Below are 63080 nucleotides of genomic sequence, written 5' to 3'. Positions count from 1 at the left end.
ATGCTGAGATGACTGGAGTCCTGCACAAGTTACTGGAGTTGGGTAGGGTGAACAGAAACTGAACCACAACTGTGTTTAGGGATTTGTGGTGTCAGGAAACACTTAAGACACTTCACCAGTCTGGTCTGGCCTCCAGATAGCACAGTCCCTGCACGTATAGTCTACCAGAATAAAGTTGCAACAGTCGACCAGCAAAAGAAGATAACACAGTGGCAGAAATCCCTTTGACCAGGACATTACCACACTACCACAACACCACACCACCACAACACCACACTACAACAATACCACACTACTACACCACCACACCACACTACCACAACACACCACAACGCCACACCACCCTACCACACCACCATACCACACTACCGCACCACCACACCACACTACCACAACACAACGCCACACTACCACACCACCACAACACCACACCACACTACCACAACACAACACCACACTACCACACCACCACAACACCACAACACCACACCACCACACCACCACAACACCACACCACCACACCACCACACCACACCACCACACCACCACACCACCACACTACAACAATACCACACTACCACACCACCACACTACAACAATACCACACTACTACACCACCACACCACACTACCACAACACACCACAACGCCACACCACCCTACCACACCACCACACCACACTACCGCACCACCACACCACCACACCACACTACCACAACACAACACCACACTACCACACCACCACAACACCACACCACACTACCACAACACCACACCACCACAACACCACACTACAACAATACCACACTACTACACCACCACACCACACTACCACAACACACCACAACGCCACAACACAACACCACACCGCCACACCACACTACCACACCACCACACCACACTACCGCACCACCACACCACACTACCACAACACAACACCACACTACCACACCACCACAACACCACACCACACTACCACAACACAACACCACACTACCACACCACCACAACACCACAACACCACAACACCACACCACAACACCACACCACCACACCACCACACTACAACAATACCACACTACCACACCACCACACTACACTACCACACCACCACACCACCACACCACACTACCACAACACAACACCACACTACCACACCACAACACCACAACACCACACCACCACACCACCACACCACCACACCACACTACCACAACACACCACAACACCACAACACAATACCACAACACACCACCACACCACAGTACCACAACACAACACAACACCACACTACCACACTACCACAACACCACACTACCACAACACCACAACACCACACTACCACAACACCACACTACCACAACACCACACTACCACACAACACTACCACACCACATTACAACACAACACCACACTACCACACCACCACACCACCACAACACCACAACACCACACCACCACACCACAACACCACACCACCACACCACAACAATACCACACTACCACACCACCACACTGCACTACCACGCCACCACACCACACTACCACAACACACCACAACACCACAACACCACACCACAGTACCACAACACCATACCACACTACCACAACACCACACTACCACAACACTACCACACCACACTACCACAACACCACACTACCACACCACACTACCACCCCATACTACCACAACACCACAACACCACACTACCACACCACACTACCACACTACCACAACACAACACCACACTACCACACCACACTACCACAACACCACAACACCACACTACCACACCACACTACCACACCATACTACCACAACACCACAACACCACACTACCACACCACACTACCACACTACCACACCACAACACCACACTACCACACCACACTACCACAACACACTACCACACCACCACACCACCACACTACCACACCACAACACCGCACTACCACACCACAACACCACACTACCACGACACCACAACACCACACTACCACACTACCACAGTACCATACCACCACACTACCACACCACACTACCACAACACACTACCACAACACCACACTACCACACCACGCTACCACACCACCACACCACCACACTACCACACCACAACACCACACTACCACAACACCACACTACCACAACAGCACACTACTACACTACCACAACACCACGCTACCACAACACAATGTAGGAGAGACCTGTCCACCTCTCTCTTTCTTTTCTTTTCTTTTTTTTTTTCTTTGAGACAGAGTTTTGCACTTGTCGCCCAGGCTGGAGTGCAATGGCACGATCTCGGCTTGCTGCAACCTCTGCCTCCTGGGTTCAAGCGATTCTCCTGCCTCAGCCTCCCAAGTAGCTGGGATTATAGACATGCACCACCACACTTGGCTAATTTTGTATTTTTAGTAGAGACGGGGTTTCACCATGTTGGTCAGGCTGGTCTTGAACTCCCAACCTCAGGTGATCTACCTGTCTTGGCCTCTCAAAGTTCTGAGATTACAGGCGTGAGCCACTGCACCCGGCCTTTTCTTTTCTTTTTGAGACAGGGTCTTCCTCTGTTGCCCAGGCTGGAGTACAGTGGTGCCATCTCAGCTCACTGCAATCTCTGCCTCCCAGGCTCAAGTGATCCTCCTACCTCACTTCCCAAGTAGCCTGGACAACAGGCAAACTACAGCTTGGCTCTGTGTCCCCACCCAAATCTCATCTTGTAACTCCTATGATTCCTGCGTGTTGTGGGAGAGACCCGGCGGGAGGTGATTGGATCATGGGGCAGGTCTTTCTCGTGCTATTCTCGCGATGGTGGATGGGTCTCATGAGATCTGATGGTTTTAAAAAGAGGAGTTCCCCTACACAAGTACTGTCTTTTTGCCTGCTGCCATCCATGTGAGATAAGACATGCTACTCCTTGCCTTCTGCCATGACTGTGAGGCCTCCCCAGCCACGTGAAACTGTAAGTCCAATTAAACCTCTTTCTTCTGTAAATTGCCCAGTCTTGGGTATGTCTTTATCAGAAGCATGAAAATGGACTAATACAACTTCTAATATTAAACATTAAAATAGGCCAGGCACGGTGGCTCACACCTGTAATCCCAGCACTTTGGAAGACCGAGGCGAGTGAATCACAAGGTCAGGAGTTCAAGACCAGCCTGGCCAACATGGTGAACCCTCATCTCTACTAAAAATACAAAAATTAGCCAGGTGTGGTGGTGCACGCCTGTAATCCCAGCTACTCAGGAGGCTGAGGCACGAGAATCACTTGAACCCGGGAGGTGGAGGTTGCAGTGAGCCAAGATGATGCCACTACACTCCAGCCTGGTTGACAGAGCAAAACTCTCAAAAAAAAAAAAAAAAAAAAAAAAAAAAAAAGGCCGGGGGTGGGAGGGGTGGCTCAGGCGTTCACCTTGGCGAGCAGCCAGTTTGTGGGTTCAGCCATCGATTCTGGGGCACCTTGGTGTCTGAGACCTCCTTAAACCATTAACAATGGTTTTAAAAGTACCATCTCAACCTAAAATAAACGTCTAATGGATTCAAGGGGACATTGCTAAACAAGGTCGTCTTACATTCCAACACACCAGCCCGGTCAGGAGACCAGGTCTGCAAAACGTTGTTCTCCTCCCCAGTGGGGCTGGGGCTTTAGACGTGAGAGAGACAGCAACAAAGTCTGAGGCGGCGGGTGAGGGATGGGGTGACCAAAAAAAGTACGTGTTCCGCACACAGTGGATGTTTAGCAGATGTTTTTCGGATAGACTTAAGTTTTTAGACAATGAAACAAAAATAATTCTTCCCATCAACACAAAATAAAAATGTGACCACATCCCTATGCCGCGTCCCCTTGGGGCTTGGGAAGAGCGTCTGTCCCGTAAATCCTCCAATGGGCCTTTTGTGTGCCAGGCACCGTGCTGGGCACTGGAGCACACTTACAAGGGCAGCTCCTGGGCGCCTGCTCCTGCTCTGGTCCCCAGCCCAGCCCCGCACCAGCCCTGTCCTCACCCTGACCCAGCAGGGAGGGCCCTGCTGGCCTGACCTGTTTTGCCTTCTAAGTGGAAACAAGCCGCTGAGCTGCAAGGGAAAGTCAGCTCTGGGCAGAGCCCAGTGACTCTCGGCTCATACTCACCTCTGACCAAGAAAGAAACACAGCTGTGGTTATCAGAAAGCTGCTAGAGCTCAGGATGGTGGGGGTGGGGCGGAGGCTGGGAGGAGGAGGGTGGGTATAGGGGGAATAGAGAAGTTCTGAATCACAGAATCTTATTCATGGGGACAGATGTGGCCACAAGCTAGGACGGGACTGGGGTGGGGACAGGGAGTCTTATCCCCACAGTGTGCATGGCATTTCTTAGGAGGAGCAGAGAGCCCCTGAGCCTGGGAAGGGTGAGCTGGCCTGGCCTGTGGGGGTGAATGAGTCGCTAGCCCTGCAGGGTCACTTGAGTGCTGCCGACAGATTCCCAGGGGCCCAGGGCGGCCAGCTCTGGCAAAGCCTGGTGGCAAGTACCCCACCTGAGCAGGGCGAGACCGGGCAGGGCCCGGCAGGCCCCGGCCCCACCAAACCTCCAGGGCCAGATCTGCTGCTGATTGGCCAACCCATGGAACCGAAACGGAAAATCCCCCACCCGTGGCCAACAACTGCCAAAACCACTTGAAAGAGGCAAAAGTCTCCCACGGGTTAGAGGCTTCAGATGTTGCAAAGGTCAGGATTCATTCGCACATGGTAGCTCAGACGTCCCTGGAAAAGGAGGCAAGAGGCAGGACCAGAGCCCAGAGGCTGGACTGGAGAAGTTGGGCCTGGGATCAATGAGGGGCAGCGTCCTGCTGGAGGATGGTGAGGTGATGGGCTCACCCTGGCCCGAGATCCTGGGCAGGGAGCAGCTCTCACCCCACAGGCCTGGGCTAGCCGCCCAACGCTTCCCAGAGCTGCAGGGAACTTCCAGGGAACTGAGACCTCCAAGCCCAGAGAGAATGCCTCCAAAATTCCTTGGGATTTTTCTTCCCCAGTCAAAAGCCTATCTATTTATAGATGTGGAAATATGCGTGGAGAAAGGACTGGAAGGAAATACATGAAATGTTAACATGTTTTTCTTCTTCTCCTTATTCATATTGTTTTACAAAAAATAAACATGACTTTCAAGATAAGAAAAAAGATATTTTTAAAGTATAATTAATCTTGATATGTTATTCATGTTGTTAGAGAAAAGTGGAAAGTTGAACTTAACCATAGTGCTGTTAACCACGAACATTTGGCTGTCTTTTTTCTTTTCTTTATTTTTTCGAGACAGGGTCTCACTCTGTCACCCAGTCTGGAGTGTGGTGGTGCAGTCTTGGCTCACTGCAACCTCCTCCTCCTAGGCTCAAATGATCCACCTGCCTTGGCCTCCCAAAGTGTTGGGATAACATATGTGAGTGACTTTGCCTGGCCTGCTGTGTTTTCTTTTGCTATTTCTCCTATGCAGACATTTGGGTGTAAGGTTGTTGTTCACACTGTATTTTTTTTTAATTTTTGAGACAGGGTCTCGCTTTGTCACCCAGGCTGGAGTGCAGTGGCACAATCACCCTCAAGCAATCCTCCCACCTCAACCTCCTGAGTAGCTGGGACTACAAGCACATGCCACTACACCCAGCTGACTTTTGTATGTGAGACGGTGTCTCCCTATGTTGCCCAGGCTGATCTCGAACTCCTGGGCTCAAGCAATGCTCCAGCCTTGGCCTCTCCAAGTGCTGGAATTTATAGGCATCAGCCACTGTGCTCAGCCTCATGCTATATTTTATATTATTTCAAAACTTTATATGTTACCAGAAGGGCATCATAACCATCTTTTAAAATATCTATCTAGGCCATGTGCGGTGGCTCACGCATGTAATTCCAACACTTTGGGAGGCCAAGGTGGGTGGATCACTTGAGGTCAGGAGTTTGAGACCAGCCTGGCCAACATGGTGAAACCCTGTCTCTACTAAAAATACAAAAAGCAGCCGGTTGTAGTGACACTTGCCTGTAATCCCAGCTACTTGGGAGGCTGAGGCATAAGAATCACTGGAACAAGGGAGGTGGAGGCTGCAGTGAGCCGAAATTGCAACACTGCACTCCAACCTGGGCAACAGAGACTCTGTTTAAAAAGAAAAAAAAGAACTCTAATATTTATTCAGTAGATAACACCATTATTCGTTTAGCCATTCTCCCATTTGAAGGTATACCTATAGGTAGATAGTTTCCAGTTCTTCGCTATTATAAATAATACTGTTGTGAACATCTTTATGTGGAACATTCTTTTTTTTTTTTTTTTGAGATGGGGTCTCGCTCTGTTGCCCAGGCTGGAGTGCAGTGGTGTGATCTCAGCTCACTGCAACCTCCACCTCCTGAGTTCAAGTGATTCTCCTGCCTCAGTCTCCCAAGTAGCTGGGATTACAGGCGCCTGCCACCTCGCCCTGATAATTTTTTTATTTTTAGTAGAGATAGGGTTTTGCCCTGTTGGCCAGGCTGGTCTTGAACTCCTTCCCTCAAGCGATCTGTCTGCCTCGGCCTCCCAAAGTGCTGGGATTACAGGCATGAGTCACTGTGCCTGGCCATTCTTTCATCTTTTGAGATGATTAGATTCTCTTAAGTCAAATTCTCATATTTCCAGATGTGGGATTACAGCATGAAAGGTTGTCACACACTAAGCAGGAGAGTGAACTTGAACCCAAGTTAGTCTAAGTCCAAAATCCCTATCTTTAATCCTGCCAAATGTTTTTGTTGGTGATGGTGGTAGTGGTGGGTTTTGTTGTTGTTTGTTTGTTTGTTTGTTTGTTTTTAAAACAGAATCTTGCTCTGTCGCCCAGGCTGGAGTGCAGTGGCCCAATCTCAGCTCACTGCAACCTCTGCCTCCCAGATTCAAGCAATTTTCCTGCCTCAGCCTCGAAAGTAGCTGGGATTACAGGCGCCAGTCACCATGCTCACCTAATTTTGTATTTTTAGTAGAGACGGGGTTTCACCATGTTGGCCAGGCTGGTCTCAAACTCCTGTCCTTAGGTGATCCACCCGCCTCAACCTCCCAAAGTGCTGGGATTACAGGCGTGAGACACCGCGCCCAGCCCCAAATGTTATTATATTTAAAGAAAAATAGGAATGAGGCTTCACTGAGGACAGGGTAGGGGGTGGGGTCTCTCCTGCCCCCAACGTCCCACCCACACACATGACTTTCACCATCAATGGTATTGACCTGGAGCCTAGCCTGGCCCTGTTGGACAGGAAGGTGAAGTCATGAGAGACTCCCCAGTATAGTTGAGAATCAAGATCTGTGCAAATGAACAGCTTGGACCAGGCAGGAGAAACACTGTGCATGGCTTCTCAAAGGAAGTGAGGTGTAAACCACGTCTTCAAAGATGCGCAGGGTTTTGACAAGCTGGGTGAGGGAAGGCATGGGCCAGGGCAGGGGACACGGTGTCCCAGCTTGGCAGCGAGGCCACATCCAGAGTAACCCGGAAGGCAGAAAGCAGTGAGACACAGGCTGAGGGTGGGTGGGGACAGTTCCAGAAGGGCACGTGCTTAACATGTCCCCTGTGCATCCCCGGGGACATGAGACAAGATTCCCTCCCCCTTTATTGTTCAGTGATTTCAAAGTTTCTTGACCTTTCGTTCATCTCACCTCTTGGTTGCCCCGCAAGTCTCCGGGGTACCTCATCTTTCCCACACCCATTTCCCACCCCATGCTCCCTGCGGCTCCCTCAGCTACAGCCTCCTTCCCATGCCCTCTCCAGTTTCCACTTTCCCGCAGTGACTCCGTCATCTGTCCCAACCCCAGGAAGGCCGCCATGCCCCGAGCGCAAACCCCAGGACCGCTATGTGTCCTGGCTGGACCAGAGAGGGAGCAGAACTCCCCACTACACATGCACACTCACACATTCATACACACCACACACACTCAGGGCCTGGCCAGAGGGGTAGCCACTGCCCCACTTCTAGGGTGAGGGCCCCGGGCATCCACCTCTCCCTGCGGCTGCAGACCCTGCCGCAACTCTCGTCCCCTCCATGGGGGCAGGGTGGCTGCTTAGGAACGTAATCTGAGAAGAAAGACCCAGGTCCAAATCCCGGTTCCACCCTCCACCACCTTCTCCCAGACTGGATTCTGAACCTCAGTGTCCCCCTGTGCGGCTGTGGTGCCTCCATCACGGGAGTGCTGGACGACCACGTGACCTAATACATGCTAAGGGCTGGACATGCTAAGCACTGCGCAGGTCTCACAGATGTTAAACGCCTCACCACTGGAAGAGCTTCAGTAGCCTCATTATTGGAGACCCTCAGACGTCTCGCTTCGGCATCCAGAGGCCTGAACGAAGTCTCGCGGAGTTGATTCTTGTTCCAGAGTCATCCATACAACAATTCCATTTACTAAGAAAAGTGCCCTTAGGGAAATAGCTGTCACCCTGGCTCTCCACCCAACCCCATCACCACCAGGACAGCCTCCAGGGCCCCGGGAACCCAGGAACCTGCAGCTGCCGTCTGTACCCTGCAGACATAGAAGCCCCAACCCAGTGGCCGAGGAGGTTCTGCTCCGCTTCCTGCCAGTCACAGACACCCAGACACTTATCCCCAAACTGGGGCAGCTTCCTGGGACCCCTCGCCTCCCTCACCCCACCACCTACCAGCCTTGGTCGACTTCCTGCCGCCTGGGTCGTTTAATAACCTGTGTCACCTGGTGGTAACTCTCTTGCTCTGGCTCTTTGATGGAGTGACTTTGGTGCTTTTCCCTCTTCCCATCAGCATCTCTCTCCCCAGCCCTCAGGATCGCCTCTCCCACTAAGCCCAATCCCTTCAGTCTAGGAGCAGAGCCAGCCCCACCCTCCCTGGCACCCCTGTCTGTACAGTGTCTTCCTAGGACCCCTCCTCTAATGGTCCCCTGGCCCCCACCAGTCCACATAATCAGACAAAACCAGTGCTCTGGGAATCCAGCTAACATCTCAGCCAAAGAGGGTCTTTTCCTGGAGTAGTCCCTTGGCAGGTAGAAAAGCAGAAAATTCCCACAGAATCTTCAGGATATCAGAAATGGGCATGACCAGAGTGACTCAGGCACAGGAGCCACACCTGTGCCCATCCTACAGGAGATCCAGATGGTGGTGTGATGTCTTTTTTTTTTTTTCTTTTTTTTGAGATAGAGTTTCGCTCTTGTTGCTCCAGGCTGGAGTACAGTGGCGCAATCTCGGCTCACCACAACCTCCGCCTCCTGGGTTCAAGCAATTCTCCTGCCTCAGCCTCTCAAGTAGCTAGGATTACAGGCATATACCACCATGCCCAGCTAATTTTGTATTTTTAGTAGACATGGGATTTCTCCATGTTGGTCAGGCTGGTCTCGAACTCCCGACCTCAGGTGATCTGCCCACCTCGGTCTCACAAAGTGCTGGGATTACAGGCATGAGCCACCATGCCCATGCCCGGCAGTGTGATGTCTTGATGGTCCTGCCTTCCTCTCTTTGGGGCCAGGCAGGCATCTGAGAAGTTCACATGGGCAGACTGGGCTGAGGCCCTGCCCTGGTCTGGCCCAGTGCTCTTGCCACACTGGGAGTAGTGCCTGCGGCCAAGGACATCACATACACCTGGCCGCCCCTGCAGAGCTGTGGGCTGGTCCCTAGGTGATGTGGTCCATGGCAGTTGGGCTGCCCAGCTCTGTTCCCCAGCTGTCTCTCAAGGGCTGAAGGGAGGACAGTATGAAGGGGGCATCTATGCAGTTAGCGGGAAAACTCCACCCTGACCACGGTGCTCAAGTGCCCCTCCGCTGGCCACAGGCGTTTAAAACTCTGCCTGCTGAGCTCACCTTACTTGGAACTTGTGGCACGGATTTTTTTTTTTTTTTTTTTGAGATGGAGTCTCACTCCCGTCGTGCAGGCTGGAGCGCAGTGGCAGGATCTCAGCTCACTGCAACCTCCACCTCCCGGGTTCAAGTGATTCTCCTTCCTCAGCCTCCCGAGTAGCTGGGATTACAGGCATGTACCACCACACTCGGCTGATTTTGTATTTTTAGTAGAGACAGGGTTTTGTTATGTTGGCCAGGCTGGTCTTGAACTCCTGACCTCAGGTGATCCACCCGCCTCAGCCTCCCAAAGTGCTAGGATTATAGGCGTGAGCCACCGCGCCCAGCTGGCACTGATTATTATGAATTCAGTGCCACTGGGTGAGAAAGATAAATGCAGTTCTCTCTGCTTTACATGCTATACAAGCAGGAAAATCAGGTTTGGGGCCAGATAGACCTGAGTTTGAGGCTCTGCAATGCCGCTTCTGAGCTGTGTGGTCCTGGGCAAGTAACTTGACTTCCCTGCACCTCATCTGCCTCATCTGTATGATGGGATTACCAGAAAACTCACCTCTAGAATTGGGACTTACCTCTAGAATTACCTCTAGAGCCCCTTTGAGCTCGTGCTCGTAAAGCCAGGCATGGGGTAGACGCTCCAGTGGTCTTAGAGGAAAGCAGCAGCTGCTCATGTCAATATTTCACAACTCCATTGGGAACTAAGTTGGCAGGAGAAGATGCCATGTTGTCCCGGGCACCCAGGCATGCCCGTAAGCAATTCTGGGGAAGGGGAAAAGTAGGCCAGGAGCCTCCAAACCCTGCACCAGAAAAGGTAGGAACTGAGGACTCAGCCTGAGGTAGACTGCCCACCCCCCACTCTGTTTTTTTTGTTTTTTTTTTTTTGAGACAGAGTCTCACTCTGTCACCCAGGCTGGAGTGCAGTTGTGCGATCTCGACTCATTGCAACCTCCACCTCTCAGGTTCAAGCGATTCTCATGCCTTTCAAGTAGCTGAGACTATTCTCAGCCTTCCAAGTAGCTGAGACTACAAGCACGCACCACCACACTCGGCTAAGTTTTGTATTTTTCGTAGAGATAGGGTTTTGCCCATGGGGTTAGCCAGGCTGGTCTTGAACTCCTGACCTCAGGTGATCCACCCGCCTTGGCCTCCCAAAGTGCTGGGATTACAAGTGTGAGCCATCAGGCCTGGTCCTTTCCCCTTCTTTGTAACCTGCAGCCCACCCTCTCCTCAGACCCCAAAGATAGAAAGGGAGAATGGATTAATGTCAGGTTAGTTTCATCACCTTCTCAAAGAAAGCCAGGCTGCAGCAACTTTGCTGGGCTGCCCCTTTTGCACAGTTCAGTATTGTTGCTCTTCGAGGCTGACTTCATTGGATGAAGGATATCAGTAACTCTGGCTGGTTTCCAAGGCTTGCAGGGGGAGTGACACCCGGCCTCTTGGGAAGATTCTGCTTCTCCCACTCCCAGGGGAGGTACTGCCTTCCTTCTTCATCTGTTTCTTCTCTAAGAAGTCCCAGGTGGCAGGCCGGGCGCGGTGGCTCACACCTGTAATCCCAGCACTTTGGGAGGCCGAGGCGGGTGGCTCACACCTGTAATCCCAGCACTTTGGGAGGCCGAGGCGGGTGGCTCACACCTGTAATCCCAGCACTTTGGGAGGCCGAGGCGGGTGGCTCACACCTGTAATCCCAGCACTTTGGGAGGCCGAGGCGGGTGGCTCACACCTGTAATCCCAGCACTTTGGGAGGCCGAGGCGGGTGGCTCACACCTGTAATCCCAGCACTTTGGGAGGCCGAGGCGGGTGGCTCACGAGTTCAGGAGATTGAGACCATCCTGGCTAACACGATGAAACCCTGTCTGTGCTAAAAATTAAAAAAAAATTAGCCACGCATTGTGGCAGGTGCCTATAGTCCCAGCTACTCAGGAGGCTGAGGCAAGAGAATGGCATGAACCTGGGAGGCAGAGGTTGCAATGAGCTGAGATCGCACCACTGCACTCCAACCTGGGTGACAGAGCGAGACTCCATCTCAAAAAAAAACACAACAACAACAACAACAAAAAACTCCTAGGTGGTAAGTTCGTGAGTGGTTAAAAATCTCAGTATAGGTTGAAGCAGATATTGGTGGTTGATGTTGGTGGTACAACAGTTCTTCTATTTTCATTTTACTTTCCAACCTGGCCCTCTGTTTGGCAGAACTGATATAGAAAAATCCACACACTCCCCAATTTTTTTTTTATATTTTTAACAGCTTTATTGAGATAGAATTTACTTACAGTAAGCTGCAGTAACGGAATGAGTACAACTCAGTGAATGTTACCAGTTGTATGTGCCTGGGAAACCACTGCAATCAAGATAAAGCCAGATCTATTAGATTGGCTTCCTTGAATGGGTGACCCATTTGTTTTATTCACGGCATTTTATTGGCAGGTGACAGGAACTCAGCTCACACTACTTAGGCAAAGAAGAGGAGATACAGATTTTTGTAGTTGGAAAGTCCAGGGATACACCAGCTTCAGGTATGGCTGGCTTCAGGGGTTCAGCAGACGTCATGCCCTTTCTACCCTTCTCTCAACCAAATTCTCTCCCTAGAGCTGGCAAGATGGCTGCTGGCAGCCCCCGACTAACATTCTATTTAGCGATGCCTAAGAAAAGGAGCAGTCTCCTCTGATGGCCCTGAGGAACTCCCATAGGGCAGCTTTGGGTCATGTGCCCAGCCCTGGATGGGGTAGAATCAGCACCGGGGATGTGATTGTGAGAGCTGGGTGTGCTCATCTCTTCCTGAGTCCAAGGTCAGTGTAACGTCTCTGTGATGTTATGTTTGTAGCTTGAAGCTGGTAGTGGGGGAGTATTTACACCATGGAAACTGGCAAATGCTACAAATCAAGGTTTTTCTCCCTGTCCCCTCCGCCTGCCCCTAGCTGGCCATTAAACAGTTATGTACCCTACTGAGTCAGTCCTACCTAAATCTATGAAACAGGTTCTCCTGAGGAAAGAGCTGTTCTGTTAATAAAAGAGGAAACGGACCCTGATCAGACAGGAATAACCGAGGAACTTCACTCTGTTGAATTCAAAGCCACCTGCAGCAGACCTCAGGAAGGAGTCCTCCAGGATAACATCCCGCCCCAAACTCCCAAGGGGACCACACCAGGTTGAATCCACTGCAGAGATTGTTCAGCCAATATGGACCCTTCTAGAAGAACGGCCCAGGCTTTGCTCCTCTGACAGCTCACCTCCCTCCAGCTACCCCCAACCCCAACTCCCAACCACTGCCAGTCACATTCTATGGAAAATTAAAGAACTTCCTAAGCCTGGCTGCTCTCTGCAAAGCCATTCCAGCAACCTAGACCCATGATTTTCAGCTTGTTCAGCTATTTTAAAACAACCCTCTCAAAGCAGCCCCAGAAATGGGGGCTGCGGCTTGATTTGAGGTTAAACAAATAAGTGCCATTTATCCACCAATGCTCTAGGAATGAAAGATTTCTTCAGGCAAATTCCCAAGCTGTGCGCTCCAGAAAAACTGCTGTCCCAAATTGCCGGGTGCCAACCCAGTGTTCTTCATTTCCAAAGATATTTGGGGAGTTTTCAGCCGTGCTCTGCACAGAGTGCTAGGACGGATGACAGTGTGGGCGGCCAGGCATGCCACCTCAGCTTCTGCTCAGCCTCATCCCGGGTCTTCTTGGCTGTGTCAGCCTCTCATGCCGGGACCCACAGAACCCTTGGAGTTCCCGGGGCATTTCTTGGCCTGCTGGGAAATGGCGCTTCTCCATCTTAGGGGGCCTGGACCAGACTGCTGGCTGTTTGAGTCAGATAGCTTTTCTTCCCATGTTTTGAGGGTAGGCAAGATGAGAAAAAGTAAAAAAAAAAAAAAAAAAAAAAAAAACCATATTCTCAAACAAATAAAACTACACTCCACCGGCCAAGAAAGCTGAGCCTCTCTGGGATATAGGGGACAGGAGCCACTCCACACAGGAGTCTCCCATCCCTTTCTCTCTGGGGTTTTTGTGCCCAGACTGGAAATCTGAACCACGAGCTCTCACATCTCCCTACTCTTGGAAGTTTTCTGTGGCAGAAACAATAATGCTCACTACATAGGCCGTTGGCTCCCCTGCATTTCCCAGCTGTGCCATATGGCTAGCTTTGGCCGATGAAATTGAGCAGAAGTGATACGTGTCATTTCCAGGCTGAAGCAGTAAAAAGCTGGTGCGCCCTTCTCCAGGGTCTGTTTCCCAGCTGCCGCAGCCATGGAGGCCGTGTGTTCCAGATGGCGCCGCTACAGCTGATGGAACTTCTGTCAGCCTGGGTCCCTGAGTGAGTCTGTGGAGGAGAGCTGCAACTGCCTGCCGACCTGCTGGGACAGACAACGTGAGCAAGAAGTAAGCTTTTGTTGGGCTCAGCCACTGAGACCCAGGGACTGTTTGTTACTGCACCATTGCCTGGCACACCTGACTCAAGCTCCTGACACGCTCTGCAGACTTTGCCATGTTGTTCACCGGGAGGCACCAGCATGCATGAGATAGAAAACACTTCCTTCCACTCTGGCCAATAGGCATCACCCAAAATAGTGCTGATGAGTTTACATCCAGCCCCAAAGATTTAAGGAACTTCTCTCTGAGCTTGGGCCCAGGTCTGCGCCTTCCTTTACACATGGTTGGCACTAGTATAAAAATGGCACTTTTCCACATGCCAGGGCATTTAACAGGCATGAAGCACATTTGCTGATGATCTCCCATGAGGTGAAGGAGATAGGCCTAATTCCCGTTTTAAAGCTAAGAGCGTTGCAGCTCAGAAGGGTCACATTCAAGGTCACACAGCTAATTAAAGTACTTGAGCCTAGGTCTGTGTCTCTTGCCCCAAAACCAGTATTTCTCAAAATGTAGTTCTGGCCAGGTACGGTGGCTCACACCTGTAATTCCAACACCTTGGGAGGCCGAGGCAGGCAGATCACTTGAGGCCAGAAGTTCAACACCAGCCTGGCCAACATGATGAAATCCCCATCTCTACTAAAAATAGAAAAGTTAGCCAGGCGTGATAGTGCATACCTGTAGCCCCAGCTACGTAGGAGGCTGAGGCACAAGAGTCGCTTGAAACTGGGAGGCAGAGGTTGCAGTGAGCTGGAGATCACGCCACTGCACTCCAGCCTGGTTAACAGAATGAGACTCTGTCTCAAAAAAAAAAAAAAAAAAAAATGTAGTTCAGAGACCGAAAGCCAGGACCTGGGAATGTGCATTTTTTAAGTTTCTCAGGCCATAATTATGCTGAGTTTGAGAATCCTTGCCCCACATTGCCTCCTCCCATCTGGTCAGCTTTCTACAGCGGGAGGGGAGCGGTGGGATTTTAGGGGTGAACCAAAGGATTACCTCCCTAACCAAAGCAATGAATGAAAAACGTGTCCCCTGCCAGACTGCTCTTTGTGCCCGAAATTATCCCAAAAGACTCATTTCTTTGGGTTAAAATACAAACAGTCCTAGATCACTCGGGACCTTCTCATGAATGAACTCAGGTGATTCCCAGCCAGGAACAATGGCTTGTACGAAGTCACTCTGCAAGGTCAGCTTTTGCGGGGAAACATCAGTCAAGACCTTGATCTGAAAAGGCAAATCCAGCTGGAGGTTGCAGGTGGTGAGATCCTGGACAGCAGGGAGACGCTGAGCATCAATGGGGTGGGGGTAGTATGGGGTGGGGAGGGGGGGTGAGAGTGGCAGTGGGGGTGAAGGTGAAGGACTCCCAGGAGAGAAAAAAAAATGCAACTGGGGGAGGTAGTGAAGCCACACACACCAGAGTCAGAAAGAACTGGAGGCCAGGTGTAGTGGCTCATGCCTGTAATCCCAGTACTTTGGGAGGCCAAGGCAGGTGGATCGCCTGAGGTCAGTTCGAGACCAGCCTCACCAACATGATGAAACGCCATCTCTACTAAAAATACAAAAATTAGCCAGGCATGGTGGTGCATACCTGTAGTCCCAGCTACTCGGGAGACTGAGGCCGGAGAATCGCTTGAGCCTGGGAGGCAGAGGTTGCAGTGAGCCGAGATCGTGCCACTGCACTCCAGCCTGGTGACAGATGCCTCCAAAAAAAAAAAAAAAAAGAACTGGAGTAAAGCCTCAGCCTTGCTACTTATTGGTGTGACCTTGCAAATGATACTTTACCTCCTGTGCCTAAGTTTTCTCATGTGTAAAACACGGCTAATAACAGAACCTACCTATGGGGGCATTGTAAGAATCAAACACATTCACGTGTGGAACAGTTAACATTTACTGACCCTTGTGGCAGTAGCCATGCTAAGTGCTTTGCATATATTATTAACTCATTTAATCTTCATAGACAACCAATGGTGTGGTTATTATTTTACCCATTTTATAAAGGAAGAAAGTGAGGCACAGAGAGGTGAAGTAACTTGCCCCAAGGTGGCACAGCTTCTAAGTGTCAGAGTCAACATTTGAATCTAGTCGGTCATATTTCAGGGGCAGTGGCCCTGATGGCTACGCTCAGCGGCAGATGCTTCATCTCACAGAGACGGCTGCAGTGGTGGGGGCCAGAGTGCAACCTGCTGAAGGATGGACCTCTGGGCAGGGGTCCCTGTTGCTCAGGTTCAAATCAGACTGAACAGTAGCCTTAATCATTAAGATCACTACAGAGCTAAGGGGTGAGAGCGCACTCTGCCTGTTCTCCCTCCACCCCCAAGACACTCACCCTATTCCACACCCAGAGGAGGACATGGGGTGCTCCCTTCCAGAGCTTAGAGACCGTGGGACGGCTCCAGCCCCTTCTCCCAACATTCACCCAGCAAAGAGCACCAGTACCCTTGCTCTGCTGTTCACCGGGCAGTTGTCCCGGGATCAGTGTTTTTGGTTGTTCCTCGTTTTGTCTTGCTTCCTTTTGAGAGTATCTCCTGAAACAAACGGCAGTGTTGCAAGGAGAAAAGGGAGCGCAGCCTCTTTGGAGCAGTTACGATGGGCAAACAACGAAATCCACGTGCGGTGTCTCACGGGGCCTTCACACCTTTGTGAAGTAAATATTATTGTCCTCATTCTGCGGATGAGGACGCCAGGCCCAGAGAGGCTAAATGACTTGCTCCAAGTCACAGAGCAAGTCGGCAGCACCTGGCTGCATCAAATGCTTGTCTACTGGAATCCAGAGCTGTTTATGGGATTTGGGGCTCTGCTGGGGCTTTTACACCCAACCCCCAAAGGTGAAGTTCTCTGTTCCTCATTCATTCCTTCATATGCTGAGTGTTTTGCAGCAGCGGCTCGATGCCAGGCATTGGAGTAGAGACCATAGCAACCTGGCCTCCGTTTCATTCTGTTCAGCAGGACTGGTGATCTTTCTCAACAGGATATTTGCAGAGGTTTTCATCGCCCCAGTTTCTGGAAGGCCTGATCATCAGCCCAGGGGCTGCTCCTCAGGGATGGGAGTCAGGGGTTCAGCTTCTTCGTGGGAGAATCCAGCTCTGGGTGTTTCAGGAAATTTCTGACCTGCCAGGTTTCCTGATCAGTCAGAGCTGGGGAGTGGGGGCCGAGAGAAGAGGTTTCCCGTCAGCCCAGCTTTTGTCTCTCACATGAGCGCGAGACAGACAAACCACAACCACAGACTCGACCAGCTGTGGAAGCGTCGAACAGGAAACCCGGAACATCTGGTGCTCCACTTCCTCTGAGGGCTGTGCACGTCTGGGGCGCCGGGTGTGTGTGTGCATGTCCGCCTGTGTGCACGACTGTTTTCTCTCCTGCCGTTGGTTAGTGGGACCTGGATGCAGACAGAGCTGGAAACCACAGGTCTTGTGGTGACAAGGAAGCCAGACACTGGCTCCCCAACCCTTACAGCACGGCGTCCCTCCTCAGACAGTAACCGGGGATCCGACCCAGTCTCGCAGGCCCTTGGCTAGCTTCAGGTCACCATGCATTTGAAGAAAGGGATTTCTTTTCCTTTCAAATTGTGATGGTTTAGAGACATTGTCTGGAGGTGAGGTGGGAGGGCTCTGCTTACATATAACTTGGCCTCAGCATACAGACCCACAAAAAGCAGCCTCTGGACAAAAGCTGCTTTTGTTTTTTGCTTTTTGTTTTTGAGACAGAGTCTTGCTCTGTCACCCAGGCTGGAGTGCAATGGCAAGATCTTGTCTCACTGCAACCTCTGCCTCCCAGGTTCAAGTGATTCTCCTGCCTCAGCCTCCCAAGTAGCTGGGACTACAAGCATGGGCCACCACGCCCGGCTAATTTTTTTGTATTTTTACTAGAGACAGGGTTTTGCCATGTTGGTCAGGCTGGTCTCAAACTCCTGATCTCAGGTGATCCACCCGCTTCGGCCTCCCAAGGTGCTGGAATTACAGGCGTGAGCCACTGTGCCCAGTAGCCATGCTAAGTGCTTTGCATACATTATTAACTCATTTAATCTTCACAGACAAACAGCTTTAAAAAAAGCTGTTTTTAAAACAATTTGAGGAGCATCTGTGGATGAACGCTAAGGCCATGTGCTGGTCAGGAGGCAGTTTATTAGTGGTGGTGTTCTCTGCGTAAGGAGAAAACAGAGTTTTTAATTTTTCATTTTTCTGAAGGGAAGAATCATAAGGAAGTGGAAACAAAAGGCTCCCCAAACCATAGCATGAGGTTTAACTCTCATGATACGTTAAGGAAGTAGGCATTATTATGCCCATTTTTATGAATCATGAAATAGATGTGCAGCAGGGTTCAGAAGTCACTCCAGCTAATACAGCGCCTAACGAGCAGGGCCAAGGTTCAATTCAAACCGAATCCCAGCCTCATGCTAGATCTTAGTTCACACTTCATTCTGTCAATGAGCATTTATAAACTAAACTGTACCTAGCAAACAGTTGGGACTTCAATGTTTCTTGAATTAATCACCTAAATGTGCCATGATGTCAGAGACAGATGTCATCCTCACTGTAGCCCCCAGGCTCAGCACGGTATCCAGGAAAGAATAGGTGCTTGTAGTCCCAGCTAATTGGGAGGCTGAGGCAGGAGAATTGCTTGAACCCGGGAGGCAGAGGTTGCAGTGAGCCGAGATGGCGCCATTGCACTCCAGCCTGGGTGACAGAGCAAGACTCCATCTCATGAAAAAAAAAAAAAAAAAAAGGGTGCTTAATCAATGTCAGCAAATGAATACGTAAAGGAATTCCAAGTTTTAGAACAGCGATACTTTATTTTTGCTTGTTGTTTGTTTGTTTTTGTTTCTTTTGAGCCGGAGTCTCACTGTCAATCAGGTAGGAGTCTAGTGGTGAAAATTCGGCTCACTGCAACCTCCACCTCTAGGGTTCAAGCGATTCTCCTGCCTCAGCCTCCGCAGCAGCTGGGATTACAGGCGCGCACCACCATGCCCGGCTAATTTTTGTATTTTTAGTAGAGACGGGGTTTCATCATGTTGGCCAGGCTGGCCTCAAGTGATCCGCCCAACTCGGCCTCCCAAAGTGCTGGGTAACAGGTGTGAGCCACCACGCCCGGCCGATACTTCGTTTTTCTGGAGGTCATTTACTTAGCAAGGCTAGCTGTTTGGATCCTGGCTAAAAATGTGAAAGAAGACAGAAAGAGTCACAAGCAGTCAACAAAAGTCACGGGTAAAAGTTCAAGTACTTGATTCAAAGCCGAAATTCTCAGGTCCTCAGTCGTAGCCTGGTTACCCTTACAAACACCAGGGCTAAAGAGCACGGTTAATGATCTTTCCAGGACACAAGATTTGAAAGCATCTGTTTCGAAGGGAGATAGCCTGCTAGAGGAAGCTTGCGGGCAACAGCAAATTGGGAGTTGGACTAACACTTTCAGACTGGGATGCCACGAAGAACTCGCCAGCAGAGATAAGAGATGGGCAAGATGAAGAGAATGAACTGTGATTCTCAGATATCTGCCCGCAAGGTGGCTCCGAGAAAGCCAGCCGGAAACTGCAGCATCGCGGAGGATTTCTCCGGTTCAGGTTAAAGAGACAGCAGCCAGACGGTGCCGACCTCAAACCCAACTCCCGACAGCAACCTTGAGGCCACCCGAGGTGGCGCATGCGCAGTGTGCGAGGTCGTGCTCCTTTTCATACCTGCGGACCTGCGGAGTCTTCTTCCTGAGCAGGGCTTACGTCACGCAAGCGCCGCGGCTGTGTACGTCATCTGAGAGCGCCACGCGCGGTCCCGAAACCCTGAGCACCGTCTGGCTAAGGCGTTGCTGTAGAGACCATGCGCCGAGTCCCGCCCCCGAGGCGGGATTGGAGGAGAACTGGTCAGCTGACAAGGGTGGTGTTTCGAAAGCGCGCGGTAGGCCGTGCTGGGACTCAGAGCCCGAAAACTGATTTGAGGGGCGTCTTGACCGAAGGTACTAAATATCACATGGCTCCGTTAAAGTAAAAATGCAAACTGCCCTAATGGGATTTCATATAAGGCCGGAGGGCTGGGAAGACTTAAATGTATCACTTCAGTAGCTTAGGGGTGGGAAGAAGAGTTTGGACCAGACTAGCGCCGGGATAACCTGACCTTTTTGAGCCTTAATTTCTTCTCGAAGGGATCTTTCCCATCAGCATATAAACATGTGATTTCCCCGTTCCTGAGAACCCTGTCGTGGCTCCAGCTCCCATCCCATCCCCTCGCTTTCTGAATATCGTAACTCCTTGGAAGAGTGTATATTCTTTGTCCAGCTCTCTCCTCCCACTTTGTTGAACTCCCTCCAGGCAAACTCGGTCTCTCCCCAGTCCTCCTCTTACCTGCTCTATCAGCAATTTTTGATACAGTTTATCACCCTCTCCTCCGCAAAACTTTCTTCCCTTGGCTTTTGGCAGTGCACACACTTGTTTTTTTCCTCCATCCCAGCCCCACCTTCTCTGTTTCTTTTACTAGCCTCTCCTCTTTTTCCTGACCTCTAAATGTAGCAGTGCCCCCAGCACTGGCTCCTTGGACTTCTCTCTCTTTTCACTTAATCCCTTGATGATTTCATCGGGTTTCATGGCTTTAAAGACTATGTGCTGATGACTCCCATCCGTATAGCTCCAGCCTAGAAAAATCCTTCTGGCTTCTCGGGCTGTAAACTTTGAGTTCTTCATCCTGTGTCAAATCTGTCAGCAGATCCTATTGGCTTTTCTTCTTTCCCCAGAATCCGGTCTCCACTGACACCATCTTAGACCAAGCCCCCATCTCTCACCTGGATTATTGTAATTGCCTAACTGGTCCCTCTTCTATCCCTACCCCGTCAGTCTATATTTACATAACAACCTCAGTAATTCTGTTAAAAGTCGTATCATGTGGCTCCTCTGTGCAAAAACTACCAGAGTAAAAGCCAAAGCTTTACCATGGCTAGAAATGTTCCACACGACCAGGCCTCTATTCTAGACCTTTCTTTTCTTGTCTCCCTTGCTCACTTAATACTAGCCACATTGGCCATTTTGCCAGGCTTGCTTCTGCCTCTGGGATCCTGAACTTGCCTTTACCTCTGCTGGGAACTCGTCCTCACTTATCCCCAGGGCACTCTCCCTTACCTCCTCCAAGACTTGGCTCAAATGTTCCTCAATGAGAAAGGCCTTCACCAACCTCCTGGTTTTACATTGCAAATTAGACTCCCCCAAGCCCGCATTCCCATTCTCTTCCCTTTTGCTCCATTGCATTTAATTTAATAAACCTTCTAATAAACCGTTTAATTTAGTTCTTTATCTTATTTGATGTCCCTCTCCGCATGAAGACAGGAATTTGTTTCATCATTGCTCCATCCCCAATTCTGAGACAGAGTGTGTGGCACATGACAGATGCTCAGTACAGGTCCGTGGGGAGAATGGGTGCATTGCAGAATCCAAGGGTTAAGGCATGGTTAGGAGCTGGAGCTTTAGAGGCTTGCGTTCCAGGCTCCCTTTACCACTTAGCTGCTTTGTGGGTTTTTTTGTTTGTTTGTTTGTTTGAGATAGAGTCTCGCTCTGTGGCCCAGGCTACAGTGCAGTGGCCCCATCTCAGCTCACTGCAACCTCTGCCTCCCAGGTTCAAGTGATTCTCCTGCCTCAGCCTCCCAAGAGTAGCCTGGGACTATAGGCGCCCGCCCCCACACCTGGCTAATTTTTGTATTTTTAATAGAAACGGGGTTTTGCTATGTTAACCAGGCTGGTTTGAACTCCTGACCTCAGGTGGTTCACCCACTTTGGTCTCTCAGAGTGCTGGGATTCTTTGGGAAACTGAGGCAAGTGGATCACCTGAGGTCAGGAGTTTGAGACCACCCTGGCCAATGTGGTGAAACCCCATCTCTACTAAAAATACTAAAATTAGCCGAGCATGGTGGTGGGTGCCTATAGTCCCAGCTACTCAGGAGGCTGAGGCAGGAGAATCGCTTGAACCTGGGAGGCAGAGGTGGCAGTGAGCTGAGATCACACCACTGCACTGCAGCCTGGGCAACAGAGCGAGACTCCATCTCAAAAAAAAAAAAAAAAAGTGCTGGGATTGCAGATGTGAGCCACTGCACCTGGCCATACCTTATGGTCTTTAAGAAATTTATTTAACCTTCCTGAGCCTCAGTTTCCTCATTTCTATTGTGGACAAAATAATACCTAAGGCTTTCATTTGACAATACTGAACACCCCTAGGTGACCAGCTCCTGGAGACGCAATGGAGAACCTGAATGTCCCCTCGCTCCCCTGGAGTCTGTATGCTGAGGAAGGGGCTACAGACAATAGCCATGCACTCACCCAAATAAGACATTCTTCATGAATTGTGGTAAGTGTGATGAAGGAAAAGCAGTTGGTGCTGAAGAGGCAGGCTGGGAAAGAACTTCCCTGAGAGGGCAACTTCACTGTCCAAGTCCACTTAGGCTGCCAGAACAAAATGCCACAGATGGGGGCATTTAAACAGCAGACATTTGTCTGCTCATGGTTCTGGAGGGCAGAAATCCAAGCTGAAGGTGTCAGCAGGTTTGGTTTTTCCTGAAGCCTCTCTTCTTGACTTGCAGATGGCCACCTTCTCTCTGTGTCCTCACATACATGATCTTCTCTATGTGTGCCTGCACACTCCTGCTGCTGGGGTCTCCAGTGTCCTAATTTCTTTCTTTTTTTTTTTTTTTTTTGGAGACAGAGTCTCACTCTGTTGCCCAGGCTGGAGTACAGTGGCGTGATCTCAGCTAACTGCACGCTCCGCCTCCCAGGTTCAAGCAATTCTTCTGCCTCAGCCTCCCGAGTAGCTGGGACTACAGGCATGCCACTATGCCTGGCTAATTTTTGTATTCTTAGTAGAGATGGGGTTTCACCATGTTGATCAGGCTGGTCTCAAATTCCTTACCCCATGATCCCCCTACCTTGGCCTCCCAAAGTGCTGGGATTACAGGCGTGAGCCACCGCACCTGGCCATTTTTTTTTTTTTTTTTTTTTTTTTTTGAGACGGAGTCTCACTCTGTTGCCTAGGCTGGAGTGCAGTGGTGGGATCTTGGCTCACTGCAACCTCCATCTCCCAGGTTCAAGTGATTCTCCTGCCTCCCTCCCAAGTAGCTGGGATTACAGGTGCATGCCACCACACCCGACTCATTTTTGCATTTTTAGTAGAGATGGGGTTTCACCATGTTGGTCAGGCTGGTCTTGAACTCCTGACCTCAGGTGATCCACCCACCTCAGCCTCCCAAAGTGCTGGGATTACAGGTGTGAGCACCGTGTCCAGCCCAGTGTCCTAAGCACTTGTAAGGACATCAGTCAGACTGGATTAGGGCCCACTCCAGTGGCCTCATTTGAACATAATTATTTTGTTAAAGGCCAAATACAGTCACTTTCTGAAGTCCTGGGGGTTAGGCTTCAACGTATGAGTGGTGGGGCACTCAGTTCAGCCCATGACATTATTTAAAATGCAAAGGATGCATAGAAAGGAGCCGTGGAGCAAGAGGAAACTTTCAGGGAAAGAAACGAACGTGCAGAAACCCTGTGGCTGTGGAAGGCCCATGTGGCTTGAGCTCAGAGTGAGGGGTCTTGGTGGGAGTTACACTGGGAGTTGAGGGTGAGGAGCCACCTAGAACCGTTGTTGGGAGTGATTGGTAGTGATGTGGTAAGAATTCTGTAATGCAGCGTTCCCCAATCTTTTTGGCACCGGGGACTGGTTTCATAGAAAACAATTCTTCCACGGACCGGGACCGGGGAGGTTGGTTTTGGAATGAAGCTGGTCCACCTCAGATCATCAGGCATTAGATTCTCATAAGGAGTGTGCAGCTTAGATCCTGGTATGCACAGTTCACAATAGGGTTCATGCCCCTATGAGAATCTGAGGCTGTTGCTGATCTGACAGGAGGTGGAGCTCAGGTGATCACGCTCGCCTCCTGCTGTGAGGCCCAGTTCCTAACAGGCTATGGACTGCTTCTGGTCTGTGTGCCGGGGGTTTGGGACTGCTGCTCTAATGGGAAGGTTACTCTGGCCACAGATGGGTTGGAGGGAGGCTCCCCTTAGCTCCAGAGCTACTGTGATGGTGACACACTGCATGGCATCTCATAGTAAGGGCTCCGTAGAGGGTTACTGGTTAATATTTTTCATAATGGCCACCTGACACAGTTGATGGGAGGACTGAATGAAAAAGAGGCCAAAAAGGGCTTAATAAGTGATAAGGAGAAACCAGCATAAGCATCCAAAAGTACCAAAGAGTCTGTATTTGGTGGCGCTGGATATGGTGTAGTTTAATCAGATGTGATCGCTACTTGTCCTGGAAGGTTTTAGATGCAACTCATGCAAAAGAGGAAAGAAGCGACTGGAGCAGGGAGTCACTGACTATGTGTCGTCCTCCAGAAGCCCAAGTACAGTGGAAACGGTCTGAGAGAAGGAGCACTCATCTTTTATTTCTTTTCTTCAGATTCAACTGAAAGCTCCCCTTAAGTTTACTGTCAGGGTGCTGATACACAGAGCTACTCCTAGAAGATTGAGGGTACAGGTAAGGGATGGGAGTTCTCCTGCAGGCGCTCAGTAAGAGTACTGTTGGGCAGCGGGAAGGTTTCTCATTTCATTCCTGGAATTCAGGGTCCAGAAGTGGAACCTGATGTGAGCTTCTATCTCCTTTCAACTTGAGTGGTGATTCTACCTTTTCTTCTTTTCTTTTGAGACAGAGTCTTGCTCGGTCACCCAGGCTGGAGTGCAGTGGTGCAATTGCAGCTCACTGCAGCCTCCACCTCCTGGGCTCAAGTGATCCTCCCGCCTCAGACTCCCTAGTATTGGGACTACTGACATGCCACACCACCCCCAGCTAATTTTTTTATTCCTTGTAGAGATGTGGTCTCACTATGTTGCCCTGGCTGGTCTCGGCCTCCTGGGCTCAAGCAATCCTTCCACCTTGGCCCCCCAAAGTGCTGGGATTACAGGCATGAGCCACTGTGCCTGGCTTTCTTTTGTTTTTTAAGAGCTAGGGTCTGTCGCTCAGGCTGGGTGCAGTGGCTATTCACAGGAGCAGTCATAGTTCACTGCAGCCTGGAACTCCTGGTCTCAAGTAATGCCCCCACCTTAGCCTGTAGCTGGGACTACAGGCATGCATCACCACACACAGCTTATGTGACTGTACGTTTTGATGATTTAATGCAACAAAGACTGCTCTTTGTCTTGGAAGGAACCAAGACAAGCATTTTATCCCAATGGCTAAAAAACTCTGACTGTCCTCCTCCACACCCTTGACAGAGGGCCATCTGCCAGTGATTGGGAATGCACTAGACAGCCCATCCTCATTTTGGACAGAATTAATTGTTAGAATCTGCTTTGTAACCCTAGGCCAAATATATCTCTTGTAAGTCCCGGTCTGGCCTTCAGGAGCTGCACAGACTCAGCTCCTCTTTACGGCATTAAATATTTGGCGATAGCCCTGGGCTCTAGGCCACCCTTATAAGGCCTCCAAGTCTTCTGTTCACAAACTGAACACCTTACCCCAACAAAAAAGGTGGTTTTTTTGTTTTCTTAACGATGCTTTTATGAAAATTCTTCTACATAAATCTCTTCATACTTGCCTTTGGATATATTTCTATAAATGAAACTTCTGAGACAAATGGCGCATTTTATAGTTTGTGCTCTCTATTTCCAGATTAGCCTCCAGAATGGATGATTTTTGCTTGTACGCCCACCAGCAATTTACAAGAGAACCTGTTTCCCCACACCTTACCCGCCAACATGGGGAGTTTTCATTCTTTTAATCATTACCAATCTGATAAGGGGAAATGATTATTTCATGGTTGCCTTAATTTTCGTTTCTTTGATTATGAGATTGGACATGTTTTCCAACCACATCCTATACTTTTGCAGTCGAGTTTTGTAGCTCAGTGCAGGACCTTACATGTATTCCAGTTAAATTTTATCTTGTTGGATTCAACCAATCATTCCTTCCTGTTGAGATAATTTTGGACCTGACTCTGCAGTCCCAGCGTGTTGGCCTTCCTTCCCAGTCTGGTGTTATTTGCACAGTTGATAAGCAGTTATCTTTGGACTTATCCAAGCTGTTGACAGAATGTTAATGAGTGTAGGGCCAAGGACAGAACTGCTTGGCATTCCACTAGAGAAAGCCTTGGGATGATACCGTCCCATCTGCTGTGACAGTTCAACCTCACCATGCCTGGGAGTCATGGCTGTGTTAGGAGCCTTCACCTGGGACACAGGGCCTGCGCACAGATTCCAGCCCTGGCCCTGATTAGTTGCGTGGCCTTGAGAAAGTGCTGTCGTCTCTTACTGAGATGTACTTTTGAGCTCTAGCAGCCTTTTTCTCAGTATTCTGTCCATAAGAATTTCATGAGAAACGGTCAAATTGTTGTCAGAAGTCATGGCACTGTCACGAAGTATTCACCCCATTTTCTAATTTAGTGGAAGCAACATAATGACAACCCTTTGTCATGGATATTGACCTCTGGGATCACCCTTCCTATGTGCTGGTCAACCATTTGTTTGATTTTCTGCCCCAGAATTTTGCCCATGATCAACATGAGGCTCAACAGGCCTTCAGTTTATCCAATTCACACTTTTTTTTTTTTTAAATACAGGGTTTTGGCCTCCTCAATTCTCCATGATTCCTCACAGCACCCTAAGACGTCAGAAGTGCTCAGCACTCCCTACCAGGGCTTGTTGGTTCTGTCGCCCTGGTTCAGTTTTCTTTCATATCAGGAAGGAGCAAGGTGGGAGGGCCACCTCTCCTCCAGGCATGGACAGAGGGCCAGAGTTCATTCACAGCTGTGGCAGCATTGAAAGGAAATGAGGAAAATGCTTAGTTTGGCGGAAAAGGGGCTTTGTGAGACTGACACATGGCATCTGCCCAAGTCATGAGCTGAAGAAACAGCTTCCATGGCCCTGCCAGAGGGACCTCTGGTTATGCATCATTCTCTCCAGCCCTGAGCTTCATCAAGAAAATAAGCATCAGCAGTATCATCTCCAAGTGAAATGATGGCACATTATGTCACCTTTCTTTCCTTCAACATCAAAATCAAACAAGACTATTCTAAGGAGGGAGCAGTAAAAACCCCATGTAACAGATAAAAGACTAAAAGAGAAATTAGATAACTGGTTTAAGTGACACAGGGAATCCGTCATAACTCTGGTGACATGGCTTCTTATCATGCCTGGAATGTAGTTACTGATTTACACCTTGTAAATTTCTCAGTACACGATGTACAAGTGGCCACTCCGTACTGTCTGTTTATTCAGACTAATAGTAATCACGATAATATGCCAGGCACAGTGGCTCACACCTATAATCCCAGCACTTTGGGAGGCGGAGGCAGGAGGATTGCTTGAGTCCAGGAGTTTGAGACCAACCTGGGCAACATGGCACGATCCTGTCTCTATATAAAATTTAAAAATTAGCTGAGCATGGTGGCGCACTCCTGTGGTCCCAACTACATGGGAGGCTGAGGCAGCAGGATCGCTTGAGCCTGGGAGGTCAAGGCTGCAGTGAGCTAGGTTCACACCACTGCACTCTAGCCTGGGCGACAGAGCGAGATCCTGGCTCAAAAAAGATAGATAGGGCCAGGCGCAGTGGCTCAAGCCTGTAATCCCTGCACTTTGGGAGGCCGAGACGGGCGGATCACGAGGTCAGGAGATCGAGACCATCCTGGCTAACATGGTGAAACCCCGTCTCTACTAAAAAATACAAAAAACTAGCCGGGCACGGTGGCGGGCGCCTGTAGTCCCAGCTACTCAGGAGGCTGAGGCAGGAGAATGGTGTAAACCTGGGAGGCAGAGCTTGCAGTGAGCCGAGATCACGCCACTGCACTCCAGCCTGGGCGACACAGCGAGACTCCGTCTCAAAAAAAAAAAAAAATAGATAGATAGATAGATAATATATATTATATAATATATATATAAAATAGTAATAATGATAAAGGCTGCTGTGGTTTGTTTATTTTTGCTTGTTTGTTTTTTTGAGACAGAGTCTAGCTCTGTCACCCAGTCTGGAGTGCAGTGGTGCGATTTGGCTCACTGCAACCTCGCCTCTCAGGTTCAAGCAATTCTTCTGCCTCAGCCTCCCAAGTAGCTGGGTGCCACCATGCCTGGCTAATTTTTGTATTTTTAGCAGAGATGGCATTTTGCCATGTTGACCAGGCTGGTCTCAAACTCCTGATCTCAAGTGATCTGCCTGCCTCAACCTCTCAAAGTGCTGGGATTATAGGCGTAAGCCACTGCACCCGGCCAAGGTTGCTATGGTTTGAATGTTGGTATCCACTCCACAACTCATGCTGAAGCCGATCCCCATAGCAGTGGTACTGAGAGGTGGGGCCTTTATAAAAGAGCCTGAGGGAGTGAGTTCAGACCTCTCGCCCTCCCACTTTCTGCCACCTGAGGATGCAGCAAGAAGGCCCTCGCCAGACACCAAATGCTGGCACCTTCATCTTGGCCTCTCCCAGAGCTCTGAGAAATGAACTTCTATTGTCGATAAATAACCCAGTCTGTGGTATTTTGTTAGAGCAGCACAGATGGGCTAATACAAAGGCTGGTGATCCTTATCGAGCCCTTACCACGTTCTCAGTGCTTTGCAGAAATGAACTGTTTCCTCTCACACGCCCTTGAGGTAGGTACTGGCTTCACTCCTTTTTTTATAGATGAGGAAATGGAGGCACAGGAGAGAGGCTAAGTAACCTGCCTCAGTTCACCCTCCTCCCATCCAAGGCCCGACCCTGCTTAGCTTCCAAGATGAGGCAAGATCTGGCCCATTCAGGGTTCAATGGCTGCAGACAGGCCACCCCTCTTCTAAAGGGTAGAGCTGGGGTTTGAACTCAGGCTGTCTGACTCCGTGGTTCAGGCTCCGAATGGTAATGTTCTGCTGCTTCTATAAATAAATGAGGATAAGAAAGGAGTAATTGGAAATGATTTCTCCCCCAGACTGTGAAACTGCATTGCAAACAGTGGTCTCAGCTACTAAGGAGTAACAAACAGCTCTTTCATCTGGAAGAACTGTGTGCAAAGGAAGGAGTGAGGAGAGAAGGGACACCCGGAACCTGAAGAACCTGTGACTTGGATGCACAGCCTCTAAGTAATCCCAAGTGAACCGTGTGAACCTGCAGTCAGTGTCTATGGCCACGAGGCAGAACACACAAACACCAGGCCTCAAGATTCTCACCAAGATCGTGTCATGAGACAGGACCTCGCCGCCCAGCCCCCGCCTCCCAATAACAGGATTACGAGGCTCAGTGCGGTTACTGCTGGCACAGCGAGCCACAGATGTAGCCAGGACTGGGTGCCAATCGACGGATTCCCAATATTGTCTTCCAGTTGCTAGACTACGCTGCTTTCCAGTACATTATTTGGAATATAAAAACTAAAATGTAAGTAAAGCATTTTCATACAAATAATTTCAACCGCAACAAGGCAATTGGCTTCTGATTAAGTTGGCAAGAAGAGGTAATGCTCTCATTCCGATTGACATATTTGGAGATTCTCTTGCCAAATCCAATTGGCAGCTTCATAATTATGGAAACGTCCATGTTATTTCCACTCAACCAGGGTTAGGGCTGCTGGTATCTGATTCAATGTTTACTTCATGAATGAGGTCAGTTCCCAGCACAGCTGGGGTTTCAGCAAAGGAGTCAGCAGACAGCATTCCCACTAGAATCTGACCGGCGTTTGTCACAACTTCCAGGGCAACCTTCCCCCAGCTCCCCCAGGTCAGCTGCTCTCCCTAGCATTGTCTGGGGCCCGGCTCCTCTCCCTGTAGAAGCAGACCCAGCCTTGACATGATGAGGTCACATCCAAGCTTCCCCTGGCACAGCGGTTCATTCTGCAACCTGCCCCCTTGGTATTGCAACACCTCGCTCCTGGACAACCCCCGCACACCATGAGCTTCATGCTGCCAGGAAACGGTAGGGTTTTAAGAAATATTTATCCCAGGATGGTTCCACGTGTGTGGTGTGAGAGTGACTCAGAGTGCCATGGAAGCCACCTCCAAAGGTAATGATGTCCCACAGGTCAGAGTGTCCTTTCAGCCAGCTCCCCACACTGATGAAAACAAAAACAAGTCACAAGTGCTCAGAACACTCTGGAAGAACACACATTCATGGAGTGGCCATCTGTGAGTTCACAGAGTTCCTGGGGAGACTCGGGGCAGAAGGGAAGGGCGGCACCGCACAACAATGCCAGGGGTCTAGCTCCCGCTGGCTCGAAGTGGCAAAGGGCTGGAGTGTCACTGACCTGTTTGTCCAAGTCCTGAGCTATTGCCATAGGATAGCGGCAGCACGAAAGTCCATGGTCCAAGTCTGAAGCAGCTGTCTCTGCCCTGGCAGCAGTTTCCCTCCCTGAGCGAGGTGAGCTAGGAGGAGGCTCCCTCCCTGAGCGAGGTGAGCCAGGAGGAGGCTCCCTCCCTGAGCGAGGTGAGCCAGGAGGAGGCTCCCTCCCTGAGCGAGGTGAGCCAGGAGGAGGCTCCCTCCCTGAGCGAGGTGAGCCAGGAGGAGGCTCCCTCCCTGAGCGAGGTGAGCCAGGAGGAGGCTCCCTCCCTGAGCGAGGTGAGCCAGGAGGAGGCTCCCTCCCTGAGCGAGGTAAGCTAGGAGGAGGCTCCCTACCTGAGCGAGGTGAGCTAGGAGGAGGCTCCCTCCCTGAGCGAGGTGAGCTAGGAGGAGGCTCCCTCCCTGAGCGAGGTGAGCTAGGAGGAGGCTCCCTCCCTGAGCGAGGTGAGCTAGGAGGAGGCTCCCTACCTGAGCGAGGTAAGCTAGGAGGAGGCCAAGCAATAGTGATTTGGTTTGGATCTCAAAATAATCGTGCCCATCGTAAGATGTGATTATTTTTGCCTAAGAAAATCTGAAAAGTGCCATGGAGAAAAAGAATCTAGAGTGGGAGATGGTTTAGGCATTGGAGGCAAAGGCAGATTCAAGAAGAAACTTCCTCTGCCCCAATGTTGACAACCAGACTGACGGCCACACCCCATGCTTTCCCAACTGGAGAACAATGTGACCGAAGGCAATTGATGTGAACACAAGAATCAACAACATAGAGGAGACACAGTCCCAGGTGTAAAGAGGGGAGCTGTCTCTCCCTGTGGCCTCAACAGAAGGAGAGGGTTGTCAACCTAGGATGCAGACTCACTGTCTCATCCTAAGGGTCGGTCCAACTGCCATAGGAGATTTCGGAACAACTGTCCTCACTTGAGGGTCGACATGCTGTACAGTCCATGGGGCCCGCTGGACAGTCGCAGTCCCAGATCACTTCTCCTACTGGCTTTCCTCAGGAGCTCACACTACCCGTCTCAGCCCCAAGATGTTCCTTGTGTCTGCTCCTGTTCCTGACTCAAACACGGGTTGTTTGCCATCAGTTCTGTACCCTGTTTTATCAACATTGTTATTGTCATATCTTATAATGTTTATTTGTTTGTTTGTTTGTTTTTGAGACAGAGTCTGTCATCCAGGCTGGAGTGCAGTGGTGGGATCACAGCTCACTGCAGCCTCCAGCTCCCAGGCTCAGGTGATCCTCACACCTCAGCCTCCCAAGTTAGCTGTAACTACAGGTGCGCACCACCACCCTCAGCTGATTTTTTTTGTATTTTTTGTAGAGATGGAGTTTTGCCATGTTGCCCAGGCTGGTCTCGAACTCCTGAGCTCAAGCAGTCTGACTTTCCTGGTCTCCCCAAGTGCTGGGCTCACAGGCATAAGACACCACACCCAACCTCATTTTATAATCTTTTAAAATTATTTTTTCCCTTGAATATTCTTTGGAAAGTTTTTGAAGATATGGCTCTGACTTAGCGTGTTTTGTGCTGCTCTAACAGAATGCCTGGGACTGGGTAATTCATAATGAACAAAAATTTATTTCTCACAGTTCTGAAGGCTGAGAAATCCAAGATCAAGGCGCCAGCATCTGGCGAGGGCCTATTTACTGCATCATCCCATGGCAGAAGGCGGATGGGCAGGAGTGGGTGGGACAGAAAGACAGACCAAAGGGGGCTGAACTCGTTCCTTTATAAGGAACCCACTCCTGAAATAATGGCATTAATCCATCGTCCATTAAACACCTCTGAAAGGTCCTGCCTCCCAACATCTCTGTATTGGGGATCAAGTTTCCAGCATATGGATGTTGAGGGACACATTCAAACCATAGCAGGCACTAAACCAAGGTCTTTCCTTCCCCCTCTCTGGCGTCTCTACCCACTGGGCACAGCTGCACTGGCCGCCCTGCTGATGCCCATCGACACCAGACACACACCCACCTCAGGATCTTGGCACATGCCCTTCCCTCCAGCTGAAACACTTGCCAGGCCATCCCCACAGCTCCCTCCCTTCTTTTCCATCTTGACTCACATGCCCCCTCCCCTGGATCTTGCATGCATGTTCTTCCACACGTGATTCCCCCGGCTTCTAGCCCCATCTGAAATAGCACATGTTACTTGTTCCTTATCTGCCTCCCCCTCTAGAGTGCCAACTCTGCCTGGCAGGGATTTTTGACTCTCGCCTACTGCCACAGCCTGGTGCCAGCACAGTGCCAGGCATGTCCACCCTGCAGCATTTACTGAGTGCCGTGCCCACTGCACACCAGGCCCTAGTCTTGGATGCTTTTGCAAATGTTTCTCCAGTGATTGAAGAACTAAAATTCTTTAAACTCAAAGGAACCGTTGTGTCTTCTGATTCCTCCGAGAGGTTTGAGGAGCTGGGCAGATGCAATGTCACTTTGCTGTCTCCCTCCACCCGGCTGCCTCTCTGACTTCATATATCAGCTTTCCCAACAGACGTGGGAAAGTGGGGTCATTCCCAGGAAAGGCAGAGCCTTCCATGACTTCGGAACCCAGGTGTTTGCTCCACTGGGGCCAATTGCTCCTGACTTTTTCTGAGCTCCTAGGAGGAAATGCATCTGAAATGCTGTCACCCTCCCCTGATCATTAACAGAGCTGTTGAACTGGCGGAGTTGTCAGCGAGGCAACCACAGGCAGGCAGGCAGCCATCGCACCGGCTTTGCAGAGAGGGCTGGAGAGCTGATGCCCACGCCACGGGAAAGGGCCGGCGCCTCAGCCAAGAGTCTGACTGGAAAGTGTGTGTAAGGGACACCTGGAGGAAGCAGGGGCCTCCAGCACCTCCTCCACCAACTAGAACCCGTGGTGCTCACCCGCCCGCCCTGGGGGCTCACTACCCTCCCTGCCCAGAGATACAGCAGGGCTGGAGGCTCACCAGACTTTGTGATCCCAACACTCACGAGTGTTCTCCCAACAAATTGGAACTTTTCTTTCGTCTCATTTGAAAAAGTCTTTTGTGAGCTAGCAGGTGACCCCAAAGTAACCTCTCTATTCCTGTTGGAAGGGAAAATATTTCCAGATCAGAGAGACTGCAGCGCCAAGCCTTGGCCTATATGAATACTTGATTATGCCTCCTGAACGCAGTCTCTTGAGCATGTGCCAGTCAGTTTCAGAAATGATCCCTGGCTGGGTGTGGGGGCTCACGCCTGTAATCCTAGCACTTTGGAAGGTCAAGACGGGAGGATCACTTAGCTCAGGAGTTCAAGACCAGCCTGGGCAACATGGTGAGACTCTGTCTCTGAAAAAAAAAAAAAAATTTTTTTTTTAATTAGCCAGTATGCTGGTGCACACCTGTAGTGCTAGCTACTTGGGACACTGAGGTGGGAAAATCACTTGGGGTGGGAGGATTGGTTAAGTCTGGGAGGTCAAGGCTGCAGTGAGCCGTGATCCACTGCACTCCAGCCTGGGTGACAGTGAGGCCCTGTCTCAAAACAAACAAACATACAAACCAACCCCTTAAGCAAAGTAACTGTCAATCAAGAGGTTTATTATTTGCCCCATTGAGTATTTTAAGACCGAAGCTTCACATTTTCAAGGGTGTGATGTCATGAAATTCCCACGTATGACCACATTTTGAAAAACAGTCGTCGTGTATGTTTTGGAAGGTGAGAGGGTTAGCCTATAATGTGGAAGATAAACTCCTAAAGTGGAAGTTTGAGATGCACAGGCAGAATGGGTCACCAAGCTATAGCATTTGCTACGGTGAACTCATGTGACTGCCCCAGAATTATCTGGAAGTTCAATGTTCATCTTCTGAAAAGAACTGGGACCTCACTGTGCCAGCTGCTGTTGTTCTAAGTGCAATGTAAGCAGGTTTCTATTTAAAACCTTCACACCTGGCACTTGAGTAGTGCTTGTTTTCCAAAGGGCACCCTCTTTCCCTCGGATTTTTTCCACCTTCTCCTTTTCTGGTTTAGTCCGGTTTATCTCAGCCTGCTGGCATGAAGAGAAGGACAGTTATAAAAGCCATTTATAAAAGGAGTAGGGAGGTAGTGGTCTTTTTGTCTTTGCTGCTGAAACGGCTTGGGTAGATACAAGATGGCCTGAGAAACAATGCTGGGAGTGAGGAGCATGGACTGGCCAGGGCGACAGGAGGAAAGCAGGTTTCCCTGTCTTCATGGTACACAGAAGGCAAAGGCAAGTGCTCAAGGCCATGTACCTTCCTAGACAATTTGGGTGAGGCCCTTGGACACTCCACTGGATCCCGGCATGCCCAATCAAAAACTCCAGATCTGAGCCAGGCGTGATGGTGGTGCCTGTAGTCCCAGCTACTCAGGAAGCTGAGGTAGGAGGACCACTTGAGCCCAGGAGTTTGAGGCCAGCTGGGCAACATAGCAAGATCCCATCAAATTCCAGATCTGTCACCATCAGTTGTCTCTAGGGAGAGAGGGGCTCAAGAAAGGAAGGAGAATTTAGAAGTGGGGTAAAGAAAGGCTAGAAACGGGGAAATAGGGGACACACAGCAAAAACAATTTAAGGAAGAGACCAAGACTAAGATGGGGATGTCAGGAAACGAGCCCATAGTTTTTTTCTTTTTAATCCTCTACATCCAAACACATCTTCATCACCTTAATTATAGACTGAGAAATGACAAGGCTAAAATAATCAAGGACTGGGAATTTAAGGTTGTAAAATGGGCTGGGCGTGGGGCCTCATGCCTGTAATCCCAGCACTTTGGGAGGCCGAGACAGGTGGATCACCTGAGGTCGGGAGTTCGAGACCAGCCTGGCCAACATGGTGAAACCCCTTCTCTACTCAAAATACGAAAATTAGCCAGGCATGGTGGCGTGTGCCTATAATCCCAGCTACTCAGGAGGCTGAGGTACGAGATCACTTGAACCCAGGAGACAGAGGTTGCAGTAAGCCGAGATTGCGCCACTGCACTCCAGCCTGGGTGGCATATTGAGACTCTGTCTCAAAAAAAAAAAAAAAATTGTAAAGCATCTCACTTCTGACCTTCAGAGGGTCCTCCCCTTCCTCTCCCTCCTCCTCCCTCTCTCTTCTTCACCTCATCCCCCACCTCCTTCTTCTCCCACTACCCCTCCTCCTTCCTTCACCCTGGGCACAACCCGTCTTGGAGGAGCAGGAACCGCTCTGAATGACACTGGCTGGGACAGCAGTGCCCTGGGGTCAGGTCTGAAGCAGTCAGGCCCGAACAAGGCAGCAGTTGTGCACAGGAGCTTTTCAAGGAGGCTTTGTAGATACAAGGACGTTGGACAGAGAGGAACAGAGAAATTCCAGAGATTTTTCACGTGCAAGCGGATATTTCCTTTGAGAGTTTCTAGACTAAATAATACTCCTTGTGTCTAAGGGGACGGTGTATACTGCTGACCTGGCAATGTTCTCTGCCTGCAGGATGAGCACAGGCAGGCCTCGCGGCTGCCTGGAGGGAGCTGTAAGCAAAGGAAGGTGAAGTGGCCTGAAGAAATGTCTGCACTGGAGACAGTTGGGGCTGTGCGCCTCTGCCTGACGCAACATCTTTTCAGACATGGAGGAAGGATCTGTTGGCAGATCTTTGGACTCAAATGGGCTGGACTTCTAAGAAAAGATATACCCAGGCCTCTCTATTCCACCAATTTTCATTCTTTCATACATACATACATATTTATTTATTTAAACAGACTTTATGTTTTAGGCAGTTTTAGTTCACAGCAAATTTGAGCAGAAAATGCAGAGGTGCCATAGACTTCCTTACCCAGCATACCCAGGGCCTCCTGCTCTGTCAACACCCTGCAGCCGATTCATCTTCAGTCGATGAAACGATATTCACACATCATTATCACCCAAAGTCCATCATCGACATTACAGACTCTTGGTGTCGTACATTCTGTGGGTTTTGACAAATGTACAGTGACGTGTACCTGCCATTGCGGTGTCATACAGAATAATTTCGGTGCCTGATAATCCTCCGTGCTCCGCCTGCTAACCCCTCCCTCCCCCAACCCCTGGTCCCCAAGGCTTTGCTTTTTCCAGAGTTTCACATAGTTGGAATGGTATGGAACATAGCCTTTTCAGAGTGGCTTCTTTCACTTAATAATATGCATTTACGTTTCCTCCATGTTTTTTAACGGCTTGATAGCTCATTTCCACTGAATAATATTCCATGGTCTAGATGTAGCCATTTTCATATATTTTTAAGAAGACAGACTCTTTCATGGGGTGACATAATTTGTTAATAACTAGTATTATAATTAAACTTACAATAAAAGAAATGCATGGCTTAAATGAAACAACCATATGTCAACCCTCTGAATACTGAGGCTATTTTTATCCTTCTGGTTGCGTTAAGTAAACTGAAGCACAGAGCGACCCTGATTTACCCACAGCAGATAGGTCAGTGATGTGAGGGCCACAGGAAAAACAGAAGGGGCTGATGTGGTGGCTCAGGCCTGTAATCCCAGCACTGTGGGAGGTCGAGGCGGGCATATCACTTAAGGTCAGTAGTTCGAGACCAGCCTGGCCAACATGGTGAAACCCCATCTCTACTAAAAATACAAAAATTAGCTGGGCGTGGTGGCACGCTCCTGTAGTCCCAGCTACTTAGGAGGCTGAGGCAAGAGAATCTGTTGAACCTGGGAGGTGGTGGTTGCAGAGAGCCAAGATCACATCACTGCACTCCAGCCTGGGTGGCAGAGTGAGACTCCATCTCAAAAAAGAAATGAATGATAAATAAATAAATAGAAATACAAAAATAAAGGAAAGAAAAAAGCACTGAACTAGAAAGAAAGTGTACCTAATCTACTTTCAGGGGATCCTTTGAGCTCTGAGAGAAATCTGACTCAAAAACTAATTTTAGACCAGAAATTCAACGTAGTAGTTGAATTCATAAAATTCAGTAGTTGAGTTCATACCATTCTCTGTAGAAAAGGTCTACACACAACCAAATACAAATGAAGCTAAATTTCCATAAAAAGCATTAAAGCAGCATCTAATTTTTGATGAAGTGTTACAGAGACCCGCCCCCACCCCCACTTCTGTCCTAATGGTTTGAGACACGTTTTCGTTTTCTTTTTTTTTCTTTTCTTTTTTTCTTTTTTTTTTTTTAAAGACAGTCTCGCTCTGTCGCCCAGGCGGGAGTGCAGTGGCACAATTTCGGCTCACCACAACCTCTGCCTCCTGGGTTCAAGCAATTATCATGCCTCAGACTCCCAAGCAGCTGGGATTACAAGCACACACCACCACACCCAGCTAATTTTAAAAAATATTTTTAGTGGAGATGGGGTTTCACCATGTTGGTCAGGCTAGTCTTGAACTCCTGACCTCGGTTGATTCGCCCACCTTGGCCTCCCACAGTGCTGGGGTTATAGGCATGAGCCATCATGCCTCGCTGAGACACGTTTTCAAGCCTTGAGGTGCATCCCAGTACACCCAGCTCACTTTGTAATATCTGAATTTTCCTGAGTCAAGGTTTAAATTCCACTTCGATGATACGGACCACGGTAGTAAAAAGTGTGATGTTTGCCTGAATGTCTGTGTAGGGACTCTACTCGAATTAGGATGAGCCTGTTGAGAATGGAGCCTGATTTCCTGTATTCAAAGTGTTATCTACACAGTGTCATTCATGTGAGTCCGTTAATAGTATTTGGTAATGAGGAGGAGGATGGGAAGGATGGGAAAGGCATTCCCGGGGAACAGCCAGCACCTTGGTTCATGTGAGCTGCCCAGTGATGCTGATGCTATAGGTTGACTAACATATCACTGTTCCCAACCCCCTTCTTGCTTGCCATCTCCACTCAGGAGGCTGGGAAAGCCGGATGCACCTGGCCCATTTCTACCAAAGGACACACACGTGCATGCCTTCCAAAGGCCCTCTAGGAGAGGTCTTGCTCTTCTTCAATAAGAGATGGATAGGACTAGAAATGCCCCTTCCCCTTCTTCCTACCTTGACTCTGGGCGTAATTCCTAGAGCAGCAGCAGCCATTTATGACCATGAGGTAACCAGCAACTTTTGAAGCCACTAGTAGCCTACAATTACTGCAGTAATTGTAGGACACTGGAAATGCCTAGAATATCAATAAACCAAAGACGACCAGCTATGCTATTAAAACTATCTCCTGGTCCTGCTACCTTCAGCAAATAGAAATGGAACAGGGTGTTAAAAATGATTCTGTTTTGGCTGGGCACAGTGGCTTACACCTGTAATCCCAGCACTTCCGGAGGCCAAAGCAGGCGGATCACCCAAGGTCAGGAGTTCGAGACCAGTCTGGCAACAGGGCAAAACCTTGTCTCTGCTAAAATACAAACATGAGCCAGGTGTGGTGGCACATGCCTGTAAACTCAGCTACTTGGGAGGCTGAGGCAGGAGAATTGCTTGAACCCAGGGAGCAGAGGTTGCAGTGAGCTGAGATCGAGCCACTGCACTCCAGCCTGGATGACAGAGCAAGACTCTGTCTCAAAAAATAAAAATAAAAAAGATACTGTTTCAATTCTGGCAAAACTCCTGAGGAGGAAAACAAACCAGTAGGTGCCAACTCCTCCAATGTTCCAAAGTGAGGTGCTGAACCAGCTCACTGGGGCCTGCAAAGAGGCTTCTGGGAACTTGTGACCACCCCCAGGGCAGAAGGTGGCCAGGCCAAGAGAGGTTAGAATGAGAGACGAGTTGTTTTGTTTTGTTTTGTTTTGTTTTGAGATGGAGTTTCATTCTTATCGCCTAGGCTGGAGTGCAGTGACGTCTATTTCAGCTCACCGCAGCCTCCACCTCTGAGGTTTGAGTGATTCTCCCGCCTCAGTCTCCTGAGTAGCTGGGATCACAGGTGCCCGCCACCACGCCCGACTATTGTATTTTTAGTAGAGATGAGGTTTCACCGTGTTGGCCAGGCTGGTCTCGAACTCCTGACCTCATGACAGGTGATCCACCCATCTCAGCCTTCCAAAGTGCTGAGATTACAGGCGTGAGCCGCTGTGCCCGGCCGAGAGATGACTTCTTTCAAGAGAGTGCTTGGATGCTGGGGCACATTTCTTCCCCATCCCGACCCTGCTGTGGATGAAAGAGGGGACGCCTAGCAAGAAGAACCTCAAGGAGACCCTTCAGAGAGCTGTCAGAGGTACCCAAGAGCTTGGGGACCTGACAACTGGTGTCTGTCACCTGCCTTAGAAATCCTAAAGGCAAGAAGCCCTGAAGTCAAAACAAGGAAAGGTGAGGCTGGGTGCAGTGACTCACACCTATAATCCCAGCACTTTGGGAGGCCCAGGTGAGAAGATCGCTTGAACCCAGGAGTTCAAGACCAGCCTGGTCAACATAGCGAAACCTTGTCTCTACAAAAATACAAAAATTAGCCGGGTGTGGCAGTGCATGCCTGCAGTCTCAGCTACGAGGAAGGCTGAGGCATGAGGATCGCTTGAACCCAGGAGGCGGAGGTTGCAGTGAACCGAGATCGCCCTACTGTGCTTCAGCCTGGGCAGCAGAGCGAGACTCCATCTCAAAAAAAAAAAAAAATAGAACAAGGAAAGGTGGCTTCCCTAGGGAGAGTCTGACCCCTTGGGACAAAGGATGCATGAGTGTTTCCCATGGACCGGATATGGACCCTGAGAAGGAACTGCCCAGGGGGGCCACCAGGAGAAAAGGCTGAGCCAGGGAACCCAGGCATCTGCTGAAGATGTCCTCACCCCCAGCTTCCAGGAAGTCTCCAAGGAACCCTACAGCCCCTCACAGGAGAAACATTTGCTTGAAATATTTACACAGCCAAAGGAAACAATGGTGGGGGTTGACAGGGGTGCCGCCCCCTCCTCCCACTTCACCCTCCAGGAGTCCAGGCAGCCCAGGGAGTGGGAGGGAGGCCAGCAGACAGAACGGCTTGCTGGCTGGGAAGAACTTTAACTTCAAGGGATCCCTGTCACAAACAGAGCACTGTGGATTCTAAGTGACCGGAGGATTTTTCTTATCCAAGAGCTGCTGGGAAGGTCACGTGGCTGTGAGAGATTTCATCTTAGGACTGGGGGCAAAGCAGCCCCCACCCCACCCAGCAGTGTTAGTGTTGAACATTCCCTGGAGAATTAAGAAAAGGTTTCCTTCTGCTGTAGCCGCAAACCTGCCTGTGTCACTCGCCAGTTTCATAAACATGGCGTGTGATCCCCACGGGGTGCGGGGAACAGTTGTATTTTTAGATGAAACCTGAGTGTTTATCTGGTCTCTTCTCCCAAACGCTAACCTCCTCGGAGATCTGTGCAAGTTCTAGAGCAAAATACGACGTGGAATTTAGGTCTCCAGTTTATTAAATAAGAAGTAGCTTCAAGGAGCCTAGAATTACATAGTTCCTTTTCAAATGTGCACGAAAAGCAACTCTTTTCCCCTGTCATTTTCCATCCTGCAGGCGTCCTGCTGGAATTGGGAAGATTGGCTCAGACTAAGTTCCAGGCTATGTCTTGGCTGTTGAGAGATGAGGTGGGTCTTTGCACCAGACAATCATGTTGAAAATCACCAGACCAAAAGCAGCTGATGCTTATCTGTCTCTGTCGAATTCCCAGGAATCCTGCGGGGGAGGGGGGTTCTGAACCCACGTGGGAAGTACTGTCAGCCTGTGCCTGGGGGCGTCAGAAGAGGGAGATTGGGCAATTTCTGCTCCTTCACACCCGCCACCCTCATCTCGCTTGGGGCTCACTCTTTCCAAGTTCACTTTGCCCTTTTGCCAAGGCAAGGGAGACCCAGCCAGGATATTTATAGTGTTGGTACATGACTGGGCAGCTAGTAGGAGCAAATGTTTTCTGATATGGGCAAAGGGAGCTATTTCTCCTGGGAGCTGAATGAAAATTAGCCAGAAAGGAAGCCACAGCCATAACTGATGTTGCTGGCCTCTCAACACTGGGGAAGGTACCCCACGTCCTTACATGAGCGTGTTCCCCATCCTCGCTGCCTGGACAGCTCAACCCAGCAGATGCGGCCTGTGTGCCAGGCACTGAGTGGGCACTGAGATAAATAAGACAAGGCCCACCTCTTACGATGGTGCAGGAAAACCACTTGTGTTGACCCACTCCATCCCTACAGGCCAAGACCCCGTGACAGCCCGGTGACAGCCACATGGTGGCAGCTGCTGGGCCTGGGGACGGTGGTGGGGTGGCAAGAGGGAAGGAGTGGTCAAGGTGAGCCACATGGCCAGTGATGGCTCACCTGGCTTTGAAGGATGGGTGGGGGAGGTCCAGGTGAGAAGGGCAGAGGGAACAGAGGCTTTGCTGCCTACCAGATGCATTCTGGGGACATCAAGACGCATTAGATGGGGCCAGAAGGCAGGGGCTTTCCTGAGGGTGTCAGAGGAGGAGGCTGAACAGGTGAGCTGGGGCCAGGCTGCAAAGGGTCACCTTCCACACTCACAAATGTGGACTTTGGTAGACTTCAGCTTTAGGCGGGAGGAGCTGGTAAAGGTTTCTAGGGAGGAAAGGGATTCTTATTCTAGGAAACAATGAGAACTGTGGATCTGTGAGCAGGTTTCTCCCTGTGTCCCCATGCCCTGCGGCACTGTGCCTGGCACGGCCATTGCTCCATAAGTGCTTGTAGAAGGAGCAGACCCACATGTGGCATCTCTGTCTCCAGACTGTCCATGAGATGAGACAGTCACTAAGATCACTAAGTGTGGCAGGCCTTCCTCAGGGCCCCGACCCCGAAACAGGTCCAAGCAGATTCCTGCATGCCTGACAGCAGCTGTAGGCATTATCTCCTTCCAGAGGGGTTCAAGCGCACCCAGACCCTGCGACAGGTCCAAGCCTCCCCAAGGCTTCTTCTCCTGGCTGCCACCTGCCCCGGAGCCCAGCCCCTGCCCCTGTCCCCGCTCTGATCCTGTCTGAGCCTGTGCCTGCAGCTTCATCTCAGAAAACTAAGTCCTATCATTGGGGCCCATGAATTTAATCACTCACTAAGCTGGGTGGTTACAACTATATATACGTACCAAGGCAAAGAAAGAGACCCATCTGTGCAGGCTGGAGCCTAGGGGACAGGAAAGAAGCTATTTCAATGACCTTACAAGGGAAGGGTAAACACTCCAGAGGGCCGGGCGCTATGGCCCACACCTGTAATCCCAGCACTTTGGGAGGCCCAGGCAGGAAGATTGCTTGAGCCCAGGAGTTCGAGACCAGCCTAGGCGACATAGTGAGAGATCCCATCTCTACAAAAAATACAAAAATTAGCCAGGCGTGGTGGTACATGCCTGTAGTCCCAACTACTTGGAAGGCTGAGGCAGGAGGATCATTTAAGTCCAGGAGGTGCAGGCTGCAGTGAGCCATCATCCAGCCACTGCACTCCAGCCTGGGTCATAGAGTGAGATCCTGTCTCAAAAAAAACCAAACGAAAACAAAAACACTCCTGGGCAATTTATCAGCTTTCAGAGAAGGAGATGATGGAGGTAGTAGAAGAAAGGCTCTTGGCTAAGCTTCAGGGATAGGGAGGATAGGAGAGTACAATGACAAAATCAGGAAGATGGAAAGAGAAGCAGAAAATAAATGGAGTTTAAATGCATTGAGAGGAGGAAACAGAGTTGGAGAGGCTCCCATGCAAGGTTGCGATTGTCTGTGAGCTCTGAACAAGCAGAGCCTAGCACAGCCAAGGACAGGACAGCGGAAGGAGCTCTGGACGGGTGGGTCTGGGCTGTACTTGGCAGACAGCAGTGTTTCCACCAGCAGAGCCCTCCAACCTTGGCCCTGAGTTGCTGTCAAGTTCTTGGTGGACCTTGTCTTTCTACAGGGATCAGGAACTTGCTGGAAAGCCCTGGTGTACTGGTGACCCTTAGGTATGTTCAATTAAGTGTAGCCTAACTCTGCCTCCTTGCATATTCTAAGTTCAGCCTAAAGGTTTCTCCGTGCATAGTAAACTGTCACTTCACTGAATGTGTAAACAGACTGCAACCTACTCTAGTGCCAATCACCAAGTTTTGGCCAATCAAAAGCAGTCAACTGTTCAAACCTGGTTCAAATAAGGTGAACATCCAGCTGTAACCAATCCGACTGTTTATGTACCTAATTTTGTTTTTTGTACATCACTTTCCTTTTTCTGTCCATAAATCGTCTCCCACCGCATGGCTACACTGGAGTCTCTCTGAGCCTACTCTGGTCTAGGGGCTGTCCAATTCGTGAATCGTTCTTTGCTCAATTAACCTCTATTAAATGTAATTTGTCTAAGGTTTTTCTTTTAACAGGTGTTTGGTTCAAATTCTCTGTTTCTTCTTGGCATGCTTTGAAGGCTTTCCAGGTAATCTAGATTATTCTTCCCACTAACTTGGTATGTTCTTTGTCACATAGCCATTTGGCTTGGTCAGGGGTTCGTGGAGGAAGCCGGGAGGCAGACAGCTGGATGCTGCTGGGCTAGAGGGAGCAGCCACGTGCACGTGTGCACACACACACGCGCACACACATGCATACACATGTGTGCACAATTACACACACACGTGCATACACATGCACACAAGTGTGCACACATGCATTTATGCACATTCATGCACACATGCATACAAATATGTGCACATACACACGCACATGCACACCCATACACATATGTGCACATACACACATACATGCACGTGTGTGCACACACATGTGCACACATACATACACATATGTGCACACATAGGCACACACATACATGCATACACATATGTGCACATATACACACACATGCACACACACATATGCACTCACACATACGTTCTCAAAAGAGCCACAGAGCAGTTTGGTGGCACCAGAGCGATGCACTAGAACAAGCGTACAGAGATACCGAAAGGTTGTTATTCATGTGAACTTTCAAAAAAGCAATGCCAAGTGCTACCAGAGGTGGACACAGCCCAGAGGTGGAGGAGGGAGGGTGCATGGGAGAGAGGTCCCAGGTCTGCAGGGCACGCCGGGCCTGAGGACACATTCACAGATGTGTAGTGAGATGAGAAGGAACAGGACAGAGGTAGGAGGTTTCTCATCAAACTAAACGTAGTCCATCCAGTTAAAGGCCATCTGGTGGTCATCTATTCTGAAATTAAGTAATCCCATGGGAAGAGCTAAGCTCTCCTCTCTTTTATAAAATGAGCAGGGCAGCTTACAGAGAGGGCTTCAGGAGGAAGGCCTAGGATGAGGAATGAGTTGTTCTGCCTCCAACTCCATCTCCTCCCCATAACCCTCCCCCACTCCCACCGCCAAATGAAATCTCTGTTGTAAAAATGTCAAAGGACAAAAACTTGCTTAAACCATGCCAAGGGGCATGGTGTGCACAGAGGCCAGTGCCATTCGGGGCAGTGGTGGCCAAAACACGGGTCCCCAGAGGACAAAGGGGCCAAGCTGAGCCTTAGACACCCTCAAGGATGCAAGCGCTGCTTTTGAGGTCCAGGGACCCAGGCTGTTCCAGGAGTGGCCTGGGAACTCCTGCAAGCAAAACACCTAGCTTGTGAGGCCTCCCGGGCTGCCCTGCCCGACATCCATAGCTTCCTGGGCGCATGGGTGGGAGAGCACAGCGGGGCCAGACCCCTGTCCCTGGTGGCATCATCTACAGGGAGAGGTGCAGTGAGACCAACCGCCTTCAGGAAATTTACAAAAGACACAGGCCCAAGAGCCAAGAATGGAGACTGCCCATGTGTGTGAACTCCCACACCTCCAGGCAGTTGCTAGGAGAAGGGCAACCCCTGATTTGCATCCATGCGACTTTAACACACATGCACTCACATGTGCACTCACACCACACACTCAAACACATGCACACATGCTCATAGGCACATATATTTTGTGGCACAACCCCCTACCTCTTAGTCACTTGGTCAGGGAATCAAGCTCGCTACCTTTCTGCTGAGGCACGAGAATTGCTTAAACCCGAGAGGTGGAGGTTGCAGTGAGCCGAGATCTCACCACTGCACTCCAGCCTAGTCAACAGAGCAAGACTCCGTCTCAAAAAACAAAACAAAACAAAATTAAATTGGTTAACCTCCTCTGCTAATCTCTGCTGTCGTAGGATTACAGTTTTTAAAAATTCCTTTACTGTTATTTTAATGGAGCTTACAGGAAGGGTGAAGTATACGCATTCATGTGCCGTTTCAAACCAAAAACCCTAAACCTCTGGCCTTTTAAAATGGAATTCCAGGCCAGGCACAGTAGCTCATGCCTGTAATCCCAGCACTTTGGAAGGCCAAGGCAGGTGGATCACTTGAGGTCAGGAGTTCAAGACCAGCCTGGCCAACATGGTGAAACCCTGTCTCTGGCTTCACCACTCACCCCACAGGACTCCTGAGCTGTGGGCTCCCTCAAAAAAAGTGCTCCGAGCAGCTTTCACTCATGAACCCCATGCGCAGCGACAGCTAGGGCCATGGAAATTCTGTGCCTGGGCCAACCTCGTCTCGTGCAGCGTGGAGGGGGTTGCGTAGCCCAGTGCTTGGGTTGGGAACCTCTGTCATTGTCTCCCTCGCGGAGATGAACAGCTACTGAGAAAGAAAAAAAATGTCTTCACGCAGTTTCTTGGAATAGTAGCTGCACCCGCAATTAATAGGGTCTGTTTCGGTAGATCTTTTTTAGAGAAAGGAAAACTGTCACCAGCTCCATTTTGTCAGGTTCATTTCTGAGGAATCTCTTGACCACCACGGCTTCCAAGTGGGATCGATGCTGGACTTGCAAAAGGGGAAAATTATTTTTGACTCATAAACTGGAATGGAAGCCAAGGAAGAAACTCAGTTTGTGGTCTGCTGTTGCTAAATACAAAAATCGATTATTTTATGGAAGAAGAACCATGGCCAGGTCAGCTGTTTTTCCCTCATAAAATCACTCAGTGACCCGATAGGAAACTGCAGCGCCTAGGAGTCGTTTGCAGAGTGGTGCAACTGTGAGAATCTTCCCTGGAAGGGCTGCCTGACCCCTCTCCTGAGCCTCTGAAACTCGGAAGCGAGGCCAGGATGGTGATAAAGGAGGAGTGTGGCGCCCTCTGGCGAGAGTGGGACTGAGTCCCTCCCGGGAGCCCGGCCTGGGTGTCCCTCTGCAGTAAAGACCCCGTGGTGCACAGCCCAGAGCTTTGCACGGAGTCTGCACCTTTGGGCCACATGGAGCTGATGTGGTTGCACGTTGGAAGAGCTCATTTAGATTCCAGCCACGTTAGGAGAGAGGTGTTTATCCCAGCTGGAGATGCACAGGCCTGCAAAGGGCTGAGAGCAACCCAAAGCCGGAAGGCCAATGGGGCTTAGACCCCCTGGCCCCAGGTGCTGCCCCAGGAAAAGAGGCCATAATGCCATCTTACCCAGCCATCATTGCAGCAGCAGAACCTGTCTCCAGGTTAAGACTGAGCAGACATCAGGCAGCCTCCAAATTGACCCAAGCATCTCTCATGTGGAATAAAAGTACTTGTCAAACATGATTGTCCAGAATCTCAGGGAAAATAAAAAACGAGTTCTAAGGCTTGTGAAAGGGCATGGTCTCGGGACAGCCCAACACCAGGACTTTCCCTCTGGGTCTGGTGGAAATGTTTTGAAAGGCCAAAGAAGAGGGTTCCGTCCTTCCCAGGCCCCGACTCAAAGCCTAAAGGAAGTTGTAGGGAGTTCTGGACGGGACACTAATGCTTCAAGAAATCTCTCCAAGCTCAGACTTACATGCCTGATAGTTCCAGGTCTCAGGCTGAGATTTTCATCCAAGGCTGGGTGATTTGATTCCCATAAATCACATCTGTAGCTCTGCAGCATTGATAAGGGGCGCGCCGGGCGTGAACCTGGAGCCACTGGGGATCCAGAAGGAATTCCTGTCTGCGCCGTATGTGGGGAGTTCCTTCCAAACTTTCTACAGTTTCCTGGAGGGATCAGGAATGGCCACCAACGAGGGTTGCCCTCAGCTACTCGGGAGCATTCTCCTTCCTCCATCCTCAAAGCAGCAGTGGCACCTCGGGTCTGTCTCTCGCTTTGAATTTCTCTGGCTTCCTCCTCTACACCAGCCAAAAACTGCTCTCTGCTTCACAGTCTCGTGCAATTAGCTTTGGCCGGCAGGATGATCTCCATCTTCCAGTCTTAAGGTTAACCATGTCATAAGCCATAATGCAGCCATGAGGGCGTGACCATGGGAGGAGAAACAGCCCAGAGAGAGGGGCCAGCATCCTCCCTGGAGGAGGAAGAGGCTAGGTCTGTGTGAGGCAATGAAAGGCCCCTGGACTGCAGGACAGTGAGCAATGGGCAGCGTGGCCTGAGGTGGGTGAGCGGGCAGAGGAGACCCCCTCACCCATGGAGGCCCTGGGAGACAGCTGTGGACAGGGCAGAGCCAGAAGGGTCCCAGGCCCAGGGCACTCAGCAGAGACCACTCTCTAGAATTAGACCTCAAAATCCTGCTTTTTAAAAATAGCTTGATTGGCTGGGCATGGTGGCTTATGCCTGTAATCCCAGCACTTTGGGAGGCTAAAGCAGGCAGATCACTTGAGACCAGGAGTTCGAGACCAGCCTGGTCAACGCAGTGAAACCCTGTCTCTACTAAAAATACAAAAATTAGCCGGGTGTGGTGGCGCATACCTGTAGTCCCAGCTACTCAGGAGGCTGAGGCAGGAGGATTGCTTGAACCTGGGAAGCAGAGGTTGCAGTGAGCCAAGATCATGCCACTGCACTCCAGCCTGGGCAACAGAGTGAGACTCCACTGCAAAAATTAAAAATAAATAAATAAATAAATCTAGTTCGATTAAGGTATAATATATAATGAATAATTGACATGCAATAAACAGCACATATTTAAAGCGTACAGTTGATAACTCTTGACTTAGGTGTGCACCTGTGAAGACATGTCCACAGTCAAGATAATGGAGACCTCCAGCACTCCCAAAAGTCACCTCAAGTCCCACTGTCATCCCTTCCTCCATCTCCCGTGCTCCTCCCTTTTGAGGAAACCGGGGTCTCCTTCCTCTCACGGTAGAGTAGTTTGCATTTTCTAGAGTTTGATGTAAATGCATCATATGGTATTGCCATGAGCTGACTTATGTCACCCTGAAATTCATACGTTGAAGTCCTAATCCCCAGTACCTCGGCATGTGACTGTATTTAAGGATAGTGTCTTTAAAAAGGTAATTAAGCTAAAATGAGGTCATTAGGGTGGGCCCCAACCCAATATGATTGATGTCCTTATAAGAAGAGGAAATTGCCGGGCGCGGTGGCTCAAGCCTGTAATCCCAGCACTTTGGGAGGCGGAGACGGGCGGATCACAAGGTCAGGAGATCCAGACCAACCTGGCTAATGCAGTGAAACCCCGTCTCTACTAAAAAAAAATACAAAAAACTAGCCGGGCGAGGTGGCGGGCGCCTGTAGTCCCAGCTACTCGGGAGGCTGAGGCAGGAGAATGGCGCAAACCCGTGAGGCGGAGCTTGCAGTGAGCTGAGATCCGGCCACTGCACTCCAGCCTGGGCGACAGAGCGAGACTCCGTCTCAAAAAAAAAAAAGAAGAGGAAATTGGCCAGGTGCAGTGGCTCATGCCGGCTGTCTCAGCACTTGGGATCCCAGAAGTTCGAGACAAGCCTGGGCAACATAGTAAGACCCTGTATCTACAAAAATTACAGAAATTAGCCTGGTGTGGTGATGCGTGCCTGTAGTCCCAGCTACTTGGTGGGCTGAGGTGGGAGGATCACTTTGGAGCCCAGGAGGTCGAGGCTTCAGTGAGCAGTGTTTACATCACTGCACTGCAGCCTGGATGACAAAGTGAGACCCTGTCTCAAAAAAAAAAAGGCAAAACATAATCTATTAAAAAGAAGAAGGAGAAGGAGAAGAGGAAGAAGAAAAAGAAGAAGAAGAAGAAGGAGGAGGAGGAGGAGGAGAGGAGGAAGGAGGAGGAGAAGAGGAAGGAGGAGGAGAAGAAAAACAGGAGGAAATTGGAACACAGACAAGTGGAGGGACAGTGATGTGAGACCACCAGAAGGCCCATTTACATCCTGAAGACAGGGGCCTCGGAAAACCAAGCCTCTTGACGCCGCTATCTCAGACTTCCAGCCCCTATAATTGTGAGAAAAGAAACTTCTGTTGTTTAAGCTACCCTGTCGGCAGTGCTTCCTTTTGGCAGCCCTAGCAAACGAACACAGGTATGTACTTCCTTCTGCCTGACTTCTTTCATTCAGCGTATTTTGAAATTCATCCATGTTGTCATATGCATCCGTAACTCTTTTTTTCTTTATTAATAGTCCAGTGTACAGATATGCCACAATTTGTTTATCCATTCACCTGCTAATGGACATTCAACTTGTTTCCAGTTTTTGCTTGTTACAAGTAACACTGCTGTGCGCATCCGTGTACAAGTCTTCATGTGGACATGTATTTCCTTTTCTCTTAGGTAAGTACTTACGGTGAGGTAAGTACCTAGGAGTAGAATGCCTAGGTCATAAGGCAGGTGTGTGTTTAACTTTTTTTTTTTTTTTTTTTTTGAGACAGAGTTTTGCTCTTGTTGCCCAGGCTGGAGTACAATGGCGTGATCTTGGCTCACCCCAACCTCCACTTCCTGGGTTCAAGTGATTCTCCTGCCTCACCCTCCCAAGTAGCTGGGACTGCAGGCACGCACCACCACGCCCGGCTAATTTTTTTGGATTTTTAGCAGAGACAGGGTTTCTCCATCTTGGTCAGGCTGGTCGAGAACTCCCAACCTCGGGTGATCTGCCCACCTCAGCCTCCCAAAGTGCTGGGAGCCACCGCGCCCAGCTATGTTTAACTTTTTAAAAAAACTGCTGAACTGTTCTTGAAAGTGGTCCTACTATTTTCCATTCCCGCCAGCAAAGAATGAGAGTTCCAGTTTCTCCACATCTTCACCAGTGCTTAGTATGGTCATTCTTTTCCATTTTAGCCATTCCAATAGATGTATAGCAGTATCACTTTGTGGCTTTAATTTGCATTTCTCTAATGACTAATGATTTTAGTACCTTCTCATATGCTAATTGGCCTTCCAATAAGCAAAATATAGGCTTATTAAATAAAGAAGTAGTTGTTTATTCAAACATTTTGTCCATTTTTATTTTTATTTTTTGAGACAGTGTCTCGCTCTGTCACGCAAACTGGAGTGCAATGGCACCATCACAGCTCACTGCAGCCTCGACCTCCTGGCTCAAATGATCCTCCCAAGTAGCTGGGACTGTAGGTATGTGCCACCATGCCAAGCTAATTTTTTGACTTTTTGTAGATACAAGGGGTCACTATGTTACCCAGGCTGGTCTTGAACTCCTGGGCTCAAGCAATCCCTCGGCCTCCCAAAGTGCTGGGATTTCAGGTGTGAGTCACCATGCCCAACCTGTCCATTTTTTAAATGGGCTGTTTTCTTACCAACTTTTGAGAGTCCTTTATACATTTTGAATACAAATCCTTTATCAGATATATGACTTACAAATATTTTCTTGTCACTCTCTTCACACTGTCTTTAAAAAAACACAAAGCAGCCAGGCGCCATGGCTCACGAGGTCAGGAGTTTGAGACCAGCCTGACCAATATGGTGAAACCTCGTCTCTACTAAAAACACAAAAATTAGCCAGACATGGTGGCACGTGCCTATAATCCCAGCTACTCAGGAGGCTGAGGCAAGAGAATCGCTTAAACCCAGGAAGCAGAGGTTGCAATGAGCCGAAATCACACCACTGCACTCCAGCCTGGGTGACAGAGCAAGACTCTGTCTCATAAAAAAAAAAAAAAAAAAAAAAAAAGTTTTAACTTTTCGTTAAGTCCAATTCTATTTGTTCTTTAATGGATCGTACTTTTGCTACTGTATCTAAGGAACCTTTGCCTAACTCAAGGTTATAAAGTTTTTTCCTATGTTTTCTTCCAGAAGTTTTGTGCTTTTAAGTCTTATATTTAGGTCTACTTTGAATTAATATTTGTATATGGTACAGGGTGTGAATCAAGGCTCATTTTTTCACATATGGATATTCAGTTGTTCTAGCACATTTGTTGAAATGACCGTACTTTTCCCACTCAATTGCCTTTGTTTTTTGTTTGTTGTCTGTTTTTGAGACAGAGTTTTGCTCTGTCGCCCAGGCTGGAGTGCAATGGCGCAATCTCGGCTCTACCACCTCTGCCTCTTGGTTTTGAGCGATTCTCCTGCCTCAGCCACCCAAGTAGCTGGAATTACAGGCACCCGAGTAGCTGGGATTACAGGCATGCCTGGCTGATTTTTGTATTTTCCGTAGAGACGGGGTTTCTCCATGTTGGCCAGGGTGGTCTCAAACTCCTGACCTCAAGTCACCTGCCCACCTCAGCCTCCCAAAGTTCTGGAATTACAGGCGTGAGCCACTGCACCCGGCCTCACTGAATTGCCTTTGAACCTTTGTTGAAAATCTGTTTTTTTTTTTTTTAATGTGGGTCTATTTCCGGGTTCTCTATTCTGTTCCGTTGATCTATTTGTCTTTACATCAGTACTGCCTTGATTATCATAGCTATATAATAAGACCGGAAATCAGATGGTATAAGCCCTCCTACTTTGTTGTTTACTGAAGTTGTTTTGGCAATTCTATGTCCTGTGCATTTCCATTCGAATTTTGAAATCAATTTTGTCCATTTCTTTTTTTTTTTTTTGAGACAGAGTCTGGTTTTGTCACCTAGGCTAGAGTACAGTAGCACGGTCTCAACTCACTGCAACATCTGCCTCCCAGGTTCAAGTGATTCTCCTGCCTCAGCCTCCCAACTAGCTGGGATTACAGGCATGCGCCACCATGCCTGGCTAATTTTTGTATTTTTAGTAGAGATGGGATTTCACCATATTGGCCAGGCTGGTCTCAAACTTTCGACCTCAGGTGATCCGCCCGCCTCAGCTTCCCAAAATGCTGGGATTCCAGGAGTGAGCCACCACGCCCGGCTCAATTTTGTTCATTTCTACAGAAAAAAATCTTGCTGAAATTGGGGTTACATATCTGTAGATCAACTTGGAGTGAAATTTTGGAGAGAATTAATATCCTAACGGTATATTTTTGTTTTTGTTTTTTATGATTTTTTTTTTGTTTTTTTGGTTTTTTTTTTGAGACGGAGTCTCGCTCTGTCACCCAGGCTGGAGTGCAATGGCACGATCTTGGCTCACTGCAACCTCCACCTCCCAGGTTCAAGCGATTCTCTTGGCTCAGCCTCCTGAGTGACTGGGACCACAGGCATGAGCCACCAGCCTGGCTAATTTTTTGTATTTTTAGTAGAGATGGGGTTTCGCCATGTTGGCCAGGCTGGTCTCAAATTCCTGACCTCAGGTGATCCACCAGCCTCGGCCTCCCAAAATGCTGGGATTACAGGCGTGAGCCACGGTATATTTTTAAGTCAAGATATAATTTACATACCATAAAATTCACCACTTTAAAATGTACAATTTAGGCTGGGCATGGTGGCTCATGCCTCCCAAAGTGCTGGGATCACAGGCGGGAGCCACCACAGCCGGCCCGATATCAGCTTTTAAAGCACGTGTATTTGTCGTTCTTCCTCACAGTACACTGCATATTGCCTGGGAGTGTGGCTGGCTGGAGTTTAGACAGTCGCTGAACTCTAGAACTGACAGGAAACTTAGAAATGGTACAGTGCAGAGGTTGCAAACCGGCTGCCCAGAGGCCAACTTGGCAATCAGATGTGTTTGTGTGGCCTATACAGGATGTCCTGAAGGCGTGAGCCAACATTTCAGAATTTGGTAGCTTTCACAAACATTTTTTTAAAAATCAGCCATCTGGCAGCCCGGGTCCACATCCCTCCTGGCGATGGTGGGCTGTGCAGGGTGGAGGAGCCTCTCCCGCAGGTCCCCTTGGTGCCTGCCACCCACACAGAGCCCCAACGCCCTAATGTCTGCCCTGTCCCCTGCCTCCACCACCCCAAAAAATATGCCTTTCAGAGATAAACCCTGGAGAGGTTCCCTAATTTTCCTGGGACAAACCGTGCACGCTGACCCTGAAGCCTGTGCTTCTTCCCGCTCTGTGGACGTCCCCTCCCTCCACAGTGACCAACTCAGTCTGGTTTACTTAGTCGCTGGGTTTGTGTACAGAAAGTCCTGTAGCCCTGGAACCCTCCCAGTCCCAGGCAAAGCGGGATGTTTGGCCACAAGACCGCTCACTTCCTACCCTTCTCCCCCACCAAAAAATAAAATAAGATAAAACAAATTGTAATTTAGGCAGGGTGCAGTGGCTCACACCTGTAATCCCAGCACTTTGGGAGGCCGAGGTAGGCAGATCACTTGAAGCCAAGTGTTCAAGACCAGCTTGACCAATATGGCGAAACCCCGTTTCTACTAAAACTACAAAAGTTACCCAGGCGTGGTGGCACCCCTGTAATCCCAGCTACTCAGGAGGCACAAGAATCACTTGAATGCAGAAGGCACAGTCTGTAGTGAGCCGAGATTGGGCAGCTGTACTCCAGTCTGGACAACAGAGCAAGACTCTGTCAAAAAAAAAAGTAATTTAATTAAAAAGCAGAGTTTTGTTGAACTAAGATTTCATCTCCTCTCTGGCCTGCTTGCTAGGCTAGACACGGAAGCTGCCAATGCCACCATCTCTGATTTCTTCATGGTGGAAGAGGTGAGTTGTGCCGTCCTTCACCGCAGTGACCTCTTGGGGCCCAGCGCCCGACTCTGTGCCTCGCATAGGATGGGCCCCAAGTCCCAGCCGACAGCAGCGCACGGACGCCTCCTGCCAGATGGCAGCGCGAGCCTCTGTTTATGATTAGGTGGCAGACTACACTCGGAACCCAGCAAGCCGATGATGAAAGCTGTTAAAAGAACATTGTTATATGACTTTTCATAGTTTCCCAAGTAAATATTACACTCACTGCTGCTTGAATTACTAATGCTTTGGAAGTGGAGGCTGAAATCCGTTCCCAAACAGACTCCCTTTTTTTCCCTGTCACCTAGGCGCTCGGCATTGTTGTCGAATTGTTTTCCCGGGCTCGCCCGTCCTCACAGCTCAGTACATTCCCTCCGAGTGATCTCTTGGCACCTCCGAAGCCCGAGTTTGCACAGCCACCTCATTTCCCAGCTCCTCCACGCCAGCTCCCTCCGCAGCAGGCAGCTTGCCGCAGGCAGGTGACCCTAAGGTCCTCCGCTGGAACGGCAGAAAAGGGAGCGAATGAAAGGCAGCCACGGCTCTGCCGAGCCTCTCCAAAGACACCGGCTTTGCACAGGCAACTTCAGGTGGAAGGAAAGGACCCTGCTGGAAGTGTCACCTCTAGGCCCGCACTGCGGCACTTAACCTCTTCCTCAGGCTGCCCGGAGAGACAGCCGGAGAAAGTACCTTGGACCCAAACAGCTCTCGGGTCCTCACTGTTTTTATTACTGCTTATAAAAGCTAGTAAACAGATGGTTTGGGTTAGAGAAAATATGCAGTCAGGGTTATTAAAAAGAAAAAAAGCAAGCAAGCAGAAGAATGAGGAGAGGAAAGGAAAAAGCAAGAAGTCTTGTATAATAGCAAGGACGCTGACAGCTCGCCAATCCAAACGCCCCTGGTCCTGTGTGTGTGTCTCTCTGTGTGGTGGTCTGTCCCAAAAGAAGCCCCCAAGAAGTCCAATCTCACATGGAAAACGCACTCCCTCCTCTCACCAGCCCACTTCCTATATTCTGTCCCACACATACTTGTGACATGCTGGTAAGATGAGTTTGGTGGTACCTGGAGCCAGAGGAAGGGACTGAAGGTTGACCCCAGAAGAGGCTGTGGATGGCCACAGAGGTAGACAGGGAGGGAGGACAGGAAGCTTACAGGTCTCTCTGGAGGAAGAGGCACCCCGGCTATGAATTTCCTGCAAGAATAGAGAGGGCAGCCAGGGCGCTGGGGGCTCGGTTATGCACCTGGCAGCGACCTTGGCTGAATGAGGCTGCTGGCTCACACCAGTCCTAAGAGACTACAGGACGGATGGGCCTAGGATTGAACCACAGGACTAAGATGCTTGAGCAAGGAGGGGGCAAAGATACTTCTTCCACCCTCCAGAGACAGCCGCTTCCCTCGCCCCTAGCAGCCCCCAAGGAGAGAAACTGGGTACAAGATTCTGTGCAAGACATGGGGGGAAGAGAGGATCGGCAGGGACATGGTCCTCGTCAACCTGTATTGTGGTCCTATCCAGCTACTGAGGGAACTTGTCCCACATCAGAGAGCAAGAAGCCACAAGAGGCCAAAAGAAGCCACGTGTGACCCCTGAGCATCTAGAAGAAACTTAAGACAGCAAGGCCTGGGTGCTTGGGGCCTTGGGGCCAGGACTCCACAAGAGGTGGGCAGAGATTTCTGTCTCTTTCACTTCAGCTAAAGCAACAAAGACAGAATCAGAATGAAGATGGGGACACCAAGGAGCCGGGAAGGAGCCCGCAGGGCAGATGGAACTGCAGTCCTTCCAGGTCAGCCATGGGCAGAGGGCTGGTCCAAGGCAGTGGCCTCCAAGTGTGGCCCCCAGAACTGCTCCTGGTCGGCTGATGGTTTGCTGCTAGTCTGCCACAGTGTAAGTATAGAAATCAAGAGTTAGTTGGCCGGGTGCGATGGTTCACACCTGTAATCCCAGCACTTTGGGAGGCCAAGGCGGGTGGATCACCTGAGGTCAGGAGTTCTAGACCAGCCTGGCCAACGTGGCGAAACCCCATCTCTACTAAAAATACACAAAAAATTAGCCAGGCATGATGGCAGGTGCCTGTAATCCCAGCTAGGCAGCTGGGAGGCTGAGGCAGAAGAATCACTTGAACTTGGAAGGCGGAGGTTGTAGTGAGCAGAGATCATGCTACTGCACTCCAGCCTGGGCGACAAAGTGAGACTCCATCTCAAAAAAAGAAAAAAAAAAAGAAATCAAGAGTAAGCGCTTAGAAACGTTTAGATACCTTTTTCCCCTCGTCATGTTTGTTCTGCTTATATTTTTTGAAATGTCATATGCAGGATGGGTGCAGTGGTTCACATGTGTAATCCTAGCACTCTGGGAGGCCAAGGCAAGAGAATCCGTTGAGCCCAGGAGTTCAAGACCAGCCTGGGCAACATACCAAGACCCCGTCTCTACAAAAAAATCAAAATATTAGCGGGTGTGGTGACACACACCTGTAATCGCAGCTACTTGGGAGGCTGGCACAGGGGAGGATCAGTTAAGCCCAGGAGGTTGAAGCTGTGGTGAGCTGTGATTGTGCCACTGCACTCCAGCCTAGGCGACAGAGTGAGAGCCTACCTCAAAAAAGAAATAAAGGCCAGGCATGGTGGCTCACGCCTGTAATCCCAACACTTTGGGAAGCCAAGGTGGGCGGATCATTTGAGGTCAAGAGTTCGAGGCCAGCCTGGCCAACGTGGTGAAACCCCGTCTGTACTAAAAATATAAAAATTGGCCAGGAGTGGTGGTGCATGCCTTTAGGCCCAGCTACTCGGGAGGCTGAGACAGGATAATCGCTTGAACCTGGGAGACTGAGATTGCAGTAAACTGAGGTTGTGCCACTGCACTCTAGCCTAGGCAATAGAGAGAGACTCCGTCTCAAAACATAAAGAAATAAAAAATAGGGGCTGGGCATGGTGACTCACGCCTGTAATCCCAGCACTTTGGGAGGCCGAGGAGGGTGGATCACTTGAGGTCAGGAGTTTGAGACCAGCCTGACCAACATGGTGAAACCCCGTCTCTACTAAAAAATATATAAAATTAGCCAGGCATGGTGGCGCACACCTGTAATCCCAGCTACTTGGCAGGCTGAGGCAGGAGAATTGCCTGAACCTGAGAGGCAGAGGTTGCAGTGAGCTGAGATTGCACCATTGCACTCCAGCCTGGGCAATAAGAGCGAAACTCCATCTCAAAAAAAATGAAAGAAAGAAAAGGAAGGAAGGAAGGAAGGAAGGAAGGAAGGAAGGCCGGCCAGGTGCAGTGGCTCACACCTGTAATACCAACACTTTGGGAGGCCAAAGCCGGCAAATCGTCTGAGCTCAGGAGTTTGAGACCAGCCTGGGCAACATGGTGAAACCCCGTCTTTACTAAAAATACAAAAATTATCTGGGCCTGGTGGTGCATGCCTGTAATCCCAGCTACTCGGGGGGCTGAGGCAGGAGAATCCCTTGAAACTGGGAGGCAGAGGTTGCAGCAAGCCAAGATCGTGCCACTGCACTCCAACCTGGGCAACAAAGTGAGACTCCGTCTCGAAAAAAAAAAAAAAAGGCCGGGCGTGGTGGCTCAAGCCTGTAATCCCAGCACTTTGGGAGGCTGAGACGGGCGGATCACGAGGTCAGGAGATCGAGACCATCCTGGCTAACACGGTGAAACCCCGTCTCTACTAAAAAATACAAAAAACTAGCCGGGCAAGGTGGCGGGCGCCTGTAGTCCCAGCTACTCGGGAGGCTGAGGCAGGAGAATGGCGTAAACCCGGGAGGCGGAGCTTGCAGTGAGCCGAGATCGCGCCACTGCACTCCAGCCTGGGTGACAGAGCCAGACTCCGTCTCAAAAAAAAAAAAAAAAAAGGAGTGACTGGAGCCCGCCCTGCAGTGGAGGGATGCCCTGACTGCAAAGACTATGGAGCTGCCCCCAGCATCCTGCCAGGAGAAATGAGGACTTTGGGGGCCAGGGTTCCAGAGACCCCTCAACCTGCCTCAGGCTTGTTAGTGATACGGTACTACTCTCCGTCCCCCAAACTGACACCAGGCGGATACAAACCCCAGTTACAAGGTGCAAGGGAAAATGATGCTGGGCTTTTTAAAATAGTCAAGACCATGGCCTGTGGGCACAGGGAAAGTGCCTTCAGGCTGCGCACAGTGGCTTGCGCCTATAATCCCAGCACTTAGGGAGACTGAGGCAGGCAGACCACCTGAGGTCAGGAGTTTGAGACCAGCCTGGTCAACACAGTGAAACCCCATCTCTACTAAAAATACAAAAATTAGCTGGCTGTGGAGGCTGTCACCTGTAATCCCGGTTACTTGGGAGGCTGAGGCAGGAGAATCACTTGAACCCAGGAGGCAAAAGTTGCTGTGAGCGGAGATCGTGCCACTGCACTCCAGCCTGGGCAACTGAGCAAGACTCCAGCTCAAATAAATAAATAAATAAGAAAGTGCTTTCTATTTCCTTTATTCTCTCCTCGCCGGTGCTGGAGGTGAGGAGACCAACTCAAGCCTAAAAATCCCACTGGCTTCAACCCAAAAGAGAACAGAGTGTATGATTCCATTTATAGAAAGCACAAAAACAAGCAAAAGTAGCCAATGAGGAGACGGCATGATCTGTGCAGCAAACCAACACAGCACCCACTCACCTACGTAACAAACCTACACATCCCGCACATGTATCCCAGAACTTCAAGTTAAAAAAGAAACAGAAAACAAACTGACCAGCAACCAGCGCTGTGAGAAGTTAGAATGGCACTCACTTTGGGGGTGGAGTGACAAGGACTGGCGAGTAAGGAGGACTCCTGGGGGCTGGCTGTGTGCCTACCCTTGATCTGGGCGTGTTCCGTTTGCAAAAATTGCACAGTTGGTGAAAGGTGTATGCTTATGGTTTGTACACTTTGTACATGGATATCAAACTTCAATAAGAAGTTTTTAAAACCTGTAGGCTCTAACTACATGCAAAAATAAAATATTAGCACCGAGGTCTTGTGAGACTCCTGCTGTGTTAAAAGCGCGCCATTGTAGGGACCCCAAAAAAAGAGCAATGACCCTGCAAGAGAAGCCGGGATTCGATTTTTGGGTCACTGTTTTCCCAGGTGGTTGCGGGGCAGGGGGTGGTTGACTCATTTTCCTTACTCCCCTCGCCCTGCCCTCATCCCCACCATGTGGGGCTGGATGGGGGCCAAGGGCCGGGAGATTTGGGCCGTTGCCTTGGTGATGCTTAAATATTGGGTTCAAGTTGTGATGGTAAAATAAATAAGCAAGAGGCTTGGGGAGCTCCAACCGGCCCTGCCCGCTGTTCCCAGGTCGCCATTCAAAACCACAAAGGTGCCTCAAGTACTGTGAAGCCTGGAACTCTCACCTGGGTGGACGGGGGACAGGTTAGGAGCAGGATGTGTCCTGGATGCTCAGGGATCCATGCTGGCTGCAGATGTCCGCTCTGAATAGACTCTCCTAAAATCCTAGCTCGGTTTTCTGGCAGCGTAGCAGCCAGGAATGCAAATCCTGAGCATGGGGAAGTTTGCTCAACCTGCGAAGGCTGAATGGGCACTGAGGGAGTTCGAGAGCTACAATTCTGCTGTCAGGAGACGTGCTTGCCTTCAGAAGGTAAGGGCAAAGAAAACAGAGCTGTGTCTAGAGGCCAGGAGCCAGGCCACGTCCAGCCCCTAACTTGCCCCCTGTCCCCTGTGCTCCCCAGGTGAGAGTTCCAGGCTTCACAATACTTAAGTCACCTTTGTGGCTTTGAATGGGAATCTGGGAACAGCTGGCAGGACCGGTTGGAGCTCCCCAAGGCTCTTGCTTATTTATTTTACCATCGCAACTTGAAGCCAACATGCAAACATCACCAAGGCTTACATGATGCCCCAGGCCCATCCTGGAACCAGGAAGCAGAGGAGCTGAGATTCCCAACAGAGCCCGAGAAGACGAGGACGCCAGTCCGGAAGTAGAGCAGAGCTTTGCCCAAGATAAACTCTCAGTTGTGGTCCTGCCTCTCTTGCCAAGATGCTATTTGACTTGGAGGTGTATAGCAAGTTCTTAGCTCCTCCGGGCCTCAGTTTCCCCATCTGCAAACCATTATTTTTATAGAGGAAGGCAGGAGAGAATGGGACTCCAGCCCTGGGAACACACCCTCCCAGGCGTATCCCAGCGCTCCCTGGCCAGGCAGCTGTGGCAGATGTGCAGAACATCTTCCAGGGTTTACAACTCGGCTGCCCTCAGGGAAGTGGAAACTGTTGGCCTCACCCATTCCCAAAGCATCCAAATCATAAACCGCCACTAAAGCCTTGGCTCGGAAGGTCTGATTGTCCTGCTGTGTGTGCAGGGGAGGGGAGAACACACAACGCTGGGCAGGGGTGGGGTGGGGACAGCTCCCTCCGGGCCAAGTTGAAGCACTGGGCAGAGCTGGGAGGGGCCGTGAGTGTTTGACAACTAGCATGAGGTCACAGCCGTCCTCCTCCTGGGGTGGGATGTGTCAGCAGGCAGCGATTGGCCTGTAGGCCATGATTCACAGCTGCCAGCATCCCTATCGAAGGCCTCAGCCCTCGGCCCTGCAGCTGCCCTTCACAGCAGACTCCTTGCTTTCCCTCCACCTCTGTCCTTCAAGGGCTCCAACCTCAGCCGCCAGCCAGCAGGGCAGGGTGACACCCAGCAGCAGCAGGAGCTGGGGGCCCCTGGATACCCCGGGATGGTCCCCTCCAGGGCCACAGGCTGCTGCTCTGAAAGGTGACAGAGCTATCCTGACAGTCCCTCTTCCTGTGTCCACACCTCCTACCTCCCACCCGTGCAGGAGGCAGCACAGGGATCCTAGTGGTTGTTTATTGAGCACCTACTATGTGCTGTGTGTCAAAGGCTTTAGGTGATAACTCCTTTGAGAGGGTGTGTTCATTTCCTGGGGCTGCCATTTCAAGTCGTCATAAACTGGGTGACTGAAAAGAGCAGAAATGAGTTCTTTTGCAGTTCAGGAGTCCAGAAGTCCAAAATCAAGATATCGGCAGGCCACAATCTCTCTGAAGCCTTTAAGATAGAATCCTTCCTGGCCTCTTCCAGCTTCCGGGAGCTCCAGGCGTTCCCTGGCTGGTGGCTGTATCACCCCACTGTCTGTCTCTGTCTTCCCACAGCCGTCTCCCCTCTGTGAATGCCTCCACATCTCCTCTTTTTATAAGCACACCAGCCATTGGATACAGGGCCCACCCTACATCCAGGATGACGTCATATCAGGATCCTTAATTACCTCTGCAAAGGCCCTATTTCCAAATAAGGTCACATTCTAAGGGTCTGGGTGGACATGAATCATGGGGGCCTGCCCACTTCGTACAGATGAGAAAACTGGGGATCAGTGGTATGAAGTGCTTTGCACGGCGTCCCTCAGCTGGGAAGTGGTAGAGTCAGGATTTGAACCCAGGCCACCTGGCCCAGGACCCACCAGCCGTACTGTCTTTGCCAGAAGCCAACCTCTTCGAGAATTCCTGTCCTGCAACATCCAAGCAGCGGGGAAACACGTGGGAAATCCTCGGCCTTCAAGAGCAAAACCCGGTCCTGGCCAGGAGCGATGGCTCACACCTGTAATCCCAGCACTTTGGGAGGCCGAGGTGGGAGGATCACTTGAGTCCAGGAGTTCAAGACCAGCCTGGGCAACATAGCAAGATCCCCATCTCTACAAAAAATCAAAAATTAGGCAGGTGTGGTGCTGCACACCTGTGGCCCCAGCTACTCAGGAAGCTGAGGCAAGAGAATCACTTGAGCCCAGGAGGTCAAGGCTGCAGTGAGCCGTGATCGTGCCACCTCACTCAGCTTAGTTGACAGAGTGAGACCTTGTCTAAAAAACAAACAAACAGGCTGGGCACAGTGGCTCACACCTGTAATCCCAGCACTTTGGGAGGCCGAGGCAGGTGGATCACAAGGTCAGGAGATCGAGACCATCCTGGCTAACTCGGTGAAACCCCATCTCTACTAAAAATACAAAAAATTAGCCAGGCGAGGTGGCAGGTGCCTGTAGTCCCAGCTACTCAGGAGGCTGAGGCAGGAGAATGGGGTGAACCCGGGAGGTGGAGCTTGCAGTGAGCCGAGATCGTGCCACTGCACTCCAGCCTGGGCGACAGAGTGAGACTCCATCTAAAAAAAAAAAAAAAAAATGTGGTTCCATACTCCAGTTATCCTCTAACTTCAATTTGTGGGAAAATCCCTGAAAGGAGCTTGCAGAATCAACTTGAGATTCTGACCCATGCAGCGGGTGGAAGTGGGTGCAGGCGGACTAGACCCCCAGGCCGGAGCTTAGCCTGTCTCCAGCTCAAAGAAGGAGCAGAGACTGGGCTCGGTGGCTCGCGTCTGTAGTCCCAGCACTTGGCAAGGCCAAGACGAGTGGATCACCTGAGGTCAGGAGTTCAAGACCAGCCTGACCAACATGGAGAAACCCCATCTCTACTAAAAATACAAAAATTAGCTGGGTGTGGTGGCGCACACCTATAATCCTAGCTACTGGGGAGGCTGAGGCAGGAGAACTGCTTGAACACAGGAGGCAGAGGTTGCAGTGAGCTGAGATTGTGCCACTGCACTCCCCTGGGTGACAGAGTGAGACTCTGCCCAAAAAAAAAAAAAAAAAAATCAAAGAGGAGCAGAGAGCACAATTCAGCCCAAGAGACGGGTCCCCATGTCCACGCCAGACAAGCGCAGTGCCAGCCTGCTGGGGACCAGAAGTCATCATCCCACCACCGCCAGCTTGCGCTGAGCAACCCAAGGAAGAGGGTTTGGATGGAAACTCAGGTTCCTGAAGGAGCCAACGCAGGCTCGCTCTGGGAGAGCCCCGAGGCAGCTCTGGGCTCTGCCCAAACCCCAGCATGGAGGATTTGCTCAGAAAGTGAGCCAAAACCCTCTTTCCTCTTTACAATTCCAGTGTGCATGGCTCCTCCCCAAGCCCAGCCCTTTCTCATGGTGGCGTCATCAAGCATACCCCACGCCAAGCGATGACGGAAATTCGGTGCTCCAAGTCTTCCCGGCCCGCTGGAGCTGCAGCTTGGACGCTAAGTTGTGACAGCACCCTCTCCTCCACCCACAGCCCAGAGGAACACAGGTGCAGCTGGCTAAAGGTCTGCCAGGAAAACCCGGTCACCAGCTCTCCTCTGAACAACATGTCCCTGGCACCTCACTGGAGCTTGCTCGACCAGATCTCATGAAAATACAGGAACTGGCCTCTGGAGAAGCCACAGCGGCATGCCCACGGTCCCAGCAGTGGACTACGGCCCTGCCAGCC

The 63080-nt window shown here is 50.2% G+C and overlaps 2 long non-coding RNA genes across 9 annotated transcripts; one reads left to right on the top strand and one right to left on the bottom strand.

Annotated features, from left to right (window-relative positions):
• Nucleotides 1-12001: 12001 nt before the first annotated feature.
• On the bottom strand, nt 12002-19877 carry LOC141408881 (uncharacterized). The gene is made up of 2 exons (XR_012426409.1): nt 16464-19877; nt 12002-14121 (listed from the first exon to the last, which is right to left on the bottom strand). It is a non-coding gene; the product is annotated as an uncharacterized lncRNA (long non-coding RNA).
• Nucleotides 19878-19991: 114 nt separating this feature from the next.
• On the top strand, nt 19992-36664 carry LOC102146359 (uncharacterized). 8 transcript variants are annotated; one of them, XR_010581436.2, is made up of 5 exons: nt 19992-20077; nt 22317-22446; nt 24547-24624; nt 26702-27090; nt 28754-36664. It is a non-coding gene; the product is annotated as an uncharacterized lncRNA (long non-coding RNA). The 8 variants fall into 8 exon arrangements; XR_010581435.2 differs by having other exon boundaries at nt 26702-29476; nt 35776-36664; XR_010581433.2 differs by having other exon boundaries at nt 26702-30010; nt 30116-36664.
• The last annotated feature ends 26416 nt before the right edge of the window (nt 36665-63080 follow it).

Source organism: Macaca fascicularis, chromosome 1 (assembly GCF_037993035.2).
Source record: "Macaca fascicularis isolate 582-1 chromosome 1, T2T-MFA8v1.1".
In the NCBI taxonomy this organism is placed as follows: domain Eukaryota; kingdom Metazoa; phylum Chordata; class Mammalia; order Primates; family Cercopithecidae; genus Macaca; species Macaca fascicularis.
The sequence above is the reverse complement of the archived record's forward strand: the minus strand, read 5'-3'. Positions and strand labels throughout refer to the sequence as shown.